The sequence below is a fragment of the Marmota flaviventris genome, chromosome 3 (genome assembly GCF_047511675.1).
Source record: "Marmota flaviventris isolate mMarFla1 chromosome 3, mMarFla1.hap1, whole genome shotgun sequence".
NCBI classification, from domain to species: Eukaryota; Metazoa; Chordata; class Mammalia; order Rodentia; family Sciuridae; genus Marmota; species Marmota flaviventris.
The window spans coordinates 69,157,584-69,229,672 of NC_092500.1; the positions used below are offsets into that span (position 1 = coordinate 69,157,584).

Sequence of the window (72,089 nt, forward strand, 5' to 3'; positions counted from 1 at the left end):
TTCCACTGGGTCTGCAAGCTGATGGGATAGTCTGCAGGATTGTACTCCAATGGGGTTGGGTTTGTAGTAGAGACTTACTCTGGTGAATCTGTTAATAGGGAGTAGACTGTGCATAGATATCGTCTGGTTCTGGGAAAGAATGGACTACCTTTAAGGTCTTGGTCAGTAGGGCTTATCTTGGGATAAGTGTCTCCTTTAGGGTCTGCAGTTTTGTCTGCAGATGGCGGACCTGTTAGTGTGCAAATGAATATGATTCCCTCTGGGTTCTGTAAGGGCTCCTAAGTTGAAGGATTAGCCAGGGATCATAGCTGAGAGAAACTACAACTGAATTACAGGACTGCTTAGAGGGTCTATATCTTGGAGCAAGCTCTAAAGATTGACCTCCCAGGTCATAAATGAATATGCCTCCTGATGAATTTCTGGGAGGTCAGGGTTGCTCTTGGACCATAGATGGAAGAGAATGGAGCTGGTTTGCAGGACACTCAAGATCTGAAATGAGAATGAAGTTGGTGAACCTGTCACCAATGCACAGATGGAGGTGTTTCCTGGAAGGTCCCTTGGTAGGCAAGACTATACCCAGAGAATAGCTGATAGAAAATGGAGTCAAGTCACCAGGGGGTTTCAAGATCTTCTATGGAACCAAGAGCAATAGGCCTGCCTCTGTCACTACAAAAGAGCTTATTGCCTGGAAAATCTCTGTGCAGGCAGGACTGCTTTCAGGCTGAAACTCAGAGTGGCTGGAGCCAGGTCACAGGCCACTTCAGGGCCTGTAGCTGGTGAGTCCAACATCTGAGTAGGTATGGGTAGGTATGACTCTACCTGGCTCTCTTGGTGAATGGTTCTGGTGGTAGGATCAAAGCCAAATGGGCTATAGTCTTGTGTTCTCTGCCTGGGCTTTTCAACTTTCTACCTGGGTCCCAAAGCCTCCATAACAGCACTTTTGTTCATTGATGACTTCCAAATTCTTAATGCTGTCAGAGAATATGAATGGGGAGGAGGCTCTTATGCCACCATGTTGCTAATTAAGCAACATTTCCAAGGCTCTATAGCTGGTAAACAGCATAGGGCTCAGGCCACATTCTCATTTTTCTGAGTGTACAGTTTGCAGAATTACATTGGTCATGTAGTCACATATATATCCGCAGCAATAATAATGTCTATTTTATTCTGCTGTCCTTCATTCCCCCCTTCCCTTCCTCTCCCCTCCCATCACTTCTCTCTACCCAATCTAATGTGACCCACTTCTTCTTCTTTTTTTTCCCCTCACATCGTCATACATGTATTCTGTATAACGAAGGGGGTCTCCTTCCCTCTTCCATGCAATTCCCATTCTCCCTCCCTTTCCCTCCCACCTCTCTTCCCTATCTAGAGGTAATTTTCTTCTCATGCTCTCCCTCCCTACCCCATTTTGAGTCACCTCCTTATATCAGAGAAGACATTTGGCATTTGTTTTTTTGGGATTGGCTAACTTCACTTAGCGTAATCTGCTCTAATGCCATCCATTTCCCTACAAATGCCATGATCTTGTTATTTTTTACTGCTGAGTAATATTCCATTGTGTATAAATGCCACATTTTTTTAATCCATTCATCTATTGAAGGGATCTAGGTTGGCTCCACAGTCTAGCTATTGTGAATTGTGCTGCTATAAACATTGATGTGGCTGTGTCTCTGTAGTATGCTGTTTTTAGGTCTTTTGAGTATAGTCCGAGAAGAGGAATAGCTGGGTCAAATGGTGGTTCCATTCCCAGTTTTCCAAGGAATCTCCATACTGCTTTCCAAATTGGCTGCACCAAAGGCCATAGTCTTTTGATTGAGCTCAAGTAACCAAGTGACACAATACAATCCATTTTTTTAAGTATTTCCAGTGAATTCCAACTCTCAAGTATGATATAATTTAGAAATGTGTATTCTATCTTAGTAACTGTTATGGTTTGGATCTGGAATCTTCTCTGAAAAACTCATGTTTTCAAAGCATGATCCCCAATGCAGCAAGGTTCAGAGATGGGTTTTTTCCAGCAGTGATTAGTGCTATAACCTCATCAGTGGATTAATCCATTTGATGGATAAATAATTAGAATGGATTCCTGAGTGGTAACTAGGGAGGAGGTTTGGCTGGCACTAGGGGCATGCCATTGGGGACAAAATTTTGTCCCTGGATTCTCTCTTTCTCCCTCTTTCTCTCTCCCTATCTCTCCTCCACCTCTTCCTTTTCTTCTTTTTTCTTCCCCCCTCTTCCTCCTCCTCTTCTTCTTCCTATTCCTTTTTTCTTTCTTCTTCCTCTCCCTCCTTCTCCTTCTCCTCTTTCTTTTCTCTCTCTCTCTCTCCCCCTCTCCCCCCCCCCCATTCTGGCTGCCATCAATATGCCCTTCCACCATGATGTTCTGCTTTGAAACCATCTGACCATGGATTGGACCTCTGAAACTGTGAGTACAAAATAAATCTTTCTTCCTGTAATTGTTCTTGTCAGGTATTTTAGACACAAAGATGAAAAGCTGACGCACAAACTATCCCTAGAACAAGAGCTCTTCAGGAAATACACCAGTCAACTTAAGAAGGTTTTGTTTTATTCTTGCTCAGGATATTTAGCAAGCAAATATATCTTTGTGCATTTAGGGGCAAACTAGCAAACAACACTAAAAAGAGGAGGGAGGTTTGCTTTTCTTGTTTCCTTTCCCTATTTATACATTGCATTTTGGATATCCTTCTTTTCTTCTTTTTTTGTATACAACCAACACAATCTTGATTAGGAAGATTTTTAAAATTTTTTTTTTTGCCAAATATGTGAAGTATTTTCCACTCCTGAGGTAACTGAAACATTGGTTGAGAAAAACAAGTCATTAGTTTTTCATTTTTGGTTGTGTTTTCTATGTGGGTCAAGATGGAGATGGTATATTATTCACTGATTGAATGAGGCTTAGATACAGATATTAATTCATAAAACAGTTGAAATTATCACAACATATTTTGCTGTCCTTCATCCACACTTCTTGGAAGCCCAAGGCACCAGGGGCATTCAAGACTTAGATAATATAGACCAAGAATCCTTGGACTTCCAAACCTACATTTTAACCAGATTTATAAATGAGCAAATTTAAAACTCTAGAGTTACTTAAAATGTATTATGGATTTGTTCTGGAATATATTCTTTGTTGCATTACATATTAATGATATTGAAAGGTATTAGATTTCCAAGATCATGATGATTAGTAGATGTGAAACAATGTTCTTTTTTTTTTTTAAGTATCTATGCATTATTAAAAACCTAAATTATTCAGTAGGCAAAATTCCTTAATAGTGTAAACTAACATATGCATGGTGGTATTTCAATCCTGGGAACTTGTTCAGAAATAAATAATAAACAATAGAATGTTTCCTTTCTTTTCAAACATGCTGGCAGGATGAATCTTGTACCACCATACACATGCCACTCCATTATGCTCTCTTCTCACACCCAGTATTCATATTCATACTACATACCATCCACACACTATGCTATACACGTATACACCAAACCTTATATATATTCCTCTCTCTGCCAAGCACACTCTATACATGCATGCCATACCATACCGCACACACCATCACATACATACATATACTGTTATGTCAAATGCATACATGTAACACACAAACTATAGCACATCACACATATACACAAACTATTTATGTAAACACATGTGAAAGAAATACAAGACTTAACCATGTATGTAATATACATACCATACCACACACACATACTTTCTCTTATACCAAGCACACCCAAACACAATCGGGCCACCTGCTATATTCCTGATCTTGATTCCAATCCTTTTTCCCTTTCTCATTGTATCTTTTTAAATTTAGCTGTATCTTTTTCCTTGTCAGATCTTTTTTTTTTCTTTTTCTTTTTTTAATTTTTTAATACTTATTTATTAGTTTTCGGCAGACACAACATCTTTGTTTGTATGTGGTGCTGAGGATCGAACCCGGGCCGCATGCACACCAGGCGAGCGCGATATGGCTTGAGCCACATCCCAGCCCCCCTTGTCAGATCTTGAACACATCAAACATACTCCTCCTTAGGGCCCTTGCGTTTGTAGTCCTCTCTGTCAGAACTTCTCTTTCCCTGGATATGTAAACGGAAAGCTCCATTTCCTTTAAGAAATCCCTTTTCTTATTCCTCCCCTCTGCCAATCTAGAATAGCCCTAAGAGAGCTCAGTCTCGGTGACAGCCTGCTCCTGCCTCACACTCTTCTGACCTACACTCTGAATATCAAGCATAAGATGTAAATCATTCTTAGAAATCATTTAATCTAGTCTAAATCCTCATTTTGCCGTGAGTTGGGAGTCTCAAGAGAAGTATCTTGCCCAAGGTTATAGAAATCACTCCTTTATCCATTGTGACACACAAATCATATTTAATAGGTACCTACAATATGTTAGATATTATTCTAGATACCAGGTATCAGAGGGGAACAATAAGGGCAAGAGTTTCAAATCCATGAAATTTACATTCTATTCAGGTAGAATCTGACAAAAATAAATATACAGTGCAATTTGAAAAAATGATTGATGATATAAAACAAAACAAAACAAACAAAAAGCCCAGGGAGGAAAAAAGAGGCAGAAATAAGAAAGCCAGGAATGATTGCAAAAACACTATCCCAAAGGAACATGAAGAAACAGGTTGTTGGAAATCTCCCGATATTAAAATATTGTTTATTCAAGATGGTAGCCAAGTGTCAGGCTGGCATGTGAATGCAGAAGATTTAGCAAGGGAGTCATTTGGACTTGAAAAGAAGGCAGTTTCTGAGTCCAAGCTCAAGGCAAAGATGGTGTAAAAGACCCTTTATGTTGTGATGACTCTGTTGGAGGAATAACTATAGTGAAGACAATGGCAAATATGAACCAAAATTCACTCAAAGCATTGTGCACAATGAACCATCAGAAAGCTTGGGTACTCTTGTTTATGTCAGTTACTGATGTTGGCTAGTGAAAACCTAAAATCTAGAAACATACAGTTTCTTCTGAGAAAGTAATGAGCAACCTAAAAATGAGAGCCAGGTTACTGAAAGAAAGTCAAAAGTGGTTACAAACTAGACAAGACTAAAATCAGACTCCCTACCTAAGAATGTCCCAATCTTTACTTATTCTGGAAAGATAAAAGTCCACTGGTGCCATCATTAGATGAGGCCAAGGAATAAAAGCTGAGAAAGGCAGACTAGATCTGAGAAAAAAAGAAACTGAGGGGCCCGGGTTGTAGCTCACCTAGCACGTATGAGGCACTGGGTTCCACCCTCAGCAACAACATAAAAATAATTAAATTAAATAAAAGTATTTTGTCCATCTACAACTAAAAAAAAAAAAAAAAAAAACCCTGAGAAGCACCATTTCCTGGGAAAACAACCTTTCAGGATCTCAAAACCCTCTCTATCTTCTCGTGCTGGAGGCACCAAACGGAGATGTCTGGGTATGTAGGTGTGAAAGATAAAAGAGCAGACATGTTCTGGAGTCATGCCACATGTTTAACAGCATATCCTTTCTGCCAGGTCTGGTACAATTAACCCAACTCATCGGTTTAAGAAAATGATTCTTTTAGGAATGATAATCTGGGCTCCTATGTTATGTGAATCTCCAGAATAAGGGTGGCTTTTCAGATCATCTGAGCCATTCACAGGCAATTTCAATAATTAAATAATAAATAATAATAAATAGTAACAGCACCCTCTTTAGTGAAAAGTTTGTGTGGTTATGACTAAAGTTTCAATCATTTTGAAGTGGCTTAGGCCTCTCAGATTTGAGGTAAACTTTAGAAAACAATGAGGATTTGGGGACTATATAACTGTTGTGAATTTTAAGCATTAAAACAATTCCTCTTTTGAAAGACAAAAAAACTTTCCCCAAATGTTTAGATATTAGGAGAGAAACACATTTGAAACACATAAGAATCTCTCTAGTCAAATTCTTTTAGATCTTACTTTATATACCTTAAATATTTTATTTCCCATAGTACATATGTCATTTTGGGCAAAGGATTGTTTTGGATTTGTTGATTCCAATTCTGTTCATTCTTATATTTTAAGATACACATTGAACATGACCTAACAAGAAGCTAAAATGTGCAAGTTTAATCAAAATGTGACATTGTTTAAATACAAAGGAGATAAAATGAAATTAAGGATATGTTTACACCTCTTTCATAGTAAATTCTCATATTAGCTTTTGTCAAAAGTACTTCACAACATTTCACAAGTTGGAAAACAGAGAACCCAAAAGATATTGCTGAAAATAATCTACAGAAGTCTTGTTCCTAACAATTAAAGTAATTGAAAGTTCTATATGATTAGAAAAAAGGCTTTACCATGAATTCTTTTCATGAGGAAAACAACCTATTTGATAGCTAGAAAAGTTATTATTTTCATTTTGTAAATGAAAAGACTGAGCCATAAGGCACGTGAGGGAGTCATCTGAGTTTACAAGGCAAAAAAATGAAAAAGGCACATCTGGAATCCACTAACCTTTACATATCAGCCTTTCTAGCACACACTGCCCTGGCTGGATTGGGACTTATCTTGTAGGATACACTGACAGATCCCAACTTAAAGATTTGCTCAGTGTTATTTCACAATGGTGCTTAGATGCTCAAAATGGTCCTTAAAATCTGTGATCAGCATCATTTAAAATTTGGAAGATTCAGCATTTTGAAAGATATTAAACAGCTACTTGAAAGAGTGAGCTTTTTGAGTTCTGGCATGCAAGTTTTATGCAGATTTCAAAGGCATGAATGTTTGGCTTTTTTCCCAACGATGAGCATTCAAGTGTCCCTTGGGTACATCATGCTGCCTTCTTACAATTCACTTGTCCTTTAAAGTAGGTGAAAGTTTGGCTCTTGCCACTTCCTATATCTTGTTTTTAAATAGAATCAGGCTGAAATTCCTCATACAAGAGGGCTTAAGAATTCCATCTGTTAAGACAAAGGGAAGAAAATAATTTATTTCAACCACTAAAAACTTTTGACAGATGGACACTTGATATTCTTGCTTTACAAAGAGCTCATTGAAATGAGCTGAAAAGCAAGCAAATCATAGAAAAATGAACAAGATATATGATCAGCAGTGCAAATATTGTTAGAGGACGAAAATTCAAATAGCTCATAGAGATATGAAAGATGCTTACAAAAAAGAAATGAATTACAAAATGATATATATACCCACATGTATATATATTAAATAGCAAAATATGATATATATGCATATATACCAACTTGGCAAAAAAAAAAGGCAAAATAAGACAACAACAAAAAAGTTGTGTGGGACTCAGTACTGATTAAAGAAAAAAGGTTCTTGTACCCTACTGGTAGAAGTGTAAATTTGAATGTAAATTCATTGTCTATAAAAATCATAATTGTGAATATCCTTTGAAGAACTAAGTCCATTGTATGGAATTTATTTTGTAGATATAGTCATGGAAATCCACCTAGATCTATAGTTATGGATAGCAAACATTAATTATGGCATTATTTCCCATTTTTTATTTGTGGCAATAAACTGCAAACAACCAATTCCTATCAGCAGGGAATTGGTAACATAAATAAAAGGAAATCCATAAATGGGGAATTGGGCATCAATATTTGCATTCTTTAGTAGTAATGCTGCTGGAGACTGTTACTTTAAGAGACTATGACTCTCCAACCACAGAAAGTCAGGGTTTGGCTTTTACTCCAGTAATCACAAAGCATTTGGATAGAACATGTATAGCGTTCCCTCTGGTGTCCCTTCTGACAACAGTGTCTGAAGTAGCTGAGCAGGGCTAAGAGTAGGGTCATCTGGAACTTGACTTAGATGTTCAGTCAACCACTAACATAACTTCACCATGGATGGAGCCTGCCCCTTGGCCTAAAGACTTGACAGAGACAATGCTGGATGTGATGGATTGCTTTCCTAACAACATAAAGACTGTATTTAAGCCTCGAATTATACATCCAAGAGCAAGTCATTTAATTCTTCCATAGCATTGAGACATTGATTTATTTCAGAGGATTAAGTCATATTCAAATGATAATAGGGTCTTTAGTTTGGTTAAACAGGATCAAAGCTCCAGAGTGCTTAAGTACACATAAACATAAAAATTAATTAACATAATGTTTTTATTGTGTTTTTCTCCCCTATAACTATGTTTATGCACATCCATTTAAATAAATCAAAGTTCCATCTCAACTGACTTGTTTAGATGTCCATATGCAAATTAGAGAGATGATGAAAAGGAAAGGGGCATTTTACTACTTATTAATATAAGTACTGGAAGCCAGTTATTGTTCTATTTATTTAAAAAAAAAAGTGGGAATATCACAGTGTTTCCACCATTGTTAGTTGACTTTGATGTTGATGACTTGCCTTGCAGAGTTTTTTAACTGCCCGAACATCTGCTTCCACTCCAATTGCCTCACCTTTTATGCAAATAGGAACCAAAACTTGACATCATGTCAGCCCAATCAGGCTGTTGGATCAAACTCTAAAAGACACAAGAAAGAAAACCTCTCACACCATGTGACTCCCTTCAACATCCTTCCCTCTCCCTTTTGTGCTCAGTGATATCAACAGTGAGAATTCTCTGGAGTAATCTCAGCCAGGAGATGAGGGACCACCATGTACACATCTGGGTGTTTTTACAGCTAAGCTGCAAATTTTTACACTTTCAATCTAACAAGTCTTCTGGGAAATAAGACTACTAGAACAATTATCTGCTTAAATCATGAATACATGTAGACTCTGAAAAGTGCCCAGTGTCCTGGCACTAACAAGGAATACCTTGGGGGGCATTCTCAGGATGGATTAGGGGTAGATTTCCTTAGCCCTAGAAGTGGAATGCCCAACATGTTTCCATAGTTTTATTTGCTGTGCCAGCCGGTGATGGTGGCTTGACATTATCATTGGATGGTAGATATTGGGATGGCCCAACTGCTAGAATAAGGATATGTTTCCTCAATTACAAAAATAACTCAGGCTTGTAAATACCATCATGATGTCCTCAGTGTTTATTTTTGTTTGTTTGTTTTGGTACTGGCTATTGAACCCAGGGGTGCTTTATCACTGAGCTATATTTCCAGTCCTTTTTTATTTTGAGACAGGGCCTCACTGAATTGCTGGGGCTGGCCTCAAACTTGCCATCCTCCTGCCTCAGCCTCCCGAGTCACTGGGATTACAGGTGTGCACCACCATGTCTGATATGTCTTCTGTTTCCAAAAACTGTTCTTGGCAGATGATGGAGTGTATTGAATATGGTTCCTATGATAAAAACAATTATATATTGACCTAACCTGTAAGACACAAGCAATTTCTGTGATGCAACTTAGTCTATCAGTTCATTATAAATAGCTAATTAATATGACTTGTACCCTGAAGTGGCAGTGTTCTGTGTCTGTGAACAGAGTCAAACATAAACTCCAATGACATGTTGTTTTAACTCTTGTGAATTTCTAATCTGATCACTGTTTTTGTTTTTTGGGTTTTGTTAGTTTTGTAGGGCCTGATACATGCTAGGCAAGTGCTCTACCACTGAGCTACAATCCAGCCCATGATCTGATCATTCTTATCAAAATATTGATCCTACTGAATAAGCATATATAAACAATCACAGCCAAGTAATTTCCCTGAGAACATCTAAAACATTAAAGCAATTGTAATGAAGACTATAATGTTGTGAAATACTCTTATTTGACTTTCCTGTTTACCTTTCCCCAATCTTCTTACAGAAAACTGGTTAAAATATATTTCATATTTCATTGTGTATCTTGTTAATTTTTACTATTTGATTTCTCTTTTAAAAAGTGTACGACTCTACTTTTTAAATTTTTTAAAGTTATCCAAACAAAAGTTTTTCTGCTCCTCTGGCTCAGGGGTACTCAAACTAGTTTTGAATAGTAGAATGTCATCATCAAGTGAAATTTTATTTGAAAATTCAATTAATAAAAGTGAATAACATGAAACTGCTCTGGTTGAAAATGGACTCACCTAGCTTTGAGTCCTACATACTACTGAGTCTCTCTTCTGGGCAGAGTTCAAGACTTTTTGCCAAGCAGTTTGAAAACCAAAATGTTAGCTGGTGATATGAAAATTGCTCTCCATTTGATAGGAAGCAAGTCCAGTCAGTGTACAACTATAACTATACTGTTGAAGATCACTGTAATGGTCAGGCCATGTCCATGCCTGACAGGTACACTGCCCCCTGCTGGGATTCATCAGCATCCCTTCAGACACAGGTGTCCCTTCTCCATCCTCTGTACCTTGTGGTTCGGCCACCTTAGCTCAGGTGATTGGACTTGGGGTGGGCACCTGATCTAATGAAGCTTTCTATGAGTTGTCAAGTGGTGATTCAGAAACATGGCATGGAAATTCTTCCCCAGGGGGCACTCCATTCTGGAAGGTTGACTTTCTCTGCAGGGAATTTGAACTGGAGGTGTATGGAGAAGAAAGTAGCAGGGAGACATAAAGAAAGAAAGCAGAAGCCTTGAGATAAAAAGAACTAGAATTTATCATGGCAGAAGCTGTAAAAGAAAAGGAGAGAGAAGCTGAGTCAAAACAACAGCAAAGCACTAGGAGAGAGCAGCAGTCGGCTGTTTGGGGTTCCCTGGCCAGCTCACCAGCTCACCTGCAGGGAAACTCCGAGACGGTTTCCTGCACAGCCTCTTTCCCAGGTGTCCTTATAAAAATCTGTCTCCTACGTGGTTACCTAAGCATTCTCAGTTGATTTCAATTTGGAAAAGCCTCACTAACTCCATTGCATAGTTTTCCTAATTTATCAAACATATAATTCAATCCAGCAGTTATCATGTGAAACTAGATTTGAATATCAGATTGGCATGTTTCTCAAGACCAGGAATACCAAATGCATGACATTGGAATTCCTGACATTGATAATTGAACATATTCTCTTATTCCATTTATTTATTTATTTATCTACTTATTTTTTGTGGTACCTGGGATTGAGCCCAAGGATACTCTACCATTGAGCTATATCTCCATACTTTGTTTATTATTTTATTTTGAGCAGCAGAGTCTCACTAAGTTGCCCAGGCTGGCCTTGAAGTTGTGACCCTCTTGCCTCAACCGCTGGGGTCACGGGGATTGCAGATGTGCACTACACAGCCAGCATATTCTTTTTTTACTTCAGAAACATTTTCAAACAGTTCTCTAGGCAGTTTGCCAATTCATATGGTTGACACAAGAGTTGAAATCTATTTACCATTCTACTCCAGTGAGTATTTGGGATCATCTTTCTGTTTATCAGAGTATTGAGGCAGATCTGTGGAATTCAACGTTCCACAGTGTCTTAGGCGTTGGCTGAAGTGCCTCTGGCGTTGTCTCTGAGAGAAGGAGAATCATACCCCAAATGAGGCTAAGCAATTGGAGTCCAAGTAAAGATGGCCCATCTCTATCCTTTGTGCCTTCAACACTTTTAAACAGATAAAACACTTTTGTGGGTTATACATATTTAAGCGCCTGGTAACATTTTATTCAAGGAAAGTTCTCTATAACTAAATAAAAAAGTAAGTTGAAATTACGAGCACAACCATTAGAGTTTGGGCCCTGGTGTATCATTTTGTAGATTGATCTGATTGAAACTGCCAACTGGCATATCAGTCAAAAACTTAAACTTTTCATTTCAAGATTTAAATTTATAGAACAACTTCTTTAACTTGTTTTTATGCTGCTGCTATTAATGAAGGATGCTCTCATGCATCAACAATAATACATCTTCCAGATGACAGTCACAACATCCTTCTCTCATGAAGTATTAATTAAACATTAAAAGGTATCATGATGCAAAATGGTATGTAAACTCTTTCAATAACTGAACTGTGTTAACAGAAAATCAGTAAGTATACAATGGATGAAGAACACTCGCAGCTAGTTTTTTTTTAACATTTTTTTTAGTTATAGATGGGCACAACACCTTTATTTATTTTTATGTAGTGCTGAGAATTGAACTTGTGGGCAAGCTCTCTACCACTGAGCCACAACCCCAGATCCACTCTCAGCTAATTTGACCTAATTGTCACTTACAGAACATCCAACAATAATATGTATACCTATTCTTTCAGGCACACATGGTACATTTTCCAAGACAGACAATGTTCTAAGCCATAAAATGTATCTAAATAACTTTTAAAGGTTTTAAGTCTGTAAAGTATGTTCTTTTATCACAATGAAAATAAATGAGATATCAATGACAGAAAAAAAAATCTAGAAAATTCCCAAATATTTGGAAGCTAAACTACACATTCTGATATAGTCCTTGGGTAATAGAAGAAATTAAAGGGAAATTATTAAGTATTCCAAACTGACTGTAAATGCAAACAAAACATCAAAATTTGCAGGATACCACTGATGCAACTATTAAAATAATCCTTTTCTGTTAAAGGAATAGAATTAGAACTTAAAATCTTCCAACAAAGAAAACTCCAGGCTCAAAAATTCCGTGGAAAATCTGAACAAATAGCAAAGGAAGGGAAAAAAATACCAATTTTATAAAATTCTTCAAGAGAATTATAGAGGGAATGAATACTTTTCAACTGAGCCAGGCAGATGAGCATTATCCTAATATAAAAACCAAAGACACTGTAAGAAAAGAAAATCTTGTGTACCAATTTCCTTCATAAAACCCAATGCAAAGGTGCTTAACAAAGGTTTAGCAAATTGAATCCAAAATTATAGAATAATACTTTGTAACAAGTTGGGTTTATCCCATGAGTGCAAGATTATTTAACACTAGGAAACTAATCAATGTAATTACCCATGTTAACAAATTAAAATGAAAAATGTGTGATCATCTCAATAGATGCAGAGAAAGTAAAATCCAAAATGATTCCTTATAAAAATTCACAGTAAGATAGGAATATAAGGGAACGTCATCAAGAAAAGGGTTTTTACAAAAAAAAAAAAATCCAACAATTTACGTTTACCATCATACTCAATGACGAAAGACACGCTGAATATTTTCTCTGTTAGACTGAAAACAAGGCAAGAATGTCCACTCTCACTACTTTTGTTCAACATTGAACGAGAGAGTTCAGTCAATGAAATAATAAAAGAAAAAAAAAGGTCCTTTTAAAAATAATTTTTAAAAATATTGTAAAGGAAGAAATAAAACAATTTATTTGCAGATTGGCTATGATTGTTTATATAGAAAATTCTATGAAATTTACTTTAAAATAATGAGAGCTAATAAATGAGTTTAGAAAAGTTTTGAATACTATACCAAAGTGCAAAAGTCACTTCTATGTCTACATAAGAGCAAAGAACAATCAGAAATTGAATAAAAAATGCTATTCCACTTATAATAGCATTAAATAATTAAACTCTTAAGGATAACACTGTCAAAAGCTGTGCAAGACTTTATACTAAAAACTGTAAAACACTGCTGAGAAAAGTTAAGAGTTAAATATGTGAAAAAATATACCATATATATGGGTAAGAAGATGCAATATGATTAAGATATTACTTATCTTCAAATTGATGTGTAGATTGAATACAATCTCAACATTCCAGCAAGCTTCTGTTTTTAATTTTTTTCCAACTTCTAAACTTCATATGGAAATTCAAAGGGCCTACAGTAACCAAAAAAGGAAAAGAACAAAAGTGGAGGGCTAGTACTACCTGATATTATGACATATTAAAAAGCAGTAGTTATCAAAACAGCACAGTATTTCTATCAAGATAGACAAATGGATCAATGGAAGAGAAGAGTTAAGTCCAAATAGTCCAGATCCACAGATATATATGGTCAATTGAATTTTGACAGAAGTACAAAGGCAATTCATTAGAGAAAGGATAGTTCTTTCCATAAATGGTAATGGAACAATTTGTTATCTTTGTGTAAGGAAAAAGAATAAAAGAACAAAAAAGAACAATTCCATAACTTGGAGAGTGTAACAAAATTGATCATTGATCAAATGTAAAACTGAATTAAAAATTTTAAATCACTTTTTTATTCAAGCTCCAAAGATTATACCCCTCTCCAAATTCTTGCATTCCAGATTTGAAGGACATTACTAAAGCCTATAGAAAAGCTGCTGAGTGTCTTGGGGAAAATGCTTGTTTTCTAAAGAAGGGTAGGTGCAGAGAACAGAAGTTGAAAAGAGAGAGGCTCCATCAACCTGGTCTTTCATACTATATACCTTGGTGTGTGTGTGTGTGTGTGTGTGTGTGTGTGTGTGTATATATATATATATATATATATATATATATATATATATAGAGAGAGAGAGAGAGAGAGAGAGAGAGAGAGAGAGAGAGGGGATTGCAAAATGTTTAACGATTCTCTATTATCGAGGACACAAGGAAATTATTTACTTCTAACAGGACAAAATGCAGTGTAAGCAATTATGATATTAGTCACACAAAGATAACAAGAAATACCAATTTCTGGATTAAAGAATGTGTGTGGATCCACTTGTTTCTGCCCATCTTCAGGGAAACATCACATTGGCTGCAATTACAAATGAAGAAAACTTGCTGAGGTATAAATATTTAGACAGTGGTAAATCCGCCGTGGTGTTTAATTAAAAGAAGAGACCAGAATAAATCATTGGTTGCATATATTCCACTGATAGAATTCTTATTAGGCCAAGTGATGAATGCCTAATTTAAAATTATAACAATAATAAGTATTTAGCATGATTATTATATACTAAATGCCTTTATAACTTCACAAGAATTGAACTATAATTATACCCATTTTACAGATGAAGAAAGGGAAGTTTGGAGTATCTTTTGACACAGTCAGGACAGAAGCCAGAGTCTATGATGTTCTTACCCATTTGTTTACTGCCTCAGTCAGCCAGAGCTTTCTAAGGCATGTTAAATAACTTATGTCAAGATCTAAAAAACTCGGACTGGATAATGAATCAGTTTATAATTTTATTAAAAATGCATTAGAACATGTTAAATTTGTGTTCTTGTTCCTACACATTGAAGAAAAATTGCAAGGGAAAAAATTTTTAATTCTCCAATATTTTTAATTAATCCAAAAACTCAATTTACATCAGGATGCATTTTGCTTTTAATTTTTACATGAACTCAAGTAGTTTGGTTTCTAAAGAGTCAGTATTTTTAGGGCAGGTTCTACCCTAGCGGTATCAACTAATGATTCATAACTTCGCAGTCATGAGAGGCACCTTGCAAATCCATGGGATAAGCACCTGCCTCTTACCAAAATCTCACCTATCAACCACCCCCAACATATCATCATGATAATTTCCTTCCCAGTGTTTAAAAAATAAGATTTTTCTTCCTTACTGTTATTATTATTATTATTTTTATCATTGGTGCTGGTGATTGAACCAAGGACCACTGAGCCTCACTCCCAACCCATCTATATATTTTTTAATAATTTTATTGAGACAGAATTTTCATAGTGTACAATTTATCTTTTTGAAATGTACAATTTGATGGTGTTTAGTATATTCACAGATATGTGAAACTCACAATTTTAGAACATTTTCATAACCTCAAAAAGAAACCCCAGGCTCTTTAGCTATGCTCCCAAATCCACCCCTGGAAACCACGAATCTACCTTTTGTCTTTATAGACTTGTCTGTTATGGGCATTTCATACAAAGAGAATCTTAAAATACATGGCCTTTGTGATTAGCTTCTTCCACTTAGCATTATGTTTTTAAGCTTCATCCATGTTGTAGCATCTGTCAGTAATTCATTTTTTTATGACTGCAAAATATTCCACTGTATGAATCAATCTGTCCATCATTTGATGGACATTTGCATTGCATTATTAATAATTAATAATACTGCTAATAAACATTCACATACAATTTTGGAGGTATATAATTAGGAGTAGAATTGCTGGGTCATGAGGCTACTCCTTATTTAGCTGAAGAACTGTCAAATTGATTTCCAAAGTGGCTGCATCATTTTAAATTCCCACTAACTTTACATGTCCTTGACAACATTTATTATTTGCATTTTTAATTTTAGCTATCTTAAGTGTCATGAAGTAGTATCTTACTATGGTTTTGATTTGCATTTTTCTTATGATTAATAATGTTAAACACATTCTCATGTGCTTATTGCTATTGTATAACTTGCTTGGAGAAATGTCTATTCAGATCTTTTTTCCTATTTTTTATATTGGGCTATATATTTTTTTATTATTGAGTTGTAAGAGTTCACATGTACTCTGGACATAAGTCTCTGTGACAGTCAGCTTTCCATTGCTGTAACAGAATACCTGAGGAGGAAAAAAAACTTAAAAGGAGGAAAGATTAACTTTGACTCATGGCTTCAGAGGTATCAGTTGGTAGGTTTTAGCTTCATTGTTCTGGGAGCTTGTGATGAGGAGAACATCATGGTGACAGAGAAAACTGTTCACTTCAAGATGGCCAGGAAGCAAAGAAGGAGAGGGAGGGGCCAAAGTCCCAATATACCCTTCAAGGTCATGACCCCCAATGACCTAACTTCCTCCTACCAGGTCCTATCTCCTAAAGATTTCACTACCTTCTAATAGCACCATCAACTACTGACCAAATGTTCAACACATAAGCCTCTGAAGAACATTTACTATACCAACCTTAATAGTTTCCTACCAGATATATGATTTTTCAAGTATTTCCTCCTATTCTATGGTAGGTCTTTTCAGTTTCTTGATAGCATCCTTTGAAGCACAAAAATTTTTAGTTTGATGAAGTCTAATTTATCTAATTTTTTTGGCTTGTATTATACCAATAGTAAACTATTATAAAGTTGTGTGTTATTTACTATTTAGGATAAAATGTAGATGATAAATATAAGACTCATTTCCTAATCTGATGTTACATTTTGAATATCAAAATCTCAAAGTAAAATAAATTATACAAGTTTTGAACTGGAAGAAATATTAAATATAGGCCAATCTATTTTTATTATACAGATTAAAAATCAAACCTTCACTCTTTTCATGATAAAGATGTCACCTTTGCCAAACTGTGACCTAAAAACCATTTGTTCCATTAGACTTATTTGCAGAGTAGAAATAATTCAAGTGTTTTGACAGCCTGCATGGCTCTCTGAAGGAAACTGGTAATTATCAGTGTGGATAGAGCTTATCAACCTCTCTTTTGTAATCAAGACTCATCATGCTGTGGGTGTGTCTGCAACTATTCAGATTATAAAATTTTGTATTTGTTTTCTGGAAACGTGGCTTCATGTAGACCCAACAGAATATCTTAATAGTGAAGGTCATTTTAAAGTAGAAACATTTATGACAATACTATCTTATTTTGCGACAAAACATTAAAAAAAAATGTACTAATAGGAATCATGGTGCAAGCCAGGCACAGTGGAACACGCCTGTAGTCCCAGCAGCTCAGGAGGCGGAGGCAGGAGAATCACAAGTTCAAGGCCAACCTCAGCAAAAGTGAGGCACTTAAGCAACTCAGTGAGACCCTGTCTCTAAATAAATACAAAATAGGGCTGGGGTTGTGGCTCAGTGGTCAAGTGCCCCTGAGTTCAAATCCTGGTACCCCAAAAAGAAGAAAAGAAATCATGGAAAATCTATTTGGAAATATTTTCTGGTTCTGTATTCCATGTATATCTAAAGTTTTCATCGTTCTTATTAAATGGGTTTGTGTTCTGTGTTGCAGTAAGATGATCATGGTGGAGAGCTGGGTGCAGGCATCAGCTAACTCTTCAAGGCTCACTTGAGGCCTGTACCTTGGTGGTGGTCTCCATATGGAGGCCTCCATCCCTGTTCCAGCTGGAGGGATTGGTGCCAGCAACCTTAAGCCTTCTGGGATGGGAACATGTGCTTTCTAAAGAAAGCTCTATAGGTTTAGGGAGAGCAGGAGTAAAATCTCAAACTTAGATTTTTTTGTTTTTCCTTTCCCAATGGGAGCCACAGGAGGGAGAAAGACTTATGCAATCATACAAAGGGCTTCACTAGTGATTCTCAAAACCATATTCTTTTAAAAGAATCACATTTTGGGCTATCCGTTGGGCCTCTCTATATATTGTTCTATACACATGTCCTTCACATTTTTAGTACAAATTTCTAGGCAATTCAAATCTGGTAAAAACTGGTTGTCAGAAGCATTTTTGGGGTGGTGGGGTCAGGGTAGGACATGGGAATGGAATATGAAGTTGAAAGTGTCATCAATATGGAATAGTGCGGTGTAAGCACAAAGCCGGGCAGTCAGAGCTATCCAACATGTGTTCAAGAAAGGTAGGGGAGGCAGCCAGCACCTTGTCAGGGGTTCTTCTTCCTGCTCAGGAGGGTATAAGCCACCTAAGAAATTAAAGTCTAGAATAATTAGTAAAGAACAAAAGCCAAAGTCAGAAAGATAGTTTCAAAAAGGTGGAGCCCTGATAGGTCTAGTTCACACAGGAGCTGGAGTTAGACAATGGCTTCTGTGGTTTATTTAAGGGGGTACATCAAAGGCAGGGGTAAGGTTTCAGGGGTGGAGTCTTGCTTCATGATGTCTTGCAGTCAGCAGGTCAGTCGGCATCTTGGCAGGTCACACCCATCTCAGAGGTCCTGTGTGGCTACATCAGGTCACCCCATCTCCAGTGCTGTGTGAGACCTTTGGCAGAGCTGAGGGGGAAGTTCACCTGCATCAGGCAGTCTATCCCTGTGGGGGTGCCACAGAAAGTTCCCAATGCCAGACCTACCCACTCACTGGCTGCAATGCCAATATAGTAGTCCACATACAGCCCATGGATGGCTCTGGACATTTTCATTCCTTCTTTGTCGTTTCTAAATCCAGAGATTTACCCATCTTCTGAATTCCCACTGGCTTCTATTTTGTATTCTGTCTTGACTTGTACTATGGTAATTGAGTGATTCTTCTCCCCTACTCCTTCAGGACAAGGATCCTCTCTGGTGACTCTGGGCACCAGAATGAATGAAGAAGATATCTCCAAATAATTGGGAGGGGGTTGTGTAAACTTTTAAAGACATCTATGTCTTGTAGTCAGCAGGTCAATTGGCATCTTGGCAGGTCACACCCATCTCAGAGGTCCTGTGTGGCTATAGCAGGTCACCTCATCTTGTTAGGGGTTCTTCTTCCTGCTCAGGAGGGTGTAAGCCACCTAAGAAATTAAAGTCTAGAATAATTAGTAAAGAACAAAAGCCGAAGTCAGTTCTATTGGCCCATTTTATATAACAGACTACCTCCCAAGAGTGGAGGATATCAGCTAATGGAATTGCATGTGCTTTTGCGCCCAGCAGGGTGACAGTACATAAAAGGGGGCAGGTCAATGACTGTCACTTCCATGACCAGGATGCTGTTACTGCTCCCTGCAGCTTGACGCTCTTTTCTAGAAAAATAAACTTTAGTCTACTTGCTAAAGGGAGGAGGGGCTTGAATTATCCCAGTGCACCCTGGAGCCCAAAGGAGAAATGGGAAGTTTTTTAAAGTGATAAGAAGAAGGCAGATATTATGGGTATGACAAACATTTGCAAGTGATGTGACTTTGTTAAAAGGTTACAACATCGGAAATCATAAAAGTAAAATAACGCACCTTGGAAGTTGTGTCCTTATGAAAAACAAACTCTCAAATTTCTCTTTATTAAGGTCCAACACATCAACCGTATCCAAATCACAAGCAAACCTCTAGCTAAAATCACTGTTTTGTGAAACAAAAACAATCAGGGAAAATCAGTGGAAATGGTTGCTTCATTTCCCACACTAACACCATAGGATATGGAGATATATATTTTCCTCCAAAATAAAAACGTAATGAAGCATGGAGAAATTTGCCTTAAGGCTCTTATTGAAATGGCATTTAGTTAAAATAAAAATTTCTCTAGTACAGATTTTAGACTTTAAACAATCGAGACTCTGGATTTGAAAGGCATTAGGAAATAAAGCTACTTTTCAGTGGACTGGGAGGCATCCCCCGAAGCAAGCTTGGCAGATGCATCCCTTGAATAATAGAGAGTGTGTATCAAATAATTCCAGGTTTTATGCTGTGCTTGGTGCCGCGTTGGCCATATAACAAGTGTTAAATAAAATAAGAGCAACATGTAACACGTAGAGCCTGATTCCTGCATTCTGACTGCTAAACCCACATACCAGATGGAAATGCACGCTAATCTAATGCAGAGGGTGTGTGAACCAGGCCGGAGGCAGTTCCAAGTCAGGCCAGCTGTCTTCCCCCCTGGCCCCTTGGTGGGAGAGCTGCAGGACTTCCCAGAACAGTTCTAAGGGCAGATCTGGAGCTTTTTGAGAGCTCACAGTGCTCATAGAAGGGTCCAGACAATCCACGAATGATGCTCATTTCCTACAACTCTGAGTGCAAAGTGACATCTAATCAGTTCCCTTTACCACCAGAAACCACTTTCTAATAAGCTTTATAACAAACAGGGATACCGCAGCTAGAACAAGTACAGTTGGTTGCTTATGAGACACTTCAAAATACTAGTTCTTAAAAAAACCATCTACCTTGAAGACAGAAGTAAGTCAATCACAAAAGGACAAGTATTGGATGATTCCATTATATGAGGTAGCCAGAGGAGTCAAAAGAGACAGAGTGGAATGGTAGTTGCCAGGTCCTAAAGGGAAAGGGAATGGGGAGTTATTGTTTAGTGTGTATATGGCGTTACAGTTGTGCAAGATGGAAAGAGTCTGTGGATGGTTGGTGATGACGGTAGCACAACAGCGTGAGTGGATTTAAGGTCCCTGAGTTAAACACTTAAAAATGGTTCAGATGGTAAATTCTGTGTTATTTGTATTCGGTCACAATCTTATTTAAAGTATAGAAATAAATAATGTAAAAATCTGACAAGCATTTATTTCTTCTGAGGGTCAATGAAAATCATGGAGATATTCCTCCTGTCACGAAGCCTTTTGAAGGCTGTCTTCCACAACCCTCTTGCCTGGTGGTTTTGGTTCCCCTGGAAAGCAAGTGAACTACTCAGGCAGAGTGAGGTTGGCCTCATCTTTGTGTCCTTGTAGCTTTGCACAGGCCCTTGAAACATGAAGTTCACAGCATCCCTGGGCTTCTTTTATCAAGACAACCCAAATGTTAAATGGACTCTTCACTTCTACCAAAAATCAATTAAAAAAAAAACACACAGTTTAAAAACCACACTTCTAAAGCAGTTGAATTCTGTGGGAGGGGAAACGTATTTCTTTTTGAAATCTGAAGTTACATAAATCAAACTTCAAAGAACACCAGTACATTCTTTAATGCCACCTATGGTTTTTGAACCGAAAAGCTCAAACGTTTGGTGCTGTGACCTCGTGGCTCTCTGCATTTGTGGCCTGAGAAATCAAACTTCACGTTGGACCAACCTCTGTATGTGTCTGTTATTGACTCAGCAGAGAAGAGACTGATCAATAACCACCTAAAGGAAAATGCCAGTTTGATCCAAAAACGAAACTCATGTTTTCATGATCAAAGCAGATTTTTAGGGAGCCTCAGACCCTTTCAGTGATGATGTTGCTGAAGGGCGACACACATTTATCACTTGAAGTTCATATCATGTGTTTAAGAACAATAACGTTCAGTATCTTTGTGGGTTTTTGACTCTTCAATAATAGAAGTCCTATGTTAAGCAGAAATATCATACTCTGTTAAACTTGAGCCAGGTCCTATGCTGGACCTGTTGTTCTTGTCAACCACAAACTGCCATCAAACACTTCCTGGGTGAAATATGTTTACAGTTCATAACTAGTTGACTGCATAGCTACTGAGTAAAAAATTGTCCACTGAAGCGGGTCTTACTGTAATTCCATTGTTCTTTCATCTTTATTGGCAATGTCTACAAAGCTCACTTGATATCTCTACACACAATGTTTTTCATTTTTAACCTCAGAATGGTTGCTGGGTATCCTCTGGGTTAGCATTTATATGTCTTATTGTCCATTCATTTACCTTTTTCTGCTCATCTACTTTTCAACAACAACAACAAAAGCCCATTATAATGTTTCATCTAGAGATAAGAATACCAGAGAAGAAGAAGGAAAATTCTTGAATGATTTTGACTATCAGCAAGCATTCTCCTGGTCAACCTTTTAGGCCGGTTCTAAACTCCATTGCACTGTGTGGGAAAACAGAATCTCCGTTTTAACAGGTTAAAAATTACTGAAGAGTATGATAAATTGTCCAAACTTAACATATTTTAGAATCTTAGAGATGTTCTTTAGAGAGAATATCAGAGATCATCATGTTCAGTGACGCCCATTCTTGGCTGCACATGAAAACCAGCTAAGGCATTTAAAAAAAATACTACAATCTGATTTAACTGGTCTATAGTGTCATCTTTAAAATTTTTTAAAGAAAAAAAATTTTAAATGTTTTTTTCAACTAATTGTAATGTGTATCCAGGGTCAAGAAACTCTGATATGGATCAATGCCTTCCCCCCACATACAGAGAAAGAAAAGCTAAATTATTTGCTACAAGAGGCATGAAGATTGCTAGGAGAGAAGTAGGGATTTTAAAACTTTAAATCCAGTTTGTGAAACGTCTTGAAACTTCCTTCTTTTGTACTCAGTCTCCAAAGCATTCCTTAGTGCAAAAACAGAAGTAAACTATCAACTGGGTGATTTTCACTGGACCTAGAATGATTTTGAATTGAGTTGGAAGACAAAGTGAAAAGTTTATTTTAGTTTTCATTTCCAGATCTGAACATGATGAATCCGCAAGATAAAAGAGTTCTACCTCTTGTCAGGAATCTGCCAAAGGAAGATTAACAAGGTCTGTGTGTGCATGGTCATATTATACACTTCTAAAATTAAATGGACTAATCAGAGGCATGAAGTTTCAAGTACAGAAGTAAACAAAATAAAGCAATTGGAGTGGCCACAGTGAATCCTGGGCTTGGACTGATCCCAAAGATGATTCCACTCTGTTGTTAAGTGTCAAATAATGGAGATGTAAGAGAAGATGCCAGTGGCCAATAAATATGCAAAAAGACGCTCAGTCTCACCAGGGGTCAGGAAAATGGGAATGAATCTACGACAATTTGATTTATCTGATCAGCAAGAAGTAAAAAGTTGATTATCCAGGTTGGACAAAGATGTGAGGAATGCTCAGTGGGAATTGTGTCAGCTTCCAGACAGAAATCTGGACATCAGGAATGTGTAGGGTACAAAAGATTGCAGGAGGGGAAGTCACAGGGAAGACCTGCTGGTCTTCACCATCCCTGTTACTTTCCTTTAAGGTTGTTGAATCTGCATGTTTAGGTCTGTACATGGGCAGTTTTGGATCTGGTCCCTGAGAAGCTCAGCAGCATTGGGCTACTCTCGCTGCCTTTTGTCCCCTGTCCTATCCTCAGTCCCCACCTCAGCAGCAGATCTCAGTGTTCTCGAACTAAGAAAAGCCAGGCTCATCCATCCATCCACTCCATCTTGAATTCCTCATGGCCAGGGCAGTCAGTGAGTCCTTTACTCCATCACAACCTTCCACCGCTGGGCTGCCGGACATGTCTCTCGACCATTTACTGGGTGCTTGCTGGGGTCAGAATAGCTTTTCATTTTCTCAAATAGTCATTTTGCCCTCAATCGACCCCAGAAAGTAATTATTATCTCTAACTCTATTTTACAGATGAGGAAACAGAGTTTCAGAAAGATTAAGTGGTTTTCCTGAAGACACTCAGCTGGCAATTGGCAGTAACAGTCCTGATTTGCCTGCATTGGGAGTCGCATTTCTTTGTGAGAGAAGTTTTGGGAGTGAAAACATACTTTCCCACCAATTTTCTCTTCCAGGGAACATTGGATCTGAACAGATCCTGCAGAACAGGCTCCCGTGTGGGAGGCGAACCCATGACTCCTGTGTCGGAAAGGAGCCTGTATCCTGAGGCTCCTTTCATTCCTGAGGCATCTCGGCCTTCCCTGCCAGGGTCACTGCCAGCAGTCTGCACGCTGGTCCTTGTGCCATCTCAGCTGCAGATTCAGTTGAGGAAGGGGTTTCTGCTGCCAGTTCCACTACCTTCTGTGATCTGGTCTCTCTGCCCAGGCTGGTGTCAAACACTCTGCCCTGGCCCTCCCTAGTGCTCTAACTTTAACCCAGGGTACCTTTTGCTTCTTCTGGGAAGATAGGCAAAACATGAACAGTTCACCTTAATTTACCTTCTTGTATTCAAGACCATTTTCTTGGCTTCCCAAGTGGGTCTATGGGATAGAAGCAGCACATACTCTGCCTTGAGAGGAAGAAACTCTATTCTCCCCTTCTCCATGGCCCAGAGAGGGAACTAACAGAGAGCAGCCCTAAGGTCAGTCCCAGGAATTGTCCCTCCCTACAGGGAGCTATAAGGTTGTTAATTAATGTGTCCTGAGCTGCTCCATCCTGCCCTTCCCCCTTCAGCCCACCTGTTTCCCACCTTTTTGGCCATCCCATCTAGCATTCCTGGGCCTAGTCACGTACACAGAAAGGAGAAAGATAGGGGAAGAGGACAGGAGAACAAAGGAAGCCGAGGACACATAAACAGGGCAGAACACCTCATTTTTGGGATACCAGGATACCAGCTATGGACCCCTTCTCCCTCCTGGGAGAAGTCTGTGTTATCCCTGCTTTATATGCTTGCCTTGGCATGTTTCTCTAATGTTCAAACTTCAACATTGAGTCTAAGACACTTACCACCTATTACTGTATTTCTATTTGACCCAATTTCAAAATGAAATGTCATCAAGCCAGAGACATCCAGATAGGTCTCTTAAATGCCCTGTTAATGGAACAGCATCCTAATGACAATCCCCCTGCTTCAGTATGTTATGGGTTATGTTAAAAATTACAGACTTTCAGATGCACAAGCTCTTGCTTTATGAACACTTTGTCTGAGCCTCTGTCAAATGAGTTCTGTAGCTTTCCTGATCAAGGTTTCCTGTGTCGGAGTGTGGGCACATCACTAACATGGTGGGAAAACAGTCTACAGTGACCTAGGGTGTGTGTTGGGGTGTACCTTCTCCAGCGAAAGTTCTTAGCATACAGGTCTGCGGGGGAAGGTGCCTTAGAGAGAAGGCTACAGCCTGGAGACAAGGGAGCAGGCCCACTAAGAATGTTTGGGTCCTCTTCCTACTCCTCCCCCTAACCTACCCTCCATTATTTGTATGAAAGGCAGAGACAGAAAAAAGGTTTGGAGGAAAAAGAAACCTGCTCTGATTGGATAGACTTTTTTGTTTGTTTTAAACTTTTGCTCGTGATAGGTGAGGAACTAAGCAGAGAAACAGGAATTGAGGTCAATGGGTGCCCTGTCGGGGAGGGGACCCCCTCCAAGATGGAGGAGGGGTTCTGATTTAGAGGAGGGTACCCAGAGACCCTGTGGACTCTGGCAGGTGGCTCTACATCTATCCATGCGGGATCAGAGATGGTGTTTGCTGATGCTTCTCAGGAATTCAACTTACCCTGAACATCTAAGAGGTAAGAGGAAGCCAGGGGCTGCCTAGAGGTCTGTACTTTCCTTCCCACTATGCAACTCACACCCTGGATAGAGTTATCTTCATCACAAAGATTACCTCACACTTAATGATTTAATGCTACAAACAGGAAAAAATAATGCAGTAAGGAGCAATGAGATAAATGCGTCTAACAAAACAATTTTGACTTTAAAAGGAGGAAAATGCAAACCACCGAAGACTTCTATTCAGCCATGAAATGATCTCTCTGGACTTTTGTGGCCTAGCAGAAAGAGCACTAGACTGAGAGTCCAAACACTTACCTTCTGGCAATAGATCCAATATTTATGGGCTGGTGACTCAGGGGGTTTCTTCACTGTTTTGTCTTGGTCATTCCTCTATAAAATGATAAAAGAATATTTAAGTTCTCCAGGTTTAATTTTCTGATATAATTTTTTTCAATTACAAATTCATACAACTTGTTAACTACATCATTATAATATTTTTCTCCCCTTAGGGACGATCTAGAAAGGATTTCTCTGTACTGATGGGGACTGAAGTAGCTGTGAGACTGTGTTTGTCACATTGAGCATCAATTCCTGTGTATGTTCTTTTGAAAGACTTCAGTGCTTTCAGTCACTCTTCAATCATTCACACTCTGTTCATTCTCCCCCAGTGATTTTTATTCTTCTATGAGCAGTGTCAAAGCTACTTCTTACTAGAACCTTTTTTAAAATGGCAAAATATGTTCCCCACCAAAAAAATCCAGCTAGGAATGACTATTTGGGGTCAAGCAATGACAGAATAAATTTTAAGACTCAGGAATGAGCAATAGTTTCCACCCCCTTTGCAATAATCATAGAGCTGCTCTAATTCATTGTGTTTTCCTTCTCATTCTCAGGTTCCCTTTATCTCAGGCCCTTGACCCCGAACTAATCTTCCTCTCATCAAGCCTCTCCCTACCAATTCTGCCTGCACGGTACTACGCTCTCCCTCTAGAATCCTTGTCCATCCTCTGTCATCTGTATTAATGGCAGGATAAAGTCCAAGAGCTTCATCCAGCCTTCCCACCCTCATCAACAGCCTTGGCCAATGTCACTCCCATAGGTAGCCTGTCTCAGTCTCACAGGTTTCCTATTCTAAGAACACCCCAGACCCTTCCCATTCTGCTCTTGAACTTACTGACTTGAAATATCTCCTGTTTAACAGCCAACCAAGTCTTAGTCTTCCTTCCAAACTCAGCTAAGACCCACTTTCCTCTATAGAGCTTTCTCTGAACTCCATCTTGCAGGTAGGCATCCCTACTATGTGCAGTTCCCTGACTGACTTGGCAAAAGAAATGACCAAGATAGACTCAGAGGCATTTCTTGATGGGGCCAGGACTTCCTCAATCTACTTTTGGCTGGCATGTGAGAGGTCCTGGGGGACCTCCTGAAATGGAGAAGCAGTGGGAGGGCTGAGGCAATGGGACCTGGCTTCTATGGCAGGAATTTGGATTGCACCAGTGGAAGCTGCTGTGGATGGCTTCCCCTTCCTTCTGGATCCCATCTACTGTCTTTCTTCTGCCTACAGGCCTCCACCCTCAAAAATACAAAATACCTTGTTAGAGTAACTAGCAAAAGTTTGGTAGAAATTTTCCAGTGCTTTGATTGAAGTTAATGGTCATTGGTTTTTTTTTTTTTTTTTTTTTTTTTTTGTGGTGCTGAGGATTAGAACCCAGGGCCTTATACATGCAAGGCTAACACTCTACCAACTGAACTATATCCCCAGCCCTAATCTGGTAGAAGTTAAATTCCTTATCACCCTAGAGACATGGCTACCTCTCTTCTTTCTCCAGAAACTAACAAAATTTACCCTTGATCCTTGTCCCAGTGAACATCCAAACACTCTGCAAGTGGGTATTGGACTAAGGCCTAAAACCTACAAGCACTCAGAAGATGACTGCCCACATGATGATGAGAACAGCACACGTAGCTAACATTCACTGATCTCCTACTATGTGGCAGCCACCATCGTAAGCACGTTCATTCACTCTTTTAATTCCCATTATCACTCCCATTATATAATGGAGAAAATCTGTAGTGTCAAAGGTGAGCTTCTTCCCCTCAAGTCCCACAGCTAGCAAGGGTCACAGCCCTGCCTCATAACTGCTGTTTTCATTTTGCTTCAATTTAGGGGAAAAGCTTTAGTGGAGGCAGTTAGAAACTTGCATGTTTGGGGGAGATAGGGTCTTCAACACTTTCCTGACTTTTTCTCTGAGAGCATCCTCTGGGACCTGAGGGCCTCTCACTACCTGAACTATGAAAATGGCACATGTTTAATTATTCATTTCCCATCGCCCTTAATGAGGGGATTAACTGCTGAGTGAAACAAAAGGGAAATAGTCTGACCTTCAGGCTGACAGGAAGTGATAATTAACTAAAACCTCAAGTCAGTTTAAATGGACAAATGAAAGGGTTTTACCGGTCTTGATGCAAATGAGTCATGGGGTCACTAATTGAAGTCACATAATGGAGCCATGACCAGGAGAAAATAAACATGGGCTAAAAATATGTTTTCTTAATGATGGGCACAGCACCCTGTGGGGGTGGGAGTCCATTTGATCTCAGATTCAGAAGAGCATCCTGAAGGTGGAGGCTACTATGAGGTGTGTTCATCACAGCTTCTAGACCAGCTGGTTGGTTTTTCATTACTCGGTTGATTGGTTTGACCAAAAGTTACTGTGGGAATGATTCATGGAACCGTTTTGCTGCTTGGCATGTAAACACAGCCTTCTAATCTAGACCTTTCGCTATGAAAATGGTCATAAATAGCTGCGAATTACTACTGTTGTGCAACTCCTGAGTTCATCGCGCTTCTGGCAGAGCAGATGGGAGCTGTGTTCCAGGCTTTGCTGCAGCGCCCATCTTTCCCGTAGCATTTAACAAGCTAGGTGCTACCCAGATGACAAGACGGCACCCTGGTCCCACTCTCTCCCGGGACAACACACTTTTCAAGAAGGCCATCAAATGCTGCAAGTCTCTACACACAGATACTGCATAACCTATAAATATATATCTGCTCAAAATATGGCAAAATGAGTCACTATTAATAACTCAGAGAGTCATGGGGATTCGGGCAGCCCAATTCTGCTGCCAAAAGTTCAGAATGTTTGCTCAGGGCTTTGATTTTTTTTTTTTTTTTCCAACTCTGTTCTTGGTTTGCTTCAGTACATTTCCTATTTAGATACTTCACCAAGTATGTCAGACTTTATCTGTGACCTTACTAGGACATACCAGAGCATACAGAAGGGGAAAGCCTGTAAAGCTATTGGGGTTTTAAAAATCATGTTGGGCCAACAAACATTTTCCATTTCTCTTTCCCATAGCAACCATCGTCCATGCCATATATGCAGAATTGCTGGAGGAGAAAGTGAGGAAATCCTCTAACATATTAATATGGATAATAACCTTCTATTATTAACTATTTCTAGAACATTTAGGATTTCTGAACAGAATACTTCTACACGTCATAGCTAAGCCTTGTGGCAACCCTGCAAAGTACATGTTACGCTCCTGTCACAAACCAAGGCTCAGCAGTTAGTTAGGTAATGGGCCTGACGCACAAAAGACTTTCAGGACTGAAAAGCAAACCCAAAATTCTTCAGCTTGAGCCACATGAAACTGACAGTAATCCATTATTTCTGACCCCAAAATGGCATCATCCTGGTTCAGCCTAATGCTGTAAAGCACCGACCCTGCAAGGACACCCAGACTCTCCTCCTGATGTCATGAAGCCTCTTTACAAACTGGCAACACCTTGATTGGAAGATTGTGTGACATAATCTGGGGTGGGGGTGGTGAGGGAATGGCTATGTAATCTATTATCCTTACACCCATTATTGTTATTATTATAGAAAAAGACATGATGTGAAACTGAACTAAAAAATGGCAAATCATGCCAGAAATCCTTTAGTATACATACATTTTTGATACATCCTATCAAATGCTCACATGTAAGCATACTCACCAGATTTTCCCAAGCACTGAAATGATTTTGAGTACTGAAAAGCTAATGATGCTGAAATGTTATTTTGATACACCATGAATTTTTTCTTTAATATTTTTAAAATTATAGATGGACACGATAGCTTTATTTTATTTTTATGTGGTGCTCCTTGACATCAAACCCAGTGTCTCACAGGTGCTAGGCAAGTGCTCTATCACTGAGCCACAACCCCAACCCCACACCATGTGTTTTAACAAGCAGGTAGCCTATGAATCTGCAACAGGGATGTATTCAAAGGATAACTTGAATTTACTTTCTTGATCACTGGGCTTTAGAGAGAAGTTACTATCTATGACAAATTATATCTCCAAGTTCTTCTCTTAGAAATAATACATAGTAAATTCAAATTTTGCCTTTAATTCATAGTTTTCTCCATCGATTTAGTTAAAATAGGAAAGATTCAATGGGCTAATGATGATTATGCATTGAAAATATAATGGCTACTGAATAGTGGATTGTTAAATGCATAACACTTAGGAAGATTTTGTTAAAAGTTTTGGGTCCGATGATGAACAATGAGAAACGGGTCAATAAATGAGTCTTAGAATGAGATATCAGGCACTCATTTTATTGAAGGGGATGATGAAGCACAAAAAAACCTAATGAGTGGCAGCCATTCACCTCATGGTGAGCCAAACACTGTCAGTGACTAGAGTTCAGCTCCTGTGACTTTTGGACAAGCGTTCCTTCCCATACCCTGACCCCCACCCCAAATCACAGTTTGGCTCCAAGTAATATTTTGTTCCTTACTGTTAATACTTCTTTTTCTTGAAAGTATCTGGTATAAATAATAAAAGATGAGCCCTAAAAATAACATATCATAATGAACATAACATATCATAATGATCTTAGATGACTCTAATTTGGGACAGAGTAAGCTTCTTCATATTCAAACAAAACAAACCTTACCTAAACAAGTGAAGACATAGGTGTGTCATCAGAATCCATAGTCATTGATCTTTCTCCAGTCGAGAAAAGACCTTTCCATCCTACCTTTCCAGAAAATACTTGCCTCCCATATAAAAGGTACTAGATCTGATATATTGGAAGATTGTGCCTGATTTAAATTTCCAAACCAACATTTTAAATAGGAATATGATTAAACACAGGTTCAGGATAGCTTTACTTCACTACTTGTGAACTAAACCAAATAAATGAAAGGAAGAAGTGCTTGAAATAGAAGGATTCCTAATACCTTTTCTAGTACAATGATAAATGCACCGAAGAGAAATGAAAACAAGGAATTGATTGACAGAAGGATGAATGATTCAGCTTGGTTCTACCTTCACAGTGACTCATTCTGCAAAATTGGAATGTTTAGCAAATAAATCATACTATTGTACCAGAAAAGACAAGAACATAAGATGGTAGAGAACCGAGCATGCCAAAACATCATTTTCTTTTATTTCTGTGTATGACTTTTCAGTGTTCTGAATATTACTCTTGTCTTTGATGATACAGAAAAGGGAAAGAAGATGTTAATGATAGTGTGTCAGAAAAAGCATTCCTTTATGAATGAAAATCATTTTTCTAAAACAGTATTTATGAATAGTCCTAAGTTCCTTTTCTTTCCTCATTAGCCTTAGATTGAGTCTGTGAGAATGGCCTCTTCCCAGTGAATAGTTAGACACTGTATCACATGGGCCTTTGGCACTCTGGGCTCCCACATCCAGTCCTGCCCTGGTGGCCCTGGGCTGTGTGCCTGCTGGGTCTCCATAGCAAAGGCAGCTTTGTGATTGGCATGGGATGAATCCTGCACCCTGGTTTGGGAGTGCACAGATGGAATAGGAGGGTGTGCTGGCGCAGAAAGATAGTGACTCCCTTAACCACCACTTTATAGAGGTGACTGGGCCAACTCTAATCCGGTTCCCTCCCCACTGGGCTAAGTAAAAGCTAATAATGATTTCTTATCTTCCTCATGGGCTTCAAACAATTCTAGCAGAGCTCATGTAAGTTCAAAGGTGGATGAAGTCCAAAAGGAATGGTAAAAAGGGAAAGAAGGGTTTCTACACATCAGGCCTAAAGTTCTCGGAATATTCAGATCAGATTATACGTAGGATATGTATCCATCCAAAAGAACATCATAACTCTTAGACACTGAATGGAGGTGCCCAGCATATGACATGGAGATATCACCCTTCTTTTCAAAATCATTTATGTTTTGATAGAAGAGGTGGTGCAGTAGGTGGTGTGTGGGACATGGGGGGAAGGTTTAAGTGTGATAGTAAGCAGCCCTTTCAGGCAGTGTGTGTTGTCGGCTACTGTGACAACTGGAGGTGCTCGGTACTCCTCCTACAATACATCCCAGCTGATGCCAAAGCATGGCATCGTGAATTCTTGTTATTCCTTAGTGCCTTGTGAGGCCTTCTCGCCATTATGCTTTTCCAAGATTCTACCCGAAGACTTGGCAGACTAAGTATTTGATAATGAGTGTTTTTCAGAGCCTTTCTTTCCTAACAGCAGATAGAAGGGTTGAACCAAAGCACCGGGTGCCCAAGGAGGGGGAGAAGTCCCTTCAACAGAGGTTGTTGGTTGCTAGGAATCAAGTCTCACTCCAATGAACTGAAATTAAACGATGAATTCTCTGTAAAGATAAAGATGCAATTTTATAGACATCCATGAGCAGGAAACAAAGTCCAACTAGATTCAGAGGACCTGTGCTAGGAAATAGAAAGCTAGGTTTTCAGGCCGGTTGGTCTTGGTTCTCTATGTTATTCTTTCTTTTGTTTTTGACTCTTTCTCTTTGATTTTGATCTTTTGTTTTTTTTTTCCCTTCAGTGCTGGGGATCAAATCCAGGGACTCGTACCTGGCAGGTACTCCAGTCCTCCTCTGCTTTTTAAAATCGTGTCTCTTTTCTTCTCCCCATAGATTTTTGGCTTCCTCTGATGATAACTTTGCTCTCCAGTGGGTTTGGTTGTATGGGACTTGGGTTTTCACTGATGCCAACCTTGTCCCTAACTGAATGCAGGCTCTCAGCTGTGGTCCACCATCACTGATTGTAACTTGTAATCTGTAACTTGAATCAAAATCATGAGAGAGAATCTGATGTTGCTATCCAGGAGTCTACCCCTGGCCTAATCAGACTGCATCAAAGGGGATGCAAGGTGGGTTCAGGGTCACATAGGCCTGCCCTTCCAGCAGAGACTGTGAACTGCAGGGATCAGAGATGTGACCAGAGGAGGTGGCACAACTGTCCCAAAGGATATGAACTACTTTCCCAAACCAAAAGCTTCCTCTGTACAGTGAAGCACAGGGCAAGCCTTACTTGGAGAGGGCAAGATTGTTTGCTATGGCATAGCGCCAAGTTAAATAGTTTTTGGAGTATCTGCTTCTCCATCCCTTTTCTCTTTCTACTACAAATTTCACAAAACCCACAAACCATTAAAACAAACCACTGTTTTAATGGTGGCACAGCCACCACTCTGAATCTGTGAACAGTGCGCATCAGGGGACAGATCTAGGGACTGAGGTACTTTTCATTCATTCATTGGACTAACTTTAGCAAGCACCTACACTGTGCTTTGTGCCAGAAGATTCTTACATCCTCCAAAAGTCTATTTTACCAATCGCTCTTTGGCACTTGTGTTAGCTGGCTTTCCAATGAACTACAATTTAAATTTCACCACTTAGAAGTTCCTAAAATACTCCTGGAATCTATTGTACCTAAAAATTTCTAAAAGCAGAATATTAATAAGTTCAGATACATAAACAGTGATAATTTCTGGCTCTGGAAACTACGTTCAGTTCAGTGCCTGGAAACAAAAACTAAGCAGAGGGCTAAAATAAACATAATATTATCAGCCTAGCCTTCCTCTCCCCACTGATGGCTCTAATGTGAGGTTCCAGGAAACTCACTGTGTTTGCTCTGGACAGATGTTTACACGTGTTTTGATTCTTCCAAATCTAGTGATATGGAACCGTGAAGAAAAAGAGAGAGAATAGCTGATCATTTAAGAAGTTATGATTAAGCTGTGAATTTTGAGGGAGGTACTTTCTAGAGACACAATCATCTTTATAGACATTTATTTTTAGGTATTTAGACTTTAATTTTGGTACTTTTAGCTGATGCAGATAGGGAATTGAACTGGTCGTCAGAGGACTTGAATTCACTTTGCCTATAAAAAGTGTATATGTAAGTTCCTTGCCTCCCATGATCCTCTGCTTCTCTCTCATTTTTTCCTAATTCATCAAATTACTAATATTCACCAAGAGGCTGAATATTAGTGCTCTTTGAAAACTAAAAATTCCATTCAGCAAGTGTTTGAATTTGACTAAATTCAGGACTTTATTGAAAAATCAATATTCTTGCTTGGCCTTGCTACTGAAGTTATTTTGTGCAAACTTACATTATCAAATTTTTGTAATTATTTAACTAAATTCCATCTCAAATATATATGTATGTAAATTTATGTGTCTATTTTTTTGTTTGCTTGTTTTCTGTGGTGCTAGACATTGAACACAAGGGCCTTGTACATGCTAGCTAGTGCTTTACCACTGAGCTATATCCCCAGCCCTCAAATATATTTTAAACTAACACAATTAACTTGCTTGTGGCTGTGCTCTAAGCTTATTTTCTAAAGTATACAACAGAAACTAATTCAAGCATTTGTTAAAAAGCAAATACATCTCCAAAGCAGATAATTATTAAAAAATATGAAATACTATAATACCCTTTAAATGAAAAGTCTGATTTTTAAATATTGTTTTTTTCTTTTAAAGCAAGGGATAGATTTTTGCAACAAATCCAATCCATAGACGTTATGATCCAGACAATGCAAGGTATTATGCTAGGACCTGTAAAGAGTGAGAAAATGTAAGAAAACTGCCTCTACCCTTAATGAGTTTAAAAGGACAAGATACAGGGAATCTAAATACATAGAGAGGAATTAATCTGTGTGTATAGCTATGCATTATTACATCACTATCAACATGGCCCTATATTGACAGAGTTGATAAGTAGTTAATCCTTCTGTTCTAAAGTAAAGGCAACATCAATTTTAAAGATGAACGGATCTTTAAAATGAGTTAATCCAATTAGCTAAATAATGTTTTTATTACTGAGTTAAGTTCATCCAACGCCCAATATATGATATAGTCTCTAAATGGCAGTGACAGTAAAATGTTTCTAAAATTTTTCAAATGATCAGATATAATGCTGCCCAGAAATGGATTTTCCAAGACCAGAAGGTCAAAGTGCAGGTGCATTGCTCAGAAATGTCTGGGCACTGACTCTCTAGGCTCCTGTCTCCAATATGAGGGTGTGGCTCAGAAACAAGGAGAAATCAGTACTGTAAACATCCTCCTAAACTGAGGCATTAAATACAGAGAGTATTTATGTAATTACTTCCTGACAAGTGATGTAGATGTTAAGTGTAGGCCCTGGAATACTGCTGGAGACTAAGCTTCTCTAGTGTCTGACCCAGGGATGAGCCAAAAATTAGAGTTGCCAGAAAAGGAATATAAAATACCCATTAATAGGATAAAGAAGCCGGGTGGAGTGGCTCACATCTGTAATCCCAGTAGCTCTGGAAGCTGAGGCAGGAGGATGGAGAGTTCAAAACCAGCCTCAGCAACTTAGCTAGGCCCTAAGTAACTCAGTAAGACCCTGTCTCTAAACAAAAGATTAATAAAGGGGCTGGGGATGTTACTCAGTGGTTAAGCACTCCTGGGTTCACTCCCTGCCCCCCCTCCAAAAAAAAAAATAGGATAAAGAACATAGTTAAATGGTTAACAAAAAGTAGAACGTCACTAGAAAGTGAAAAACTTTCAGTTCATTGGAAAGCCAGCTAACACAAGTGCCAAAGAACAATTGGTAAAATAGACTTTTGGAGGATGTAAGAATCTTCTGGCACAAAGCACAGTGTAGGTGCTTGCTAAAGTTAGTCCAATGAATGAATGAATGAATGAAAAGTATCTCAGTCCCTAGATCTGTCCCCTGATGCACACTGTTCACAAATTCAGAGTGGTGGCTGTGCCACCATTAAAACAGTGGTTTGTTTTAATGGTTTGTGGTTTTTGTGAAATTTGTAGTAGAAAGAGAAAAAGGATGGAGAAGCAGATACTCCAAAAACTATTTAACTTGGCATTATGCCATAGCAAACAGTCTTGCCCTCTCCAAGTAAGGCTTGCCCCGTGCTCCTCTGTGCAAAGGAAGCTATTGGTTTAGGAAAGTAGTTCACATGCTTTGGGACAGTTGTGCTACCTCCTCTGGTCACATCTGAAAATATCTAAAACTAGGAACCCAAATTGACTAGTTATACAACAGATTGGACACAGAATAGCTACAGGATAGTGAGCTGCATTGGTGAGTTGGAAACCAGATTAATGGAAGGGACTTTGAAGCAAAAAGGAAGAGCACAAAGAATAAAAACAATAGCTAGACCTTGAGGCTTGAAGAATTTCACATACACATGTAATCGGAGGTCCCAAAATGAGAGTGAATTGGAGAAAAACAACATGCCATGGGATAATAAAGAGGAATTTTTCAAAGACAAAGTCTTCACTACATAGATTCAAGAGTAGGATAAAATTGCAAATAATCATGTCACAAACTGAAGACCAAAGATAAAAAGGACAATCCTAAAAGCAGCCAGAATGACAAGGAAAGAAAAGAAAAAAGAAGACATTATCTTCAAAGAAGCAATATTAAGATTTACAGTTGACTTATCAACAGAGATTATGGATTCCAGAAGATAATGTTTTAAACCTCAAGTGCCTAAAGAAAATGATTGTTGGCCTAGATCTGTAGCTTGCAAAATCATCCTTCAGAAATAAGGTGGAATAAAAATGGTTTCAGACTAACTAGAAGATATTCTTCAGGCAGAAAACAATAATCTCAGATAGAAATATGGAAAGGCAGGAAGGAAAAAAATTGGAAGAGCAAATATATAGATACTTATAAATTACAATTGACTACACAAAATGGTAATTGTAATGTCATTTATAAATTGACTACACAAAATGGTAATTGTAATGTCATTTATAGTATAAAATAAATATATACAATTTATCTGCATGGCAAAAAGAATACAAAAATCATGAGGGGCACATAGTTTATTATTTCTGTTATTATTGGTATGGAGATTGTCATTATTATTATTAGTAGTAGCAGTAGTAGTATTAGTAGTAGTTGTCGTCGTCATAGTAGTAGTACTGGGGATTGAACCCAAGGGCATTACCACTGAGCCACATCCCAACCCTTTTTATTGTTTTTTCTTTTGAAAGAAACTTGCAGAGGACCTGGCTAAATTGCCAAGGCTGGCCTCAAACTTGCAATCCTCCTGCCTCGGCCTCCTGAGTTACTGGGATTACTAGTATGTGTCACTGCACCTTCTGGGGGTCAATAGTTTGAAAGGTCCAAGGGTCTACAAGTATCAGAAGAATGGCAAAATAATGATTTGTTGTAGTTTAAATATTTATGCTCCCAAATATGCATATTCTAACCCCACAGGGATGACAATGAGGTGAACAGCCTTTGGGAGGCAACTAGACTATGGGGCTAGAGCCCTATGAATGGGATTTGTGACCTTATGAAAGAGACTTAGGGAGCTTGTTTGCTATATCTGCCATGAGAAGATACCGCTAGAAGGCACCATCCATGAGGAGCAGACCCGCACCAGAAACTGAATCTGTGGGCACCCTGATTGTGGACTCCCCAGCCTCTAGTACTGTGAGAAAGACACTTTTTGTTTGAGCTATGTATTTATGGTTTTTTGTTATAGCAGCCCAAATAGACTAAGCCATTCTATAATAAATCAAGGATATATGTTGTAATCTCTAGGATAACTATTCAGGATAATAAAATAAAATGTATATAAAATTGTACCCACTAGTGACCAACTCATACTCATTTCAAAAGAAATACTTTTTGTTAAAATTGATATATTATAAAGTCTCAACAATTTCAAAATATTGAAATCTTTCAGAATATCTTCTCTTACTACTGTGAAATAAATCAGTAACAAAGATCAATAATAAAAGTAGAAAAAAGCCCAACTTTATTTAAAAATTAAACAGTACATGAGATGGATAACCCAAAAATTAGAAAATAATTTAAATTGAATGACAAAAATATACATTTTAAAGTTTATAGGACCAAACTTAAACAGTGCTCAAAAGGAAATGTGTAGCCTTAAATGTGTATTATAAAATAAAAGGTGAAAATGTACTACTTAAGTGTTAATCATAAGAAACTGGGAAAAGAATAGCAACCAAACCTAAGGAAAGACATGATAAAGACAAAAGCAGACATCAAGGAAATAAAAAATGAAACACATATTAGAGAAAGTCAAAAAAGCCAGAGTAAGTTTTTTGAGAAGATTAACAAAATGATAAAATTTTAACAAGATCGATTTAACTAAAAAACTAAAAACAAGTACGGAAGGCACAAATTAGCAACAATAGCAATGATATCCTGGAGGACATCACTATAGATCAAATGAATATCAAAGAGATAACTAAGGAATGTTAAAAACAACTTTATGTTGATAAAAAATGGGTAATTCTTTGAAAAATGCGATTTACCAAAGTTAACAGAAGCAGAGATAAAAAACATGAATATTTCAGTAGGCATTAAAAAATTCAGCCCATAATTAAAAAATAAAAACTTTCCCAGAAGAAAAGCCCTGGCTTTTAAGCTAAGATAGCTTACCAATGAATTCTCCCAAATATTTAAGGAAGAATTAATGCCTGTCTTTTGTAATTTTGCAGGATGATAGAAACAAAAGAAGAGCTTCTCAGATTTTTAAAAAATTAGAATAGCATAATTTTTATTTTAAAATTCTGAGATATTTTGTGAGAATGAAAATTACAAATCTACTTTCCATAAAAATTCCTGAAAAATTCTTAACAAAATATTAGGAAATCAAATCCATTGATATTGTAAACTGAGGGGACAGGTTAATCCAGATATGCAAGGATAGTTTAAAATTCAAATATCGTAAACATAATTCAATACAATAACAGAAATACGAATAAAATCTTACTGTTATCTCAAATGCAGAAAAGCATCTGATAAATCGAGTATTCATTTGTGATGAAAACATTTAACCAATAGAACTTTCTTAATTTGATCAGAAAAATCTATAAAATATGTATAAGCAAGCATTATTCTTATTTATTTATTTATTTATTTAGTTTTCTGCGGACACAACATCTTTGTTTGTATGTGGTGCTGAGGATCGAACCCGGGCCGCACACATGCCAGGCGAGTGCGCCACCGCTTGAGCCACATCCCCAGCCCGCAAGCATTATTCTTAACAGTAGAATATTAAGCCTTCTCCCTAAACTTAGGACCAAGTCCAGATTGGCCACTGTTGCCACTTTTACACAACACTGTAACTGGAGGATCTATAAGAGAAAGAAATGAAAGTCATGGAAATTGGAAAGCAAAAAGTAAAATCATTGTTTCTAACCATAAGATCATGCCCATACAAAATTTCTACAAATTACTCATATCTGTATATACTGACAATAAACAAAGAGAAAATAAAACCTATTTACAGTCATATCCAAACACTCAAAACACTTGGAAATAAATCTAACTAAAGATGTACAAGACTGAAAGTTATAGCATCAAGAAAAATTAAAGAGCCAAATAAACGGAAGTATACACATGGCTATGATTAGAAGACTCAATATTATATAAATGTTAATTCTTTCAAATTAATATACACTTCCAGCAACCATAATCAAAGTCTGCCTTTTAGGTTTCTTTGTTTTCAGAAATTGACAAATTCTTTTAAGCTGTATATGGAAATGTGAAGTACTAGGAAGAGCCAAGGCACTCTTGAAGGACAAACGCAGAGGACTTGCCCTGTGAGATGTCAGGAACCCTGATTATAAAGCTATGATACCCAGAACTGAGTGGTATTAGTGGAACAGAAGAAAGAATACAGAAGCAGACCTGCATATATAGGATCACACATTTATGCCAAAAGGGACCTTACAACATGGTAGGGAAAAGGGTGGTTTTCCCAATAAATGGTGGGCCAATTGGATATGTAAATGGCCCACTACACACGAAAGTCAATTCCTAATGGATTGCAGAAATAAATGGAAAGTAAAACAATAAAGATTTTTGAGGAAAACACCTTTGTGAACTTGCAATAGCAATTCTCTCTTAAATAGAAAATAAAAACAAACAAACAAACCAAAAACCATAAAAGAAAGGAAAACAAAAATGGGATAAACTTGATAAGACTCAGAACTTCTGCTCATCAAAAGTGTCTGAATTGGCAATCTGCAGATGGGAGAAAATATTGATCTCCATATTAATTTATGTATATTACACACACGTATATGACTTTAAAAAACTCACAAACCAGAATATATAAAGAAGTCTTAGAGTCAATAAGAAAAAGATGGACAGCTCAACAGCAAAACAGGCAAAAGACTCAGAAAAGAGGATGTCTAAAAGAACATATGGGAAATTGCTCAAGTTCATTAATCATTAGGAAATACAAATTACAACCACAAGGGAATAATACTACCACTATAATGACTGAGATGAAAAAATGGAAAATAGTAAATGTTGACAAGGATGTGAAGAAAATGATATCTCATATACCTCTTGTGAGAGAATAAATCAGCACAGCACTTTGGAAAACTGGCATTTAATCCTGGAGCTGAACATGTACGTGACCTGTGACTCAGCAAATGCATTCTAAGGCATATAGATCTACAACGACACACAAAACATCAGTTGAACTTCTCCAACAGAAGCCAGACCCAAGGGTATTCGTTCCATTTGTCCAAATGGAACCAACCCAGATGCCCTTCAATAGATGAATGGATAAAAAAAAATGTGGCATTTATACACAATGGAGTATTACGCAGCACTAAAAGATGACAAAATCATGAAATTTGCAGGGAAATGGATGGCATTAGAGCAGATTATGCTAAGTGAAGCTAGCCAATCCCTAAAAAACAAATGCCAAATGTCTTCTTTGATATAATGAGAGCAACTAAGAACAGAGCAGGGAGGAAGAGCAAGAGGAAAAGATTAACATTAAACAGATACATGAGGTGGGAGGGAAAGGGAGAGAGAAGGGAAATTGCATGGAAATGGAAGGAGACCCTCATTGTTACACAAAATTACATATAAGAGGTTGTGAGGGGAATGGGGAAAAAAATCAAGGAGAGAAATGAATTACAGTAGATGGGGTAGAGAGAGAAGATGGGAGGGGAGGGGAGGGGGGATAGTAGAGGATAGGAAAGGTAGCAGAATACAACAGTTATTAATATGGCATTATGTAAAAATGTGGATGTGTAACCGATGTGATTCTGCAATCTGTATTTGGGTTAAAAATGGGAGTTCATAACCCACTTGAATCTAATGTATGAAATATGATAAGTCAAGAGCTTTGTAATGTTTTGAACAACCAATAAAAAAAATTGTGCTGAGGAAAAAAAACAAACAAAGTATAAAAACAGGCAGAACTAATCCATGTGGTTAGAAGTCAGGAGAGTGTTGCCACTGGAAGGTTAGCAACTGGGAGGGAAAACTCAAGAGGGCTTTTAAAGGACTAGTAAATGTCCTGATTCTTCACTTGGGTGACAGTTACAAGGGCACGGTGCCCTTGTTCTGATAATCCTTTTCCATGCCTGCTACATATGTTGTCTCATAACTCTCTTTGCCAGAACTTTCTTCTCATCGGAATAGCTGGACAGAATTCAATTTCTGCTTATGTTGCTCAGTTTATTTTCAATATACGTATTTATAATTGTATTTTGTTGAGGTTCTGCAAAATGCCAGCTTCTAATGACTTTTTTTCAGGGAACTGGCTTTTCTCTCCAAGGAGCTTTCTGATAATGTTTTTCTGACACAAGTTCTACTCTTTGTCCTTTTGGCTTCTTTCTGCATGATCATTATTCTACTTTATATGTGGTGCTGCTCTACCTTTCTGTGCTCTGTAATTATACTAATGAAAAAAGAAAAGAAAGAGATTATCTTACTAGAAAACTTTTCTCATTGGGGCAAAATCAGGTGCCACTGATTACTTGCTTTGTACCTTCTGCCCAGGGATGACAACGCCCCATGCAGCCAATCTGCAGACAGATCCCTCTTGTGTCAGCGGGTTTGTCATGCTTTAATAGCCTGAAACCATTAAACAAACTATTCTCCTTTATTATTCCACATTTACAAAGCATATTTGCATCTATAAATTTGGCTTTCAGAGAAAATGATTAGGCCAGTATCAAGTTCAGATTCACTTGAATATTACTTTAAATTGATAAGTAGGTGTTATTTTGTTTTATATTTCAAATAATTTTCCATGTACAAAATGAACAGATACCCCAAACACCAAGTTTCTGGATCTGCCCAAAGGAGCTATGTTGATGCTACCAAGGAGGTCCTGCCTGGAGAGCCCGGGGTCCAATTTTTCCAAGGCTCACCCTAAAAACCAGTAAGCAAACATTTGAATACTCCCTTGTGGTTGTCAATGGATAGTCTGCTTCTAAAAATAGAGCCAAGGAACCAGGGTATCAGTGTCTACCCAACAAGCGGGATTTAAAAAAGAAGAATAAATATGTAGACTCATTTTAATAAATACAATTGAGTGAATGGAAAATTCTACTTCAAAATAAATGTGGACAACTGCCACAAGAAGCACGTTTTCCATCATCCTCCTGTTTCCACAAAAAAGGAAATGTCAGTGAGCAGACTCATCCTCCAGCAACTTGTTCAGATTGGCACCTGACCTCTTCTACACAACAGCTGCCAAGGAAACCTACACTGGTTTCCTATCATGTATTTTTATCACAATGTAACAAGCAAGTAGCAGCATGTCAAAATTGCTCTCTGGAGAGAGTGATTATTATTATTATTATTTGTTTTATTTTGCTTTTTCCTATAGTTCAAAACCCCTTTGGGTACTCTCCAGTGTGTTTTGAGATTGCCTATCTTCATTCCTAACTAAAGATCTCCACTGAGGATGCTCCCCACAACGTGTCACCTTCAAGTCCCCAGGCACTCGGAGAAGCCCAGGCATGCAGACTGGTGGACTTACTCCAGCCTGCAGTTGCTGAGACAGAGGACCACAGAGAGCAAGGCAGAGCTGAGCCAAATGAGGACCTGCTATACTTTGTTAGTATAAACATATTGTGGTGAGGCACCTCTCCAGCTTTGTTTATTTTGTACATAAATCCAGCCATTAGGTTCAACAAACATTTATTAAACATCTGTGCTGTATCAGGCCATGTCCAAGGCACAAGGGCAACAAGACATCCTCTTTTACAACTTTCTCGTTCTCAAAGCACTTTTTATCTCTCATCTCAATCTTGTGGAATCAAGCAGTGCATGCGTTAGTACTGCACTTCCATTTTATGAATGGAGGAGGTGATAATCTGAAAGGTTGAGTCACTTAATATCCCATAGTTAATAAACAAAAAATTCTGGGACCAAACTCCAGGGATTTCAATGCTCTGTTTTGCCATATCACCAAATTTTTTTCTAGACATTGCCATTTTGCATTTAATTACAGTGTTTCAGACCCTTGGTGCATGCCAGGAGAGAGACACTACTTTCCTTTCTTATAAATCTTTATTGCTAATGCCATGGAGAAGATGAATCACAGGGTTCATGTTATCATTGCTTAATTCATAGAAAGAATTTTCATCTCTGACCATTTAACTGTTTTCCCTAATTTATGTTTTGATTTGCATGTAATTTACCTTGCTGAATCAGATATTTAGTCAACAAAATGAGTAAGATCTAAAATTCTTCAGGTATTTGGAATTTTTGAATACCCCAAGTACATATTATCTGTTGCAAGTATTTTGGCTCTTGGTTAACTCCAATTTGGAACTGAATTCTGTGACTGTCTTATATCCGATATTTATTTCTAATAATACTACAAATTCCTAGAGAAGAGCAACCATGTTATGGCCCTGGGAGTGTAGCCAAGGCTAACAATATTTGCTGAATGGAATTTAAATTATGGCTAACCCTGCTACTCCCTAAATGGGAAGCATTAGAACTAATGGTTAAGTATGAAACTAGAGCAAGGCAGGCTTTGGTGAGAGAGCTAGTTCTACCACTAACGTTGGGCAAGTTACATATACCAGTTCAGCCCCATGGCCCTCATTAGATAATGGAGACATTATTAAATGAGAAGCTTGGTATATAGTGTGACTGAGACCACTTGCAATTAAAAAGACTGGTTTCTGTGATCTTTCCAGAAGTCCATTTCCTGTATTAACATGATGTTTCTTTTCACTGTCACAAACTAAAAGGTCAGAGTTCCACAGCAAATTACCCATGGAGCAGCCAGCAAAAATGGCTTTATATTTGCTAAAAATAGTTAAGTATTTGAGATAGTGCTGACTAGTGGGGAGAGCTTGTCTTTTCTCTCTGAATTTTATTTTATCTTGATGGTGGTTGGTGAATAATCATTGCTTCAGATTGAATAATCAGATTCACCGTTATAAACCAATGATAAATTAATTACTTCAACAGAAAATCCAATTTTTTAAAAGACATAAAACAGGAGTCTGAATGCTTCATGTAGTTTTCTAAACCAGGTTTGTTAAATATTATCTGTATTTATGAGAGAGATAAAATTAACTCCGGTTTTGAGGGATATAAAAGCATTTAGGTATTCAATTAGATGATCTCTTCAGGCTAATAATGAGCAAAATGAAAATCAGAGCACTTACTGTTTATGACCAAAATCTTAAGAGGTAACCATAATGGCTTGTTTCATGGTTTCAACACACCGAGTTTTTAAAAACAAATTCTCATTTGAGTATTTCATTCCTAAGGCTGAGAATTTTGGAGTATTAAAGAAAAGGATTTGCTTGTTTCTATCATTACACAATTATGACAGAGAAAAAAATAATCATCCTTTGCAAACTTCTCAGGTTCCACACTTCAGCAGATTTATTCTTTGAGCAGAAACTGTAATTTACCAATGAGATTATGGATGACATTCTCTGATTCTTCCTATTTTTCATATACCTCTCAGTTTTTCTACACTAAGCACACAATACTTTTAAATTAGGAAAAAAGGTGTTTAGTAATTTTTGTTTGTCATTGAAAAAATAAATGGAGCAATGGAACAGGGAGCACTCTACCTCACCAAAGGCTGGCTTAAGGGTATGCCTTTGGAAAGAACCCATAGCTGTTGGGGGTGTGTCTCAACCAAGGAGGTTGAATCCCCAACCTGGGATGTGGACTACTGGTCACTAAGAAATATGCATGTGACTATTATACACTTTATTTTAGCCAGGAGTGTGTGGTTGTCGTAGCACTTACATAACTCTCAGACTAAAGAGGAGCAAATGACATGTGGTAGGCACTTAGGAATTATTTGCCAAATAAGCACCTGTGCTAAGGTAGGAGAACAATTATTGTTCCCCAGGACAGAGGCCATCTCATTTCCTGCCTGAGAAGGCAGGGAGGCTTGTGCCTTCTGAAACTATAGAACTTAATCACCAAGTAGGAATCACAATTAAGCAGAAACCCACGAAAAGCTGATGCCCATGACTTCAACCAACTAGAAGTTTTCATTGTACTTTTCTTATCACAAAAATATTGTAGAATAACACACAGATAAGGAAAGAAGAAATATTTTATGATTTATCTATGCATACCTAGAATTGATATACAAATATATTTTTATTTTATGAAAATTAGAATTGGTTCATTTTATAATGTTTTGCTATTTCACCAGATATTCCCCTTCTACATTATTTTGAAGAGCACTATAGTGTACCAGTTGGGTGGGGGAGGGAGGGACTAGCTATTGGCTGGTATCCAAATTACAGATTGCAGAATACTTGCTAAAATCCCTGTGAAAAACTAAGAATGTGCTAATTTTTTCCTGCTGGAAATGATAGTGCAATGAGTATGTGATCCCCCATTATAATTGAATACTTAATAGATTAAAGTAATCTCCCAGCATTGGAGAACTTGCCTGAAGTTGTTTTTCTTAATGAAGTAATGGATTGACATCATTCACATGAGAGAGTGGAGCCTGTGTGTCCAGGGTAGTAAAAACTGACTCAGACAAGAAATCAAACTTAGATCTGCTCTAATTGGTTAGTCTGTTCCTGGGCTTGGGCAACAGGGGACACATCATTATCAAAAAATCATATCAATTTTTTGAATTGGAAGGAACTTTAGAAATTGTCAATTGTCACCCTCAATGAACTCTTGGGATTGTGGGAAGCTAACAGATTTTTACTCAAGTCTAAATCTTAGGTCTCCTCACCTTGTGATTCTAGTAGATTTCCGTACTCATCCTGGGTCTAATACTTTTATAATTGAAGACTTTGAATAAATGGGACTTTGGGCGCCCTGAGCCACATTCTAATTCAAGTGCAACTAAACCAAATATGCAGGACTTTCACCAGGATGATCTCAAACAGTTCTGCAACCCTTAGCTAAAAAACTCCATCCAAACGCTAAAAACATGTTAAGTGAAAGAAGTCAGACATCAATGACCACATATTACATGATCCCGTTTATATGAAATGTTCAGAAAAGGCGAATACAGACAGACAGAAAGTAGATTACTGCTTACCAGGAGCTGCAAGGAAGTGGAATGATAATGATTACTTAATGGGTCTGAGGTTTCTTTTCAGGATGATGAAAAACAATCTGGAATTTAAGGGTGGTTGCTGGGATCAGTGGTGCAGGCATGTAATTCCAGCGGCTCAGGAGGCTGAGGTGCTGAGGGCCATTGCTAAGTAAGAATGACACATGGCAATTTATTTGTCGGCCTACCCAATGTTGCTTAGAGGAAGGACTCTCCATATTGACCCAGGTCATTTGCAGTGTCATTGTAAGGTGACCTTGCTCAAGGACCAGGGCGGATCCGGGTTTAGGGCAGATGGGGGTTTAGGGCGTTCCCGGTTTAGGACAATCCGGGTTTAGGGCGGTTCCAGGTTTAAGGTGTACCCTGCTGGGAATAGGGCGTATCCTGCTGCCTCAGGCACGCCTGCTCCTTGAGTTCCCGTTGAGTTCTCCTGGGATTCAGAGAGTATTTGGGATTTGGCCCAGAACGTGATTGGGGCCCAGAACGTGAATTCCCCCAGAACGTGTGTGTAGAGTGCCGGTGTGAGTTCGGGAATAAAGAATTGCTGTTTGAATCTACAAAGCTGTGAGTGGCTCGTGATTTTGTGCCCAGCCAGACTGTGGCACTGAGGCAGCAAGACTGCTGGTTCAATGGCAGTTTCAGCTGTGGCTCAGGGATTAAATGCCCTGAGTTCAATACCAAGTACAAAATAAATAAATAAATAGCACACACACTGATGATGGTTGCACAACATTGTGAATAGACTAAAAAAATCACTAAACATTTTGTACATTTTAAAATGGTTAAGATAGTGAATTTTATGTCATGTGATTTTTATTTATCTCAAGTGAGTTTAAAACAAACTTATCTGGCCTATGCTAATGAAGGTAAGAGACAGAGCAATCAGATGGGTGGGCGGGAACTGACTAAAGAGTTGCTCCATCCTGAGCTCTACCTGGGGCAGGAACCTGCCTCATCTCTGGTCATTTCCAGCCAAGTAAAGGAGTTTCCCGAGAAACAAGCTACAAGTTGACATACGCCTCATGGAACTCAGGGGCTGGAGTCCGAGTCTCCTCTGAAGATATTTTTGGAGACAAATATTTTGGAGACCATAGTTTTGGAGACATAGTATGAGTGAGAGATCTCATTCCATAGCAAATCTTGGGCAATTTAGAAAAACCTGCTGGAGCAGGCCTCGAGAAGGACAGGCTGCTGGGGCACTTCCAGAACTGGTGGGCAAAGCTATTTATTTCCTGACTTAAGCCAAAGTGTCCCTGGGTTTAAAAGAAGGGTGGGGAGGGAGGGACTAGCTATTAGCTGGTATCCAAATTACAGATTGCAGGATACTTGCTAAGATCAATCACTACAAAAAAATGTGGAAGTCCTTCATAGCATAAAAAGTTCTATTAAGGTGTTCATTATTGGTTAAGATGACTGAGAATTGTCAAACTAGTGCTGTAACAATTTCTTGTCTCATATTTCTGATTCCTTAAGTCTTGGAATATAACCTAAGAAATTCTGGAAATCACAGACCTGAAAGAACCCCTGAGATTTCATTTAAATCACTGCCTCTGTTCCAAACACAGAAAGATGTTCACATGACCACACCTGCCCTAGTACATCAGATCCAAAATCATGCCCGGTGTCAATTTACTTTCTATTATCCATTAGAGTCATTATCAAATGGTCAGAATACCAGTAGCTTATACCATGTGGAAGAGGGCTGAGGAATAGCTCTCTGTCCTATTTTAAACTCCTGGAAAGGCAACTTGACCATCTGTCTTAGTACCCATTCAGGTTTGGAACCACTCTGGCAATAACATTCTTATTCTGTTTTATCTAAATCCTTCAAATGAAACCTTAAGGTTATTTCAACTCCATTTTTTAATAATTTGAAACAGTTGTTTACCATTTGGTTGGCATGAACATGAAAATGAAATAATGTATGTTGAACACACAACCCAGAGTCTGGCATGTAATCATGGCCCAATATATATTTATTACCATCACTATATTCATTATGACTCTGTCATTCACAAGTGACACAACACACCTCAAAATCATTTAGGCAAAAAGAAGAGAGGGAGGCAAAAAGAAGAGAATGTAATCAAATAAGAAGTATAAGTGTTTTCGGGCACTACTGGATCCAGGATCAAAATAAGGGGACTCTCACCAGAGGCCAAACCGATAGGGCTGCCTGATTTTGGACTTTCAGCCTCAAAGAAAGTGAACTAAATAAAACTCTGTTCTTTATATAGTACAGAGCCTCAGATATTTTGTTATAGTGATAGAAAACAGACTAGTATAAAGGCAATCTGTTAGAAAAAAAGATGAAGAAGGTTAAAAAGATTCACCAGAAAGATAAAAATAAAATAAGAACATATTTATATCATTATTGAGGTCAAGTCAGTTTTCTTTTCTCCAACTTTAATAAACCCACCTCTTTCATATCTCGCTTCCCATTAACAGGTGGGGAACCCAATTATCAGTTCTTCCAATGATTAAACAGCCTTGTCTGTGGATTTTGAGTGCATTTAGTTTACTTATGTTGTGCAATTACTGCATGTTTCCATGGTATGCCTTCAGCTATAATAACATAACCTTCTGTTTCCATTTTTAAAGTCATTTATTCTTCTTACAGCGTTTTTGTATTAAACACAGGTCTTTCTCCTATTTCATGGTTTTCTCTGAATGGGCTGTTACTCAGGAAAGTACTGCAAAAACCTGGTCATTTGTTAGTCATTTAAAAAGTACTCGAGCACTGTGAGTAATTTTACTTCTATTTTTTGGTTAACTATGTTAATCCTATAAAAACAAAGAACTAGAGACCAAATTTTTTGAAAACTCCAGGGGGTGTGACCTATTAGAAGAAAACCTCAACCTCTGCCTCTCCTCTGGAAGTGAAGAATGGTTTCATGAAGCATTTCTTTCAGGCTGCATTCTTGTGATAAAATTCAACTTTCCATGAAACTGAAATTAATCTGAATCAAATTGCCCTCACTTGAAAACACTTTGAATTTACCAGTGCTATTCTGGGTTTATTCCACAAACAGTTAAGTAAACAATGCACATGACTCCATTTAAATTAGGCACTGGCCTCTAAGATTTGTGCTAGCACACCAATTCATTGATACACAACTTTTCACTAAACTGAAGGTTGTTTGAATGTGGGGTGGAGGAAATTGGTTGTCACTGTCATTGTTTTTATTTTTACGTAATATTACATATTATGTGCCCTACTCCAATTGCTTTTTGTTTTTTCAATTTAGTCTGCTTTTCAGTTGGTTTCCCTATTGCTTCTGCTGTGGTTAGCATCTTCTGTTAGGGCAGTAATTTATTTCTTTTAATCCGGATATAATGGCCAAATGGGTCATTTGGCTCAGTCAAATCCCATCGTTAAATCTTGGAGTTAAGCAAAAACGGGTTTTTAATCGAAAAGCTCATCAGCTTCATGCCCTCTACCTCATTTTTTGCATGGCCTTGTCCCGCTTGTACCTTCCCATGCCTGCTGGACCAAAGCACGCTGGAGCCCTGGCTCTCTGAAAGGGGACTAAATCCCACAGCACAGACACCCTTTCTGGGATCAGTCCTGGTCCTGGTCCGGACAGAGTGGCCAGCAGTTTGTCAAAAACAAACAAACAAATAAGTAAATAAACAAAACAAGCAAGAATCGGTCTGGTTCTGTAATTTTTTCTTTAAGGTTAATGCTCTTATCTTTGCATTCAAGCTGGAAGGTCGGCTCTGAACCATATTTCCTGCCCTTCTCCTTCCGATTTGGGCACCATCCCTGATGCCGCCTCCTGAGTTAGGAAAGGGATAGAACTTTTCCAGGGAGCAGAGGGGTGTCCTCCCTGTGCCTTCTCCATTCTTTCCCCCAAGCAAAGATTCTGGTCGCCCAGGAGGAGGAAACGCGCTCGAGTCCCCATCCCCCCGCCTCCTCCCCCAAATGAGGGCGGAGACGAAGGCAGCTTTTCTGTTTGGTAAACCTTTAATGCCAACTGAATTTAGCGCTGATAAAGCTCCCTTGGCCCTCGCCCCAAGGCAAAGCGCGAAGAGGTCCGGGAATTGCGTGGACTAGTGAGGGAGAGATGCTACCTACATGGCCACGGCGAAGTGGGTCCCCAAGATTGCGACCCCTCCCTCCTGGACTGGGCGTCTCCCCCTGAGCCTCTCCCGACCCCAACACCACCCTGTTTGGGGCTGGACAAACGGACAGGAGAGTGCAGGGTCGCGAGCTGGGGCCTCCGGTGTGGATCCCCGTCGCAAAGCCGCTCCGCGGGTCGAGGGGAGCCGGAGGAGGGAGGCGGAAGGCGGCGGCGGGGTGGGAGTGAGGGGGGACGCCGGCCGCCTCTCCGATTGGCTGCGCCGTCGCCCCCTCCAGCTCCGCGGCCCCTACCGAGCGCCGGGCAATTCCCTCCCGCGGCTTCCGAGTGGGGTCCCACAAAAGCGAAGGACGCGCAGGGGCGGGACCGACCTCCGCGCCCGCACCCGACTCCGGGCGCGCGGGGATAAAACCCCCGCGGCGGGCGCGGGAACCTCAGGCCCTGGGGCCTCCCGAGAGCGGAGAGGTGGGGCCGGCCCGACCCGCCGCCCGCGCCCCCGCCTCCTGGACGCCGCTGCGGGAGCGGGGCGCCCCGCGCGCGGGCACAGGGTGGCCAGAGCGCCGAGGCGGTACCTTCAGCGGTGCAATGAGAAAAGCCCGGGAGAACCAAGTGGAGCCCGCCGAGAAGATTGCTGCGCCCGGGGTTGCTGCTGCCGCCGCGGCTGCTTGAAACTCCCGAAGTTGACAGACAGCGAGAGGCTGCCTCCCGCCGGGAGCAAAAGGGAAAGGATCTCGGAAGGTGCCAGAGACGGACAAACGGACACGCAGACCTTTAGAAAACACCGCCGCCGCCGGCGTCCTATCTCCGCTACCCGTGAGGCTTCCCAGCTCTGTGAGTTGTTTTTCTAGACTGGGGTTTGCTAAGTATTTCCGTTCGTAGGATGCGTTTGTGTATTTTTGGTTTTTGTTAGAGGGAGTTAAGAACAGAACTGGATGCACCCCTTTAAAATCACTGAGTTTCTGATGGTGAGACAGTTATCTTGAGACAATGTGCCTGTAATGTCGTTAAGCAGAAATAACCTAGGGAAGAATGCATTTAGTAGTAAAAAGGCAGCATAGAGCTCCCTAGTATGAAATGAACCCCATTTCAAAAGTTATTGGAAAGTATAGCATGTCTCTTGAGGGTTAACCAGCGATAATTAACTTATACTCCCCCCCCCCCCCCTTACATATTAATTATTTACCAGGTTGACTGGTGGGAGGCTGAACTGGAGAAAAAGACTCCTGGAAAAGACGCAGAGGCGACCATAATGTCTTTACGGTTACGCACACTGCCCACCCTGCCTGGAGTTGTCAGACCTGGTTGCAGAGAGCTGCTGTGTTTGTTGGTGATCACAGTGACTGTGAGCCCTGGTGCCTCTGGGGTGTGCCCCACCGCTTGCATTTGTGCCACTGACATTGTCAGCTGCACCAACAAAAATCTGTCCAAGGTGCCCGGAAACCTTTTCAGACTGATTAAGAGACTGGATCTCAGCTATAACAGAATTGGGCTTCTGGATTCTGAGTGGATTCCAGTATCGTTTGTCAAGCTGAACACCCTAATTATTCGTCATAACAACATCACCAGCATTTCCACAGGCAGTTTTTCCACGACTCCAAATTTGAAGTGTCTTGACTTATCATCCAATAAGCTGAAGACAGTGAAAAGCGCAGTGTTCCAAGAGTTGAAGGTTCTGGAAGTGCTCCTGCTGTACAACAATCACATTTCCTATCTTGATCCTTCAGCGTTTGGAGGGCTCTCCCAATTGCAAAAACTCTACCTAAGTGGAAACTTTCTCACACAGTTTCCTATGGATTTGTATGTTGGAAGGTTCAAGCTGCCAGAACTGATGTTTTTAGATGTTTCTTATAACCGGATCCCTTCCATTCCAATGCATCATATAAATTTAGTGTCAGGAAAACAGCTAAGAGGCATCTACCTTCATGGAAATCCATTTGTCTGTGACTGTTCCCTATATTCATTGTTGATTTTTTGGTATCGTAGGCACTTTAGTTCAGTGATGGATTTTAAAAATGATTACACCTGTCGCCTGTGGTCTGACTCCAAGCACTCCCATCAGCTGCTTCTGCTCCAGGATAGCTTTATGAATTGCTCTGACAGTGTCATCAATGGTTCCTTCCGTGCACTTGGCTTTATTCATGAGGCTCAGGTCGGGGAAAGGCTGATTGTCCACTGTGACAGCAAGACTAGTAGTGGAAATACAGATTTCATCTGGGTTGGTCCAGATAACAGACTGTTGGAGCCAGATAAAGAAGTGGAAAACTTTCATGTGTTTCACAATGGAAGTCTGGTTATAGAAAATCCTCGTTTTGAGGATGCTGGAGTGTACTCCTGTATTGCAATGAATAGGCAACGCCTGTTAAATGAGACTGTGGATGTCACAATAAACGTGAGCAATTTCACTGTAAACAGATCCCATGCTCATGAGGCATTTAACACAGCTTTTACCACTCTTGCCGCCTGTGTGGCCAGTATCATTTTGGTACTCTTGTACCTCTATCTGACACCGTGTCCCTGCAAGTGTAAAACCAAGAGACAGAAAAATATGCTAAACCAAAGCAATGCCCATTCATCTATTCTCAGTCCTGGCCCTGCTAGTGATGCCTCCGCTGATGAACGGAAGGCAGGTGCAGGTAGAAGAGTGGTGTTTCTGGAGCCTCTGAAGGATGCTGCGGCAGGGCAGAATGGGAAAGTCAGGCGCTTTCCCAGTGAGGCAGTGATAGCGGAGGGCATCTTAAAGTCCACGAGGGTGAAATCCGACTCAGATTCAGTCAATTCAGTGTTCTCAGACACACCCTTTGTGGCTTCTTCTTAATTGTGTGCCTGTAATTGTATGATGTCATAATTTAATCTCTCCATATTTAACTGTGTGTGGTAGTCTCCAAAATAAATAGTAGGGCAGAAATTATGGGAAGATTTTTTTTTTTTGTAGTTTGTTTGAGATCAAACCAAATAAACAGTCTATTAAATGCTTGATAGGAAATGAGGTAAAGCACTTTGGTTCCCCCAAGGTGTCAGAGAAAGATGGGGCTGTTTTCCAAAGTTTTAAGTTCTAGATAACTGTATCTTAATCTTTAGCATCACTGATAATGCCAAAGCCAGCCCAAAGGTGATATTATCCCTTTATGCAGGACTCTTAAAAAGAAAAAATGAACTACAGATATTAGTGCTCTTTTAAAAAGTAGACTTTGCTAACTTATTAGGATCAAAGTTAACTTATTTTTTAAGGAAAAGCATTAGTGTCCTGCTTTATTTTTCAAAAGATATAAAGGAAGCATCAAGCAGCAATGATTTATAAAGCATAAAATTAGATTTGGGAAGTAGCCAAAATCATCATTTCAGACCAGAATGAACTAACTGCACTGATAGAATTTACTGGATAATGCCATATTTTCTACAGTGTTAAGTAAGTAGTGCAAGGAAGGTACATTTGTTTGACTGTCTTCTTTCCATTGTGTACATTCTCTCCATTCTGTATCCTTGTACAAAGGATCTCATTGAAAATTTAAAGTCGTCATTTGTTGACAAGAATATGTGTTAATACCAAAATGTCAGAGTAACTTCTTAAAACTTTGTTTTAGCAGACTAATATTTGTTCATATGCTTGTGTATATGTAAATCTTAAATTATATAATCTATTAAATAGACCCTGCTGTAGTGTGCTTTGGACATTTAAATTAATGTAAATATATGTATTCTGTGACTTGATGTTTTGTTTTATTTGGCTATTTAAAAGCATAAATCTAAGATGTTTTATGTGATATAATATGTGCTATTTTGTGTCAAACACCACCAATAGCAAATTTCTCTCCAAAATTCTTGTAGTTATAATAGAGAATTTATCTTTTAGTGGGAGAAAATGCTTTAATGTGTTCTAGACCAATTTATGCTTTCTGTATCACATTTTACTCTGATATCATTATGCACTTCAATCAGGAAGATACTCGGATTTCAATTTTGCTACAGATGAGAGCCTGGGAGATCTCCTCATTATTTCCATCTCTGCTTTGAGGTAATCAAGTACCTTCTCTAGACCAAGGTTTTCTCAGCTGTAAAATGAAGGTGTTGGACCAAATGATGTTTAAGTTTTCTTCCCACATTGAAATCTCTGATTTCCTGGTGGTCTTAGCTCCATCCTATGCTCACACTGGCTTTCTGAAACTGGGATCTCTGAAAATGGATGGATTAAACTAGACTAGCATAGCATTGTAAACTGGGAGGGACAATTCTGGATCATCAAGTCCAGTTCCTTCCCTTTTCTCAGGCATGACTGGGGCCCAGAGAGGGTCATACGTGGTCTAAGCTAGAACTATGAACTAGTGTCAGGGGTGGAAGAGCTTCAGCACTTCCATAGCAATGGTAAAAGGGTCAAATGAATGGGAGCTGGGGATATAGCTTAGTTTGTAGAGTGTCTGCCTCACATGTACAAGGCCCGGGGTTCAACCCCTAGCACCACAAAAAAAAAAAAAAAAAAAAAAGAAAGAAAATGGGAGACATATATCGTATGTGGGGAGAGCTAACCCTTGAACCTAGGAAATAAGTGTTGCATTTGGCAGGGAAATATCGGCAGTATTAGAGCTCAATGGCTGATCCTAATACTAACACCAGTTTAAAGTTAAGGATGAGCTGAGATAGAAATCAAAACACTTAAAATCAAAATGAGAAAACAAAAGATCCTGAATACTGAAAACAAAGCTATGTTTTGAGTAAAAATAGGAAGATATAGTGATAAAAAACCTTGGAACTGAATGTTATGTTGTGGAATTATTAGTTTTTAGGTGTATCAGTTATTTTTTAGCAGGAGCCTGATCTCATGTATTTTAAATATAGGAACAAAATTAATATATGCTTTATCAATTTGTCTCACTCAAACCTTTCATGTAACTTTTCTTCCAAGTACTAATCTGGATTTATGTAACTGGGTTGTTCTTTAAGCCGCTCAGTATTGTTCATGTTGTAGGTTCCCCAATAAGGGAAATGAAGCAACAATCAGAGAAGTGAAGTTTTCCCAGGCTTAGCATATTTTTTTCACTACAATGAAGATGCTGGGTCCACTATTTTCTGTATGTTTATAACTATAATTTATTGCGAGCTAAAGTTTTAAAATTCACCTTTAAGATTTATAGTCTGAAAGAATGGCCTAAAAGATTTTCTTATTTATACTTAAATTCTGTATTAGTCCTCATTGCTGGATTAAATACATTTTAGCATATTTATTTTTAACTTTAATTGTTTGAATTATTTGCACAGAATGGTTTTTATTTTTCTAAATAAACATTTTTCTAAGATGTTAATCAGAAAGGGACATAGGTGAAACTTTTGGGGGTGGAAACATAAGAGGAACAGGCAGACACTGTCCAAATTTCAGAACGACATTCGATTATCAATCACCCTTCTATGCACTGGTTAAACAGAATATACCCTGAGCATCCTTCATCATCACAGGTTTTCCTTTACCATAACTGCTGCCTGATTATTGCCACCTTTCAGTGTCATCTAGTTTATGGGGTGATTAGCAATAGTTCCCAAAACAGCATTCTCAGTAGAATCTCAGGGGAAAATGTAATAAACAAGAGTTTCCAGCAGCTACCCCTTCACACACTCCTACCAGAGACTCTGCTTCAGGGAGTTTGAGATACTATGTGCCTATTGTATTATTTTTTAAATTCATTTGCCATGTAATTCTGATTTTCCCTATTTTAATGAAACATATCCTGAAATGGGACCATAGCAAATCTTGTGTTTGAGGCTGTGGCAAAGCACATCATTCTTACTTGCTAATGGATTTATTAATAAAAAGAATATTCTAGTTCTCTAAAAAATTATATATATATTTAAAACCCAAATAAATAACCCAAGAGTTTGGTTCACTGATACCAAATGCACCTTACAGTATATTGTTGTCTATAATTTCTGATTTATTTTTTTCTAAATTATGAAATCTAAAATTCCTTTAAGATGATTAAATCCCTGATTCTTTCATTTTTTTAAAAGCTATTTTAGTTTGAAAGCAGCTACAACAGATCAGATTCGTAACAATGAGCTTTGAAGCTTTCAAATTTTATTAGATCATAGTAGAGTGGGGATATATCCCAATGATATTTGAGAGCAGATTTCATCTACAGAGAACCAAACGTCTTTGTTTTCCAGTGGGTAGTAGAAAAATATTTTTTAAAGGAAGGACGAAAATTCTTTTTATGATTCTCTCATCCCTCCCTGCTCAAGAGCCAACCCCCAAACCCGCATTTCTTACTTAGTATAACATGGAAGTTAGTGTGGAAAGATGATGATTTATTTGCCTTTGTAATTATTATTGGATGATAATGTATAAAAAGAACTAAAAACCCTTATAACAACTTGTTGAATAATTTAGAGGACTGCTTAAGGGGCATTGTTATGTGTGGACAGATTCCAGGGAAGGGAGCCGTTTTTATAATAAGGATCAGAATAAACAGAACATGGATAAACAGACACATAGTAAGTTGTAAAATGTACAGGTGATCTTCACACTGGCTTTAACTTGTTAAGCAGAGATAGCATTTATTTGTTTTTATTCTTCATTGCAAAAACTTTCAAAGATGGGTAATATTACCCTGTTGCAGCTGGGGAAAGAAACTCAAAAAAGAAAAATAATTCAAGTGACTTAAGTTAATAAGCTGCTTTTATTGTGATAATCATTTAAAAATATCCACAATACTCAGATAGGTGTTTTATCAATAGAATGGCTTTTTAAAGCCTGAGTCATAAGTGAACTTTCTGCAAATGTGAGAATATGAATGAATTAATGCTCACAGCAAGTCTGAGGAGAAGAGAAGAGGAAATGGAGATCCTAAATCATAATAAAGGGTGACATGATTTTTTTCTTCCTTATAAAACATGATGGATCACAAGTGGTAAAGTTGGAACCCCCCTAGAGAGGTATGAGTTTGGTAGACTGGCCTCCTCCAGTCCACTGGCTCTGTTTAGTCTGCTGCAATTCACACATGAAAGGTGTTAATATGCCAGGTAAATATCTGTCTTATCATTATAAATGAATAAATTATTATTTTCAATATTTTTAAAATTAAAAATGACCCAAGTTTATAGAGAAAAAAATTTTCTGTTTGAGGGAGATGGAAGAATTTGTTTTTAATTTCCAGAACAGCAGTAGAGATAATGCAATCCTCATGGGAGATTTTTTTTTCCAACTAATTTTAAAATTAGACATCTCAAGTGAATTTTAAAATAATTATTTCACAAGGCAGCCTCACTAGCTTCCTGGATTAAAGTTCTCTATAAGGTAATATGTTACCAGAGAGTAGAAAAAAAAAAAATATATATATATATATATATATGGAATTATATATATATATATATATATATATATATATATATATATGGAATTTTTTAGGTGTTTATAGGATCTTACTCTCATAGAATCATAGGATGAATAAATGATTATTATTTATCACTTTGGTGATACCAGTAGTGATTACCAGTAGTGATTTTGGTGATTACCAGTAGTAACCAAGAGCAGATTATGGAGCATTGCTAGATTCTATGGAGGCCATAAATGATGTGCAATAACTACACTGTCCTCTTAAAGGGCATTATAGTACAGCGAGGGTAATAAAAAAAAAAAACTTACAGCAATTCAATAGTAATTCAGAGTTGATTTGCCTGCTAGTGACTCTAATAGTCAACAGAGGTGGAAACAAGATAATATTCTTATTTATACCCAAATTCCAGGCTAATGTGGCACAGACTTAATCATAGATAATTATCCCATGAATATTACTTTCGCTAGGATCCTTAACTTCAGAAAGCCAATGGGAGATAGCTCAAGCAAGTCATAGTGCTCTGAAATGAGTGTAGGACTTCTTTTAAAAGTTCCACTGATGTGATCCCATCTAGAGGAGAAAGGGGAGTTAAAATTTCATACCGGTGTTCTGTCTACACTCACAGCCCCAACCTTTCCCATCACAGTTGGGATGAGCCTTCTAAATGTGTCCTAGCCATGTCATGAAGAAGGAGAATAAGAACAATAATTATATTTCTTTTATGTAAGCTCCATACTAAGGGCTTTATATATTTTGTCTCATTCTTATGAGAAGGTTATTATTTATGTCTATTTTTCAGATGAAGAAACTGAGGCTTAGATATGCTAACCAATTTATCCAAAGAACATGTAGTAAGGGAGTCAGAATTTGAACCTTTTTTTATGTGGCTCTAGAGCTCAGTCCTCTTATAATGTGTATTCTGTGGTATATTAAACTGTAATTCTTTTCATCTCCATAAGAGGGCTTTACTCATCATATCACCTTGGTTCTCTTGTATCCTTTTACTTGGTTTGAGGTAAACTTTCGGTCATAGTCTGGTTCTGTTTTCAAGATTCCAATCTGTGCCCTTCCGTTGCAGCTATCCTCCAACCCTGGCAGCTCACCACTTTGGCCCTCAACCAGTATTGGCTTTTATTTTTCCGCTACTCTTTTCATCCCTCATTTCCCTGACCCAGGTCCTCAACTTCTAGAGAACCTATCTCCTCTTTATTAGCATCTAATACATAGTAGGTGCTTTCATGCCTTGGCAGTTCAATTTCTTTCATTCATTCATTCATTCATTCATTCACTCAACAGACAGTATAGAATACCTAATCTGTGCCAATCACTATGTTCAAAGATCAACATGATCAAGCTGCTCCCAGGTTTCTGAGAGGCAGAAATACAGTTTGATCATGAGGAAAGTGCCCTGATGTAGAAATACCCAAAGACAGATCACTGAAAGATTCCTGAAGAAGGAACACACATTTAGAGTTCCTGTTTGGTTTCCACAGCTTAGACGTGCAGACACATTGGAAAGTGCGACTGTGAATGTGCTCCAGGCCCATGGGGATCCAAGTAAGGTGGCTGTCAGGAAACCAGGGTGCAGGCCTCCACACACTGTCTTATAATGAGGCTCCTTAGCAGTTTGATCACTAGTCCCATTGGATGGGGTCCAGGGCGAAGCTTCCTCATTTCTCTCTCTCTGCATTGAAATTGTAGCGGCAATGTATTTCTACTATATAGCTCTTCAAGGAGGAAACGTACTAAATTGGCTTATGTAAATGCGTATAGTATTTTTTGCTAGGCTAAAAAGAGTTGGAAATATTAGCTTCTCATGTAACAATATGGGCTTAACATGATAATGATGAAATAATCCTACTTAATTCAGTTATCACTCTATAGACCAAGAAATGTCTCAGAGCGAATGTTTACCCAAGCCTCACTGTAATTAAATTTACATTGCCAGCCCACATATTGACTTGACTAAGCCGATTTTATAAGAGTGAATGATTGGGGTGGGAAGAGACAGAAAGATGTGATTTTCAAGGAGAAAAAAATATCAAACTGACCTGCAGAATTAAATAAAAAAAAAATCAGGCTCATGTTGACCATTCATCTGCCCTTTTGCCCCAACTCTGCCTGGTTAAATACTTCTCCAAAGCATGTGTGCTTGAGTGAATTTTTCTCAATCTAGTTTTGTAAAGCTGCTGCACACTTTTTAAAAAATTATTTTTTTCAACTGTATTCCTTTTTCCAAAGAAAATATCTTGCCTGAGGTGGAAACACAATGAAATATCAGTGATGTGAAAGCCTAAGTCGTTTATTTTTTTAGTCTGTTTTTTAATATTCATACTTAATTACAACCTTAGGGAAACCTTCATCTCTCAATTGGACTTACTTCAAATCAGTGGAGAAACTAGCAAATATCTCCCCTTGGCAACCATTTATAATAACTTTGACTTTTCCCCAAAACCCAGAGGAAATACAGTCCTTGATCCTGGGCCAAGTTTGTCAGGAACTATTTGTGTTAATAAATCTTACTCACAAAAGGACTCAATTGGAAAAGCATATCATTGATTATTATATACAATTTGTAACAAGGACCTTAATTAGCTAAGTTTTGTAGTGATTTGAATGACAAATGTGTTATTACCTTTATTTCTTGTTTAATTGATCGACATTAAGCATCTTAAGAATTTGGCAGGGTTTTTGAAAATGAAATCATAGGGAGCCCCATTCAGGGTCTGAGATTTTCCAGACCAGTCTTCGACTCAGGCATTGCTCTACGGGGATTTTCTATAATAGTGAGCTGGCTAGCTGACTCCCTGCCATTTATCACTCAGCATATTCAGTTTTAAGTACTGCACACTGAGAGGTGGGAGTGTCACCTACCATGATTAAGCATCCTGTACTTCTCTTGAATTTAGAGGTGGTGACAAGGAAGTCTCTTCTCACAAGGTCTAAAGATTTAGAGGAGATGGAGGCAGAATCATTTCTGGGAAGATTTTCCTGACTATATCTTCATCTCTTTTGCTTACTCCTGAAAAATGCTTGGAATACATGTTTATTATTTATTATTAAACCACCTTAAAGACACTCAGCTATAGATACCCACTCTCCAGCCCCACCCCATAGTCTCTTAAAAGCATCAGTGAACCCCTCAAGTGCCGGTACTGAGCACTCTGCTACCTATGGGTACTGGTGTTTTATATTTGATCTAGAAATGCCTTCTTGGTTCTTCCTATGACCTTTCTCATCTTGGTCAAATGGCAGTTCCATCCCTCCAGTTACTCAGGTCCCAAACCTTGGTGTCATTTTGACTTCCCATTTGCTTTTATATCCTATATGCAACCTACAGGGAAATTCCCTTGGCTTTACCTTCAAACTCTGCCCAGAGTCTAACTCCTTCTCACCATTGCCAGCCCACCATGCCTCAAACCACCAGCCTCCCTCACTGGGTGACTATAGTAGCCCAACTGGTCCCTCTATGCCTACCCTTTCCCTCCTTGGGCAGTCCTTAAAATTGTAGCCATCACAGCCCTTCTGAAGTGTAAGCCAGCTCACTGTTCCTCCTCTGCTCACAACCTATGACTTCAGTGTTTCCAATCCCTTAGCTTCACACTGGAAGCATATATGGAAATTTCAAAAACATTCCTTGGTGTGGCTCCACCCTGGAGATTCTGATTCACTTAGTTTAAAAGCTCACAGGGGTGTCTCAGCCTTTACCCACCCAAACTCGTTCTCCAGCCTTGATTCCCAGGGCTCTGACCCACACTCACTCTACTCTTGTCTGTTGGCCCCTGTGCCCATTCAGGGGTTTTGCACTTCTCTACCTTCTTCCTGATCCCCACCTACAAGTCTTTGCTCAGATGTCCTGGGAGGGAGGCCTCCGATCAGGTTATTGAAAGCAGAAAACCCTGCCCACCCCAAGCCCAGCCCAGCCCCCTTTCCTGTTTTATTTTTCCCCTTGGCATCCATCACCATCTGACAGGCACATACTGTACATTTGATTTACTGTGTGATTTCCACAGGACAGGGATTTTTATCCATTTGTTTGCTACTGTTTTCCCAGTGCTGAAAACAGGACCTGGCCCAGCAAATAAGTATTCATCAATGAGTGAATGAAGGAGCACCCAGTTAAACCTGTATGGCTGCCCACTGTCATGAACTCTGAGCAGAAGCAAGGCCACCTAGGCAGTCCTGCTTACAGTACTTCTATGTGGCATGCTTTCTGCTTGGCCCCACAGTTTGATAGCCTTCTTTAGCCCCAAAAAGAGCACACCAGGAGTTTTGCCATATCCAGGGATGAATAAGCTGTCTAAATACCTCTAAGTACCCGTTTAGCATATACTTCCCACTTGTTTAAGGCATCCCATTTGGTGTTTATGAAAAGATGTCATGCAGAGTACAGGAGAAGCAGGAAGCCCCTGCCTGTCTCCTTGCAGCATTTGCTAACAGAATAATGCTAATTAGCATGTGTCAAGGGCCTGAAAGGAATGAGACTGGGCTTAAAAGATATCAGGCGGTAGGCCTGACATAAATTTAATAAGGTGCCTCCCACCTTTGGAGCAGGTTTTGAGGAATCTGGTTCTGTCAGGAGGAATTCTGGCTGCTTTAGTGAATTAATAGCCGAGCTGCAGTGTTTACACAGTCACAGCCGATGTGCCATCAGAGGTGACCTCTTTGGAGGGTGTGCAGTCTGACGGGCCAATTAACTCTTCTCCTGTCAATGTGTGGAAACTTCCATGGCAACGTATTTTCTGAATAAGTTCCTGAATAAGGAGAAGCTGGCATTATCATAGAGAAAAACCTAGAAAAAGAAGAAACCTGAGTGGGGTGGCAGGATGGGGCCAGGCCCTCACAGTATCCACCCACAGCGGGGTGGGGGTGCATGGGGAGAGTAGGCATGTGACAGTGGATGGCAAGTGCTGTGTGAACTGTGAAAGGCAAGAGGAGGATGGCCATCGAAGACGGTAGCCGGGCCAGTCTTGGGGCAAGAGGAGGCTCAGCCCTGCTGAGTGTCCATCTCACTCTATCAGTGTTTTCAGAGTAGCTGCTGTTTCTGTCCCCGTCTCTACCCGTCTTTGCTTTCCATTGAGTGTCTCTATAGTACTAACCCCAAGATAACAGCAGACAGCACTCCACTTTCGGGAAGCAGATTCTCTTGGTATATTATATTCCATATTGTTAAAAAAAAAAAAGCAAGCCATTTTTTTTTTTTTTAAGTTTGTGCCGTTGTCATCTCATCAACCTAATTTCTGGATATCAACAATAAAACCAGTGAGGAAGAGGTGACAATGGAAAAGGAGTAGCTATCATTTATTGATCACTGCCTTGAAGCACCCATTGTTCTAAGTGTGCTCTGTGAGATAACCCTCATGACACTCATGACAACCCCTGAGCTAGGATTACTGTGAGCTTCACCTGACCTAGGAACAAAGCACAAAGAGATTCAGAAATTTGCCAGAGCCACGTGGCTGGTAAAAGGCAAGGCCAGGGTTCATATACATTGCTTCATTTAATCTAGACACCAGCACACTGAAGTAAGCACTGTTGCCCGTTTTACATATAAAAAAATTGAAAGAGATCAAGTTCTCAATCAAGGCCATGTGGCTCGTAAGTAGGACAGTAAGATTAGACCTCATGTTTATCTAGCTTCAAAGCACTTGGTCGTGCTCCTTGGGTAAGGCCCACTCTTTTTGATTTATTATTTATTATTAAAATTCTAAATGCAGAATGACCATAACTATTGCTGGAAGAAGGCTTCTAGAGATTGCTGGATGTTATGTAAAGATCCTATAATTTTTAGCTTCATTAAAAAAGATAGTTGTTGCATCAGGATTTGAGCAGCAGCACATTAGAGCTGCCAGGAGCGACCACTATTGGCCCTGTGACTGCACACTGTGGGCCTGGCACAGACCCAGGTTCTTTGCTTACATAATTTACAAAGAGGTTTGCCGTCCCTGTGAGATGAATACTAATAGACCCATTTTCAGGTAGGAAAATTGCCCGAGATTATATAACTTAACTAGTAGTAGCCAAAATGCGAATCTGATTCCACGTTCCTGATTTCAAAGCCTGTGCTCTTTGCAGGGCCACCAATCCTCTACCAGGCTCAATGCAAAGGCCACCTGCTAATAGGTACCTAGATAACTTAATTGCACATTCTAAAATTTTGTAATGAAGAATTAAGAATGATTGTCACTCCACTGAGGAGTGAGTGTGAGCTCAAAGCCAGATTCCTTCCTGGGCTTAACCAAATCAATCTGCTACAGACAACAGGCTGGTTCTTTGGAATCCCTACCAACCATCTCAGAAAAGAATGCTACTGCTGTCCACTAGGAAGACCCTTAAACTGAAGATGCCCATCATAAATATGACATTTATGTTGGAAAAACAATTCCAAGAGCATAGCCTACACATACCAGTTTGATGGCACCTGGATACCTTGGCCAAAATGACAGACGCTGAAGGCATTTGGCCCATCTCCTCTTCCTTAGGCTCAAAGATGTAGTAAGATTACTTTATTCATTGTTTAAAATTTTCATATCCATTCATTTTCTGGCAATTTCCAGAAAGTACTTACTGACAGCAGGATAAAAGTAACAGAATGTATCCAATAAAAATATTTTTGAAAATAGAAGCTGCATTATTATTTTGACAGCAATCACAGAATTGATATTCATATATATTATTCATGTTTATAGTTTTACGATTGTTTTCATTCAAATGGAAAAATATCCCACTGAATCTGGCACCAACTATCGAGAATTTTTTTTTAATTTTCTCTTTTTCTTCTCATATTTCTTCTCTCCTTCCCTCCCATCTTTTCTTCCTTCTTTCCTTTTTCCTTTTCTCTCCTTCTCTCTTATCTCTCTCTTACTATATCTTTTTTCCTTTCTTTTTATTAAATCTCTACCTATTTTTGTAATAATTTCAGTGGTATAAAAGTCTAGAAAATTTAAATGTTAGTCTAGAAAAGCTTTGGTACTTCTCTCATAGACTCATATAGTCTTTACCATCTCACAGTTTGGAATTTGCTATTTGGAGTCTGAGAACACATTACATTTTATCATACAGCTCAATTTCTAACATTAAATTTAAATCATTGCTATCACCAGTCTTTCTTAAATGGTACATAACCAGTGGATTATTACCTTTTTATTTTACTTCTAAGGCTGTTATCATTTAAATGAATGTCAATCTGTTGGAGGGAGGGAGATAATCTCAGTCAAAACACCAAACCTCTATTTCATCTTCTCTTAAATGTTACGTTAGGTGTCATAAAATATTCTGTAATATAATAATGTCACAACTCACATTCAGAATCATGATAGCTAATATTTAATGGTTCTGAGGAATAATTATGCAACATTTACCTAGGTTTGCAAAATATGTATCTAATTAAAATTTTCTTAATAGCAAATGTGCTAGTCAGTTTTCTATCATTATAACAAAATGCCTGAGATAATCAGCTTGTAAAAGAAAAGGTTTATTTTGACTCACATTTTTAGAAGTTCTAGCCCATGGTAGGTTAGTCTTGTTGCTTTGAACCCGTGGTGAGGAAGTACATCAAGGGAGGAGAAAAATTGTTTATCTCATGAACCAGGAAACAAAGAAATGAAGAGGGGCTCAGGTCTCCTGATCTCCTTGGAGGGCATGCCTTCAATGACCTGAAGAGCTCCTGCTAGGCCCCACCTCTTAAAGGTTTTGCCACCTCTCAATAGTGCCACTGTAGGCCTTTGGTAAGTATTTAAAATCCAAACTAGAGCAGCATGACACACATATTTGTTGATATAATGCATGAGTATGAAGTTTGAAAGTCATTGTAGGTCTGGGAATTTAATCCAAGTGTTCCTGTTCTCAATGTATTTTTTTTTAACTTTAAAAAATAATAGCAGAAACGACATTAATTTAATCTTTTCCAGTTTTCAAGTAGACTAAAAGGTTAAAAATCAATGGTTTAGGGCTGAGGGTATAGGTATAGGTGAAAATAGAGTACATATATAGCATGGGTTCAGCCCTAGGTTTGATTCTCAGTGGAAGGAAGGAAGGAAGGAAGGAAGGGAGGGAGGGAGGGAGGGAGGAAGGAAGGAAGGAAAAAGAAAGAAAGAAAAAAAGAAAGAAAGAAAGAAAGAAAGAGAAGCCAAACCCCTAAACCACACATAGTTTAATTATTAGCCAAAGATGATTCATAACACTAAGCAGAAACTTTCCATAATGCAGAACAATTTATTTTGTGGTGAACAGAATAAAAACTCTTTCTCTGAAGCATTTGAATCTGACAACCAAACTTCTACCCAACAGATGCATAGTCTTAAACAAACCATCATTTTCTTTGGAGGCAAAAAGTTGGGGTTGTTGGGCTGGGGATGTGGCTCAAGCGGTAGCGTGCTCGTCTGGCATGCGTGCAGCCCCGTTCGATCCTCAGCACACACACAAAAAAAGTTTGAGTTGCATTTTTTCTACTTAAATTACAGCAATGTTGTTGTTGTTGTTGTCTGTTCTCATTGGCTGAATTATTTCCATGGAAGTGTGATCAGTTTTGAATAGTACTGGGGTTCAGAACGTGCTGTTCCAAAATATGGCACCTTGACATTGGAGAAAACAGCAAAGCAGGTCACTCTCATCTTTCATCCCCCAAGAGAAACTCTCATCTCAGAGGCAGCCTCTTTTATTCCTGGAAGAGAGGAACATTTTTATCTCCAAAGACAGAGGATCAGAGAAGAATCTAAACAAACAGACCTCGCTACGTTCCTCCAGTTTATTATCAATAGAGCATACCACTTGTCCAACCATACTTCTCTACAACTGCCCCCCTCTGCTTCAAACTTAAATGTAAAAATAGACAAGTTGACCTGCTTCTTTGGGTCTTCATTTCTTAAGGCCTTGGGATGTATAAAATATATTAAGTAAATTTGTGTGCTCTTTGTTAATCTATCTTTTCTATTAGGAGTTTCAGCTATGAACCTAGTAATGGCAGAGGAAAAGATATTTTCATCCTCTTTAATAGGTATATGTGTAAAATTTAGAGGACCAACCAAAATGGAATCATTCATACTAAAGTTCCCTATCACCAAGTGGAAACTAAGTTATTTTTCTGAGAAATCAGGAGAAAGAGAGAGAGAGGTAGTAGCCAACCCTCAGATAGGCCTGTTTTAGCCATCGTAATAAGAAAATACCCACTGCTTTAATCTTTATGAGGAAAGTAACTTTGAAACAACAAATCCACTTTTTGTTGCTTGCTATTGCTCCCTTCAGCCTTTTTCTGTCTATAAATACTTACTGCCCACATTGCAGAGTGGAGTTCTCTGAATCTCTTCTGAGGGCTGTCAGTTTGTGAATCATTCTTGCTCAAACTCTGTTAAATTTACTTTGTCTAACATCTTTTCCTTTATCATATAGCATTAATATACACTTAAATATTAAGTATTTAAAGAGGTACTTGCTTTGGTCTAATGGCTTTCTTCTAAACATTTTTTTCCCTAGATTAATCTGTATCTCAGTTATTTTCACATCAGGACATTAAAATTATACCTCTTAAAAGTATGTGTATCTGACCCCTCAACCCGTTTTCCTCCCAAAGTCCTTCCTGGATTCTTTTGTCATTGCTATGACATTGAGTTTGCAGTCTGTCTTTTGAGACACTGCGTATGATCTGCAACTTAATAAACATTTCTTTCATTTCCTATTTAACTTCCTAAAGTGCATTAGTCTTAAGTAGAAAAAATAGACAAAGAACTGAGTTTTCTGTTTTATAAAACACATTTTGTGGCACAATCATTTATGATTGCATTCAAAATCCTTCTTAGATTGACTCTAGACAACCTTTACTACAGTGTTAATTCCCCCCACTTTTTTTAATCTAAAAAACCATTTCAGTTTGGCCTATTCAGAATACTTAAAGAATGTTTTTTTTTAGTATTTTACATTGATTGATAGTCTGTGTTAGTTAGTGTTCCATCACTGTAACAAAATACCTGAGAAAATAAACTTAAAGAGAAGAAAGATTTATTTTGGCTCATGGTTTCAGAGGTTTCAGTCCATGGTTGCTTGGCCCCATTACTCATGGTCTAGAGTAAGGCGGAACATTGTAGCAGAAAGGTGTAGTGGAACAAAGCTGCTTACCTCATGGCCACTGGGAAGCAAAAAGAGAATGAGAAAGTGACCAAGGGTTAGATATACCCTTCAAGAATATGTTCCCAGTGATCTACTTCCTCCAACGAGGCCCAACTCCTAAAGCTTTCACCACCTCCCAGTAGCCTTACTAGCTGGGGACCAAACCTTCAACACATGAGCCTTTTGGGGACATTCTGGATCCAAACCATGAACAATAGTGTATTAGTCCTAAAGGACCTAGCATAAGTCCCACTTCTAGGAAGCCATCTTTGACCTCCTTCATAGATTCAAAGTTAAAGTAAGACCTTCTAAACATCTACCTGTTCTGATTTAAATTGTCTTTAAAAGCCCCCTGTCAGCAGGGAAAACATATTAATTCAATTTGCATTTGAAAACACTACCTCTAGCAATAATATTGAGATTGGTTTTGACCGGAGAGAGTTGGACTGAAAGCAGAGTGTTACGCTTTGGATCTGGAATGTCCTCAAAATCTCACATGTTGAAGGTGTGATCCCCATTGCAGCAATGTTCAGAAGGAGGTTTTCAGGAAAGTATTGAATCACGAGAACTCTAATCTCATTGGTGTATTGATCCGTTTTTTTAAATTTAAATTTTTTTTTTAGTTGTAGATGAACACAATAGCTTGATTTTATTTGTTTATTTTTTATGTGGTGCCAGGGATGGAACCCAGTACCTCACATATGCTAGGCAAGTGCTCTGCCACTGAGCCAGAACCCTGGCCCAGATTGATCCAATTAATGGGTTAATAATCTAAAGGTTTTTTTTGTTTTGCTTTTTTGGTACAGGGAATTGAACTCAGGGCAACTTGACCACTGAGCCACATCCCCAGCCCTATTTTGTGTTTTATTTAGAGACAGGGTCTCACTGAGTTGCTTAGTGCCTTGCTTTTGCTGAGGCTGGCCTTGAACTCGTGATCCTCCTGCCTCAGCTTCTCGAGCCACAGGGATTACAGGTATGTACCACCTTGCCCAGCTAGGTTAATAATTTGAATGGATACTGGAATGAGGCGTTAAACTGTAGGCAAGTGAGGCATGGTTGGATGAAGTAAGTAAGTGGGGGCATGCTCTTAGGGACAATATCTTGTCCCTGGCCTCTTCTACTCTCTCTGCTTTATGGCTGTCAATAGCTAAGCAACTTACCTCCATCAAAATCTTGAACCATGATTTTCTGTCTTGCCTCAGACCCAAAGCAATGGAGCTGGCTAACCATAGACTGAAATTGAAAGCCCAAATAATTTTTTTTCCTCCAAATTGTTTTAATCAGGTATTTGGTCACAAAAGTGAAAAGCTAACTCACATAGAGGGAAACCAATTAGGGGGTCTTTACAATGGCCCAGGAGCAAAAGGAGGGAAGATTCTATATATAATAAAGAGTCATAATTTTTAGAACTTAGAAACTGACTGCAATTAGATAAATTATTTCAAATTTGCATAAAGGCAATCATAATTAATTACTCCATGCCCCCTCCTTTCCCCTCCCACTACTCTACCCTAACTAGAGTTCATCTATTCCTCCCATGCTCCCTCTCCCTATCCCACTATGAATCAGCCTCATTATATCACAGAAAACATTTGGCATTTGGTTTTTTAGATTTGGCTAACTTCACTTAGCATTATCTTCTCTAATTCCATCCATTTACCTGCAAATGTCATGATTTTATTCTCTTTTATTGCTGAGTAATATTTCATTGTGCATAGATGCCACATTTTTTTTTATCCATTCATCTATTGAAGGGCATCTAAGTTGGTTCCACAGTTTAGCTATTGTGAATTGTGCTGCTATAAACATTGATGTGGCTGGGTCCCTATAGTATGCTGTTTTTAAGTCCTTTGGGTATAGTCTGAGGAGAGGGATAGCTGGGTCAAATGGTGGTTTCATTCCCAATTGTCCAAGAAATCTCCATACTTCTTTCCATTTTGGCTGCACCAATTTGCAGTCCTGCCAGCAGTGTATGAGTGTACCTTTTTCCCCACATCCTCGCCAACACTATTGTTGTTTGTATGCATAATAGCTGCCATTATGACTGGAATGAAATGAAATCTTAGAGTGGTTTTAATTTGCATTTCTCTGATTGCTAGTGATGATGAACACTTTTTCAAGTATTTGTTGATTGATTGTACATCATGTTCTGAGAAGTGTCTCTTTAGGTCCTTGGCCACCCCCACTATTATCCAAAATACATGTATGAAGACACAAATTGGTGTGAATATACAACCAGAGATATGAAAAATTGAGCTCTGTATGTAATAAGAATTGTAGTGCATTTTAATTTTTTTAAAAAAGAACAACAATAACAAAGATAGACAGGATCAAGTCAACAAAAAGTTAGATCTTTGAAAAGATAAACAGGATTGACAAACACTAGCCAAAATAACCAGAAGAAAAGGAGAGAAAACCAAAATAAATATAACAAGAGAAAAGAAAAGAAAATGTCACAGGAGATAGTTCTGAAATCCAGAGTATCACTACAAACTACAAATAAATAAATAAATAAAGGCATCATAAAAATATGGACAAGGTACTACAAGGGAACAAAGATAGGCATGGTGCTATAAATTCAGAAAAGCTTCCTAAGGCAAAGTCTCCCAAGGCAAAGTTGAAGGTTGACTTTGTAAGGCAAAGTGGAGTGGGAGAAGGGAGTTCTGGTCCAGTTGGAGGGAGTAGCGAGGTTAAAGATGAGAGACGGGAGACAACTCAGTGTATCCAGTGAATTGCAAGTAGTTTGCTTTTGCCAGAATCATAGTTGAGGCAGAGGTGGGTACTGCAGAGGGGAAGCTGGAAAGGTGGTGGAGGTCAGATGACCCACGGTCCCATGTAACACCTCACATCATTTCAGCCTTATTCTGAAAGCTATGGAGTCATTTTGTAAAGGATTTCAGCAGCTGAAGTGATAAATAAATGGATTAGTAATCTAGAAAGAGCTTTCTGTCTGTAGTAAAGAAGAAGCTGCAGACTAATCAGTGAATTATAAGGGTAACCTGGGAAGAAATGATGACGGTTTGAATTGAAATGCGGTAATGGAGACGGAGCAGGGATGTGTTAGAGGGATGCTAAGATAACAGGATTGACAAGATTGGTGCTTGATGAGGTGAAGGAACGTAGAAGAGACCACGGCTGACCCTTCCAACTTATTGTTTGGGCAGTGAAGGATGATGTCATTTTCCAAGATAGGGAATCCATCTGTGGGAAAAGAAAGTGAGTTTCATTTTCGATGTGTTAAGTCTGAGAAGCCTGCAGGGCATTAAAGAAGAAATGTTCAGCACAGAGACACATGGAGACGCCTGGAGCTCAGAAGGAAAACCTTAGCTGGAGATTTAGAGCTTGGTCATCAGCATTTAGTTAGGAGTTAAAGCCCTGAGAGTGGATAAAATAAATCAGGAAATATGTAGCCAGAGAGCGGGGGGGAAGGGGGGGAAGAGGATGCAACAGCAGAGACAGCAATATTTTAGTAGTTGGAAAAGCAGGCGCCAGAAAAGGAGGGGCTAAATAGGAGAGAGCAAAAGAATGGGGAGAATTGAATTAGTGAAGCTGAATGTGGACAAGGAGACAGTGTCCAGCAGGGGCAAGCACTTCAGAGAGATTAAGGAAGAGAAAGCTTGGAAATGTTCTCTAGATTGAGGAACAGGTGACCTTGGCACAGTAGTTGAGTGGAGGAGTAAGCCAGATGGCAGTGGGTTGAGGAATGCATGAGAAATGAGGAAGTGCAGGCATCTCTTTTAAGGAGTTAGAATGGGAGTGATGGAAAACAAGACACAGAGCCTGAGCTTTGCAGAGAGGCACGGAATAGAGGGAGGGCTGCTGAGTTTCTGAAGCTTTGGGTGTATCTACTGCTAGCGGGGAGAAGTCAAGTGAAGACAAGAATGAGGATCTAGCTAAGACCAGGCAGAAAGGATGAAGCAAGCTCGGGGCAGTGGCACCTGCCTGAATTCCAGCGGCTCTGGAGGCAGAGGCAGGAGGATTGAGAGTTCAAAGCCAGCTTTAGCAATTGAGCCAGGCCCTAAGCAACTTAGTGAGACCCTGTCTCTAAAGAAAACCTAAAAAAGGGGCTGGGGATGTGGCATGCAAAGGCATGCCATAGCAGGAAGGGAGACCATGAGTGCATGGAAAGAAGGGAGGAGAGCTCTTCAGAGAAGAAAGAAGGGGAGAGGACAGGTTGCTCATCTGTGAAACAGATAGGGGGTCATTTGATGAGAATGAGGGGGAACCAAAATATTGGGAAGATCCTAAAAGAAAGTGGGGAAGATTTGGGAAATAAAAGAAAGAGAGCAGGGAAGGAAGTGAAGGCAGAAAAGGAAAACAGAAAAGTGTATTAGAGAACTTGATGAGGCTGGAGCACCAGTATAGCTGGGATGTTCTACAGAATGACCAGCTCTAGGATTGTGGCTAAAGGGCGATAAAGGAAATGCAGTGACAAGAGTAGGAAGAACTGTGAGGCTAAGGTTTTTGAAGGGTCATCTGTATGGACATAGATGTTACCTGGGGTAATGGCCAGACTTGAGATGACAAGGATGTGAGTCAGGAAAAGCAAGGTTTGATGCTGTAACAAGAACCCGGCATTTCCAAGGGCTTGCCACAACAGAAATTTGTTTTTCATGCATATCACAGTCCACCTCCAGTTGACAGCTATCCTCTAAACAAAGACTCAGAGACTGAGGATCCATTGGTGCAT

At 38.9% G+C, this 72,089-nt stretch overlaps 1 protein-coding gene and 1 long non-coding RNA gene across 6 annotated transcripts; one reads left to right on the forward strand and one right to left on the reverse strand.

Moving 5' to 3' along the window:
- Nucleotides 1-18,364: 18,364 nt before the first annotated feature.
- LOC114103992 (uncharacterized) lies at nucleotides 18,365-50,821 on the reverse strand. 5 transcript variants are annotated; one of them, XR_011707093.1, is made up of 3 exons: nucleotides 50,749-50,821; nucleotides 25,632-25,706; nucleotides 18,365-19,036 (listed from the first exon to the last, which is right to left on the reverse strand). It is a non-coding gene; the product is annotated as an uncharacterized lncRNA (long non-coding RNA). The 5 variants fall into 5 exon arrangements; XR_003584755.2 differs by having other exon boundaries at nucleotides 18,365-19,059; XR_011707094.1 differs by lacking the exon at nucleotides 50,749-50,821 and adding an exon at nucleotides 50,552-50,640.
- Nucleotides 50,718-53,682, forward strand: Amigo2 (adhesion molecule with Ig like domain 2). Its single transcript, XM_027949939.2, has 2 exons — nucleotides 50,718-50,810; nucleotides 51,166-53,682. Exon 2 carries the CDS (start codon nucleotides 51,229-51,231, stop codon nucleotides 52,792-52,794), a length of 1,566 nt encoding a protein of 521 aa, XP_027805740.1. The 5' UTR covers nucleotides 50,718-50,810; nucleotides 51,166-51,228; the 3' UTR covers nucleotides 52,795-53,682.
- Nucleotides 53,683-72,089: the final 18,407 nt, after the last annotated feature.

Excerpts from the sequence above, each read along its gene's own strand:
- Amigo2 (XM_027949939.2), top strand. The coding sequence starts at position 51,229 with ATGTCTTTACGGTTACGCACACTGCCCACCCTGCCTGGAGTTGTCAGA.